This window comes from Chrysoperla carnea, chromosome 1 (assembly GCF_905475395.1).
Source record: "Chrysoperla carnea chromosome 1, inChrCarn1.1, whole genome shotgun sequence".
NCBI lineage: Eukaryota > Metazoa > Arthropoda > Insecta > Neuroptera > Chrysopidae > Chrysoperla > Chrysoperla carnea.
Window position 1 is genome coordinate 20,261,634 of NC_058337.1, and position 72,089 is coordinate 20,333,722.

Sequence of the window (72,089 nt, forward strand, 5' to 3'; positions counted from 1 at the left end):
AATTTATCTCGTCAATATTCAACGCAATTTTAAAACTGAAATATGGCATAACAAAAGCTAGCACTAAAAAAAAGTATTTAGAATGTGATTTTAATGATACTCTTTTTAGAAAGTGTTGAATGTCAGTACTTGCATTATTTTAAATAAATTATAAGAGTTTAAAAACACTAACAATTTGGCCGACATTTGTTTGGGTTTTCGAGAAATCCGAAAATTTTCGATAATATTTTTTAGAGCTTTTCTTTATTTTTCGAGAATCTTTCAGATTATTGTTCTAATTTGGGCTCTCAGGGGTTACCTCTGATGTTTACGAAATGTTTCAAACAAAAGTTGTTTAGTTTTTTATAAGCTACATTTTTTACATTGGAATTTTTGTTCTATGTCCAATCATTCGAGATCCAATTGACTTATATTGCTCAAACTCACTTTTTGCTACCTGGATCACGTTACAAAAATTTCAGCTTGATTTATTTTTTCGTTTATGAGTTATCACGTTAACAGATTGACAAACCGAAATAAAGTGAATTAGTAAACCTTTAAATATATTTTATATATACAGGGTGTAAAAACGCAAGACTTTCAACTTTTAAATACCTAAATAAACAGTTATATAAAACAATAAATAAACATTTGACAAATTTTATTTTACCTAAAAACTAAAAATGTAAACATTTATTCCAGATAGCGCAAGCAAACTTTTCTGCAGTAAGTAGCATTTTATAGATTTCATATCTTTCAAGAAATTAAAGTAAAAGCCGAGGTACAACAAACTTTACCCTACCATTAATAAACAACCATCAAATAGTAAAATTTATGAACATAGTTGTTTTATCAGTATTTTTTTTATTAAAGTACGATGTTCTAGTATTTTTTTACATGTTTAGAATACTGTGGTGATGTTTTATAGTTTGTTAAATTTTTTATATAAACATATAGAGGGGTGAGCCAAAAATGTTAGGTTTTTTTTTAGAAGCACATTCCAAAAACGGTTTTAGTTTTATTCTCCTCCTAAACTTTTCATTACATCCGACGTTGAAGTTAAAATGTTAAAATTGTTCAGATATATGGCAAAGTTATTGAACTTTAGTTACCTACGTTGGTAAAGCCAGAACCTTGAAGAAAACATTTACCAACAATTGTTGGAAAGACGTTAGTTTCGAAATTAAAAATATGTATAACCATTAACAAAAATCAAAGTAATAAATAAATAAATTACATTAAAGTAATAAATGTATTGTACACAACTACTCTACGGCTCAGAGAGGTTGTGAATGCGATCCGCGGTAAAATGTAGGAAAGTGATGATTACCTCTCATGTTTTTAAGTGATATCCATAGTAAATTTATTTAGTATACCTCCACTTGATGCGATTAATCGTTGGACAAAGTTTTATAGAGATGTAATGACCAAGTGTGTTGTAGTGTGACAAAAATATAAACTTAATTGTTTCTTTTTTTCTTTATGAAGCTCCTTTCCCACTATTCTTCCACAATCTCTTTATTATTGAAAGACAAATTTCAAAATAAGTTTTGTGTACGCCAGTTTGCACCAAATTTTTGTTTTACACACTTTTTACTTATTTTACTCATAATTTTTTATATGAAATTTTTTGTGTAAAAAAAAAACTTTTAACAAAAAGAAAACCGACTTTAAAAGAAAAACGTTTCCAAAACAAATTAATATGCACTAAAAAGTAAAAAATAACGTTATTATAATGTAGTTAAAATTATTGTTATTTTTGGAGTCGGTGTCAGCCAAGGAAACAACTCTGACACCGCCTCCAAAAGTAACAGTAATTTTAACTACATTATATGATCGTTATTTTTTTAACTTTTTAGTGCATATTAATTTGTTTTGGAAAAGTTTTTCTTTTGAAGTCAGTTTTATTTTTGTTAAAAGTTTTTTTTTATTTTGTGATTTTTAGTGAATCTGAAGTACACTAACTAATTTGTCACTAAAAAAAGAATCATCGAAATCGGTTAGCGAGATATTGAGTTATTCGTCAATCTTGTCGTGCATAATTAATGCAAATTTAAGACTTTTATTATTTTCTCATTAATGCCGTTGTCATAACTGGACCAAAATGAAATGAGACCACACGGGAAGCACTATCTTTCAAATAGATAAATCGGTTCACCCAGTCGAAAGTTCTGTAGTTACACATTAAAAACAAAATACAGTCAAATTGATAACCTCCTCCTTTTTTGTTTGAAGCCGGTTGAAAAGCAATATTGAGATCATTTTACATCTAGTGTCCATGAGGAGGCTAAACACTTTTGATACATTGAATAACTCTAAAGTTTCCTGTTGACTTTTAATAGAATTATACCAGGCTTAGCTGATCGTTTAATGGGTTTTGAGATAAATTTTTAAATCTTCAATATTAATATAGCATTAGGGATGCCAAGATCTCCTTTTTTGTATAGAATTGTCCTATAGATAAAATGACCCCTCATTTAACTCAACATGTTACGGGTCGTCAAAGAGACGATTTATTGATGCTACATTAAAAACATAATTTTATATGAACTTTTTTGTGTAAGAATTCAACACTGAGATTATTTTACCCCCATTTAGTGCCCAGTGACCAAAAAGCACACAGTATTTCATAAAGATTATCTTTCATAAAGATTATCATATATTATAGATTTGATTCTTTATTGAATTATATTGACTGATACTTTGGGAGTTTTCAATATTTTTAAGTTGAATTGTAAAGATGTATAATTATAATTCTTGTAGGGTCTAATTAAAGTGTGTAAGCATTGAGTTTTGTCACAGGATGTCTTTTTTAAGTTGGCATATGCTTGAAACTCGATAAAATTGCTTCAAGCGAAAAAAGTTGGATGTGTAGGTATTCAAGCGCATCTACTCCATAACTGGTAAACGATTAACGCTTTAAGTTAGAAAGTTGTTATTGATAAAAAAAATACCATTTTTATTTAGAAAAATTTTTCCGCAATCCGTACAGCTTAGGCAAAACGGACTGAAAAGTTTTATCAAAATTTTTTTGTCGTATCAAATTTGTTATTTCGTATAATTGTTTCTGCAATAAATCCAATAAAAGTGGTTTGTATTTCTATAAAGACCATTTTTGTTCAAATTGAATTAACAAACCCACAAATAACTAGATTTTTGCTATAAATTACTGTCTAAACTATTCGATTTACAAACAATTGTGTCAAACAAAAAAAGTTTATGTATTTATAAAAAACAACTTTCTAATTTAAAGCGTTCATCTAATGTTTGTCAGTTATGAAACGCAGTATTTTTTTTATTTAAATATGAAAATTTTGATCAAATTCAATGCTGGCATAAGATGTGTGTCTTTGAAACTAGCATTTTTCGTTTGAAACATTTTCCTCGTTTAAATTTATTTGTCGAGTTTCAATCATATGTCAACTTAAAAAGCACCCTGTATATATATTTATTTCAACTTATATGAATCTCGATTATAAAATGGTTTTATATTGCGCGCTATTTTATTAACAGAATATTTACCAAGACCGTTGATTTAAAAATAAATACGATAAACTAAATGTAAAGTTAGTTTTTGGGTTAACTATGCGGGCGTTCTCGAACCCAATAGCCTCCTGACAAATATGGGAATATTTTTAGTATAGTCAAATGTATTCCACTGTATGGTTTAGATAAAATTCGACAGGTATATAAAATAACATGTAGTTATGCGCGTTGTTACTTACTTATATAACAAAGTTTACATAAAGACACCAAAATTTTTTCTAGTGCTACTGAAGTAATGGCAGAAATGAAAATTTAATATGGCGACCAGCAGATGCCATATTGTGAAAATGCAAATGTGTGTTCCTATGTGGTGCACTAGAGACCAGACGCGTTGGCAGATATTAATGATTCTGATTGATGTAAATCGATTTGTGCTATTTGCGAATGCTACTTATGATATGGCAACCTTGCGAGTGCTACTGAAGATATGGCAGTCAGAAAAATTTAATATGGTGACCACCAGGCCTCTATGGTCTCTAGAGCACCTCAAAGGACCAAACACACATAAATAGGCTGAAAATGACAGTCGACAAACTATGGTAAGTGGGATATCGTTGAATTGGTATTTGAAAATCCTAACTAAAAAGGTTAAAATAAAAATTATTTTAACCTTTTGAAAATTTTGTTTTATTATTTAGCTTTCGATATTTCAAAAACCAAGGCACATATCGAGAAAGTGTATTCTCATTTTTCGTCTACATTCATGAAGTTATAAAAAAATTCCTCATCAAGTTGAAAATAAGGTACAAATAATTTCAAGAAGTCAAAATTTGAATTGAAACTCGTACTACCTTAACACAAGTAGTTTTGTATATTTTACGAAACGTGTGAAACCATATGAAAATGAATATATCCCTATCCTTACCCTCCTTTATATTATAAATGTGAAGGTAAGGATGTTTGTTTGTTTGTTACGCTTTCACGGATAAACTAGCGAACGGTTTTTAATGAAACTGTACAGCAATTTAGCTCGTACATCAGAATAACACATGGGCTTTAATTTATAAAGGTATATTTAAAAAAAATTAAATTTAATCCGACATTTATTATTTTAAATTTTTACAGAAATCTTTAATTTATAATTTAACATAAACTAAAAATTTTTGTAAAAATTCAAAATAGTAAATGTCAAACAATTCATGGCCAGTTTTTCTTATATACTCAATGAATTATGACTATTTTACAATTTAAAAAATTGAAAACTGTGCGTATCTTTTAGCTGCGTAAAACAATCCCTTCAAGTGTTATAGAAGGGGGATAAGAGAGATTAAAAGAGGTGAAGGCTATAAAGTGGTGGTTTTTTACTTTTAAGCACAGTGAATCGGGCGGATATCAAGCTAGTATATGTATACATATTTATTATGCATTCATAATTTTCTTCTATTTTAATTGGTGAAACTCATATTTTAACATTTTAATGTATGTAACAAGATAGTGCATTACATTTGTAAATAATTTAGTAACAACCGACCTCCATTTATGGGGCTGTTTTAAAGATCATATCAAATAGAATAACATCCAACAAACAATATGGTTTTATCCGGAAAGATATATGATTATTTAATTTTGTATCCATAAAAATGAATGTTTATTTAAGGCAGTAAGAATATTTATAAATATAAGAACAGCAAATGTTATGAACGGAATGTAATTTGGGAAAACATATTTACATCGCGTATTAATATATATGTCTACAAGTGAATTGGTGTTGTATACTCTTGGGAAATAAAACTGTAACACGATACACATCGTATTTCGGTGTAAATTTGTTGAAATTAAATGTTTTTGTACTGCCTATATCTTAAATTATTTAGTATTAAAATAAATTTACGATCAGTGTAATGGTCAATCAATAAGAGAAGTTTCAAATATACTAGAGAATATTGCCAATAGGAGCTTGCCCTTTAAACTGTGTATATTGTTTTATGAATAAGAAATAATTAAATAAAAGGTGTATAGTTGCGTTCTAATTTAAAAATCCAATCATTAATTTTAAAAAAACTTTTAACAAAAACAAAACCGACTTCAAAAGAAAAACTTTTCCAAAATAAATTAATATGCACTAAAAAGTAAAAAAACAACGATAAAATAATGTAGTTAAAATTATTGTTATTTTTGGAGTCGGTAAAATAATAAAAAAAAGGTTTTTGAAATTCCTTCCCTTAGCCATCAATTTTTAAACTTTCTTTTTTATATGAGAAAACTAACAAACTCCTAATTTTTTCTTGAGTTTATCAAATTTTACTCTTTGGACGCTGCTCTTACAAAAAACCTAGAGCCCTTTTATTTAACTGGAGGTACCGATATCATTATTTAGTAACTTTTGATTAGAGAGTGGACAAACGAAATTTTAGGGAGATAAATGTGAACAATTGTTGGAGAAATGAATTCAATCAGTTTTTATGAAAATTCGAATTTGGAGGTGCTATTTCATAGAGATTACAATTAAGAGGAGCCATTTTAATTTTATGAGCATTTCTTACTTACAACGAAAGTATGTAAAGTATACATTTTACTTGTGGAACACGATGCCACTTCAAAAAGGGTGGCCGTCTGCGATTACAAATTTTAATTATTTGGAAAAAGTTCAGAATCACTCTACCGTATCTCTGTTGGTCTTTCCTAATGTAATTCTCAAGCACTTCAATTGTTGGAGGATTATTGGCGTTAGTTTTAATTTTGACCAAACGACATCACGAACCGTCTACGTCAAATGTTTCCTATGTAGTGAAATTTCACTGTTTTTGTTATCTGGTGGAGCATATATAAAACCACTTTCGCTACTCAGATCTTTTACATCGGTACTGTCTAAAAATATTATTCAAATCTTTGACAGTAAAAGATGACGCGGACCATGAAATGACATCGCTTAATTGAAAACCTTATATTGTATAAAATCGAACAAAATATAGATTGTACAAAATTCGATCATATTATCTAGGCATAAAATTTTCCAAAATGTCTCTCGATAATTTTATTCCGAAACACAAAACTTCTGTTTTTAATAAGAATTTGTAGACAGAATAATTTACTAATGAATACTTATTAGATCATACTCAAGCATTGCAATGCTTCATCAACAAATTATTGAGTTGATCTCAAAAGATCATATACGTTACGTGCTGAGCTAATAAAAAGATTTTAAACTATAAATTGTGATAAATTTGAAGTGGTTTGATTATTCCAAATTTTGTTTCTATAATGAGAGAATCAAGCAAAATTGTAATGTTGAAAGGTGAATAAATAAATGTATTAACTTTTAAAAGTTATTTCGTCACGTAAACTATTAGGAATTTTTAACTATTCGAATAAAATTTATATTCTATTTAATGCAAAATCTTTCTTAGTATGTATGTGCCTCGAATATTAAATTTTTTAACATGAACATTGGGTTTCAACTATAAAAATATAAAAATTTACAAGCACTATTCATAAATTATTCATCATCGCAACGACCAGACTTGACGTAGGTATTTTTATACGTTGAACATGAATTCACAAAGTCTACAAATTTAGTCATCATAAAAATAACCTCTGTTTTCTGCCCGAACAATTTTTTTTTAGCGTACTAATTTTAACTATTATCAGTTCTAATATTAAGAGCTATGAATAGAGTGATCACTAGTAAAAATTTTTAAGTACAATTATCACTAGAATGTCAAATAAATCTATATTTTAGTTCTAAAATATTAGGTTTATTTAGTCTGCTTAATGTTTTACAATTGTTAAGAAGGTTTAGCACATACACATTTGGATGCATTTCTAAACGATACACATAGTTTTCACTAAATCGCACTATTTCTTCACGCACTGTAGACACATTTAAACTACGATGTAGGTCATCGCTTCGTACGTACAATGTTGAATCACTTATCATACGCAGCATTTTGGACTGAAAACGCTGCGCTGTAAATTCTCAATGTTGCTAATATCCAACAATATAATACTTGCAGTACCTCACAATTGAATACCGTATGTCCATATAGATTTCAAAATGCTCTTATACAATAACAAGTTATTTTCGAGCGATAATTTAGCCTTACGATTTAGTAACCAGATAATTTAGTTGTCTTCTTTTGGCCCATATATGTTTTCGCCAACTTAAACGTTTATCCAGATAAACTTCGATTTTTGCCCCAATTTCCTAGATCAGTTTTTTGTATTTTTAAAATACGTATTTTCGACTACCAAGTAGTCATCATCAGTAAGAATTACCTAGTTATTACTCTTATTATGAATGTTACTCTTTGCTAATTTGGTGGCGGACTATACCGCTGCACCGTGATTCCCCGGTGTAAGGTGAAGGTGACTTGGACCGATTTATTTGTATTAGCACAAATCCGCCACTAATGTAGCTATTGCTCAGTTAGGCTTAGATTCTCTTGAAGTTTTTCCGATGCTACATTTGGATCCGAGTATGATACTAGAATTACCGTGCCATCTGCAAAAGTTGCAGTAATGTTTTCATCTTTCCCTGGTAGATCGAGTGTATAAATAAGATAAAAAATTGGAGCTATAACACTTCCCTGGGGAACTCCAACAAGAATAGGATATATATCCGATAGTTCATTTTGAAATCTTACTTGATAGTATCTGTCAGGTAAATATGATTTTAAGATGAGATAATATGAATCTGGAATGTTTTTTTTTTTCAATTGGAGCCCGAAAAATTGGATTAGGTTGTATCATTAACCGTAACCACAAGTAAAAAGTGACCAGTTCAATCGTTCCATTTAATAGTTTCTTATTTTTTAACAAATAATTAACGTCTACCGCTTTTTGCCAAAATTTGAGAATGTTCTTCCCATAAAGTAAGTGACCAAAAAAAAAAAAAAAACTTAGTTAATTGTGTAAATACTCTGTACAGAAAGTGTTGAATGACAGTGCTTACATTATTTTTAATAAATTAGAGTTTAAAATGATAATACTTTAATGATGTTAACGTTAGGTTTTTCCAATGGACTCCCAGGACAGGCCCCAATGTGGCAAAACTGACATTAATAAACAATTTGAATGCGGGCTTACCCGAATGAGTTTTCAGATAAGTTCTTATTTGGTAACAATGGCGTTGCTTTAATAATTTAAATATTGGGTTATCGCTATGGGTTGCTAAACAGTAATCGAAAAGGCAAAACAAACATTACATTTAAAACTTTTCCGATAATCCTTGATATAACCCCACCGAACGTTGAGATCTACGCATATCGTAACAAAGTCATATTTGAAAACAATCCAGTTAAAAAATTTTTAAACGGAAAGTTTTTTGACAAAAATGAATCAAATAAAAGTCTGTTTTACTCGCTAGGGGGAGCTTATAGACAGTAAGTTTCCTGTTGATTTGCTTTTGAAAATCAAATCAAGCTCGTATCTAATAATAGATATAGGAGAAGTTTAAATTAGAAAGTTTTTTTAAAATAAAATAACAAAAAACTTTGGCTGGAAACATTTTTTCGTCAACTCACTTATTTCAAAAACTTATTGATACTCTTTTTTACATTCAATCTCTACGACACCTAATCAATATACAAAAAATATTTCCATCAAAAGTTATTTTTTATGAAGGCAAACATTATTATTTGAAATTATTTTTTTGTCTTGCTATTTATAAAACTTGAGCGCATCATACATACTTTCATACAAGTATATATTGATTTTTACTTTCGATATATGTATTAGGTTTAAGGTATTTCCAGCATGGTATTTGCAGTTCCTATGCTTAAGCTATGGTTAAAATTTTTTTCGATATAATTTAACGAAAAATTAAATTTAAGAATTTAATAATGCTTACTATTAATTCCCAAAGTTTCAGAAATTTTGACCGTTTAAAATGGGAAATAATTATGCCAACGTCCCAATTTCGATCAATTTACGTCAAAATTAATATCTCGAAAGTGAAAATTAATTTCTAAATTTTTTTTTTAGAATTTTATTGTATAAACATTTTTTCTACTTTTTCTTCAATATATAATAATATCATAAAAAATAGTTGGAGAGACCGGACATTTTACATGCTTTAAATGGGACATGACCCTCAAAATCGCGAACTTTGTCTTTAAATATCTCGCGATCTAAACGGTCAAAAATTATGAAATTTTAGGAATTCATAAATAAAGCTATTATAAACCCGAGAAAAAAAATTCGGCCAAATCTGTCGAAAAGTGATCTCATGCTGGAACTACCTTAAGAGAGAAAAAGTATCCAATTAAAGTTGTATAGTATTTCATAAAGAACAATTTTGTTCTAGTTGTGAAATTTTACTCAATCTTGTATCAGTTCACGCATGAAGGGGTCTTCATCGTTAAATAACTCGAAAAAAAATACAGTTACAAAAAAACTTTTAGGTAAAATATTTGGCTGAAAAAAGAAGTTATTCCCTCAAACTTTTTTCTGTAACTTACTTATTTTTTGAGTTATTTAACGAAAAAGACATTTTTTTGGTAATTTCGAAAAACATTGTTATCATTTAAATTGGAATAGTTCAAAAATAAGTAGGTACCCAAAACTGCTAGAACTTTTTGAGCATGTTGCCAGTACCTAAATATAGTAAATTGAGGTGGCAAGCATTAATTATAGTTCCCGTGGTAAATTTATCAGTTTTTGTGCTGAATAAAACATAAAAAGAACGGTTCGAGAAGCTTTGTTTTCATTATAACTGTCAATTTTTTTTTGCAAATGATTTGAAACTATTTTAATTTTCATGGTTTTTTATGGCATTTTAAAAATTGTACGATATACTTGTTTAAAAACAACGCCAAATTTTTCAGTTATTTGACGTTAAATACTCTGAATTGCAATCGCCAATAACTCGTAAAGAATTGACTTTTCGAAAAATGTTTCAATGACACTTTTTGCTTAGAATTTTTTCCTATGTCGCTTCCCGTTGTCATTTTTTGTATAAACTTTTCCGGCCCCGAGAAGGGATGGCTCCCACTCTTTGGGCAAGATTTTTTTTAAACTTCTTTAAGTAAGCTTTCAACAATGCAGTCGAACAGTTTTTAGAAAGATTCATTGACTGTCTCTGGATTCCGAGGTATAAATCTAACGGCTCTCCACTAAATAATTTTTTTGAGTAACTTTCTATGGAAAAATGCACATGTCACAAAATTTTTGATTTAAAAACTAATTAGCTATGTAATCGAGCTCAGTTATATATACTTTAACTCAAGAGCCGTACAATTTCGGACTACAGCTAGTTTATTTAATTAATGGTTATGATGGGCTGATGTATTGCATGGAATATGTATGAAAGTGTCTCAGCCTCTCAAAACAATTGAGGCGCTGATAATCCGCGGTTTATTAGCGGGAAAGTGGCATCACAATGAGTCTTATTGGCTAAGCGTGTCCCTCGTGGCCAGTCTATATAACTTGACCTAACCTCATAAATACTAAGTATCTATTCATACTTTTAAATTTAGCTCCGTAAACATAAAATGGTTCAGCGAAGAGGGCGGTAAAAGATGGTTTACTATAAACTTCAAACGTCTATCCTAGAAATTGAAACAAGTTTAAAATTTAAACACTTTTCTTGCTTGATTCTAAAACAATTCACAAATACAAATTTTAGCTTTGGATATTTGTATTAAAGACTCAACTTGCGTAAATTATACATTTCATAAATTCAACAAGAAAATATGTTTATATTATAGAACATTTATTTTAACTCGAGACCGTAGCCCTGTAATTAAATTCACAATAAATGTTACTTCTCTGATATGATATTAATTGTCCTCGTTTATATTTCAATCATAATTATATGAAAGTTATTTCATACTAATTGAAAATAATGAATTCGATATTATTATAATTAAAGTAATAGACACCCTTACAGTGTGTGGCAAATAATCCGTGTCCGAGATTATACAAAAAGTTCATATATGTTTACTTTTTTACTATTTCTATGCGATAATTGTGTCTTCTGATTAATAGTAACACAAATGAAACATAATAGTCTAAGATATAAATTGGGAGCCTCAATGGACACTCTAATTTGGTCTAAAATAGGAATACAAAATTTTTTCGGTCATATTTAGTAATGCCAGCCTATGTATAAAATATCAATGTTGGAACAACCTTAATAAATTTAGAACAAGTCTTTGTAAAGAAAAAAGTTTTGAGTCTTAATATGAATTACAAAATTCTCTTGGCATTATTTTATGCTCTCTCCATCAATATGTAGCGAACTCTTTAATAATAAAATTAAATAAATAGTATAAAAAGTAAATAGTAAAAATATGAAAAACTACACATCTTGGAAGGTATCGAATCATAGACCTTTCATTGTCAAGGACTTACAAGTTCAACCACATAGTTTTTTTAAAACACTTTAATGAAAACTCATATATTTTTCGATCGATTCAAGGGAGAAACGACAAAATATCACTATCTCACAGTCAGTTATTAAGTAATTCGAATTTATTCAAACTAGAATATTTTGTCACTGAAGGATTTTTTCAAGAATATTTCAATCTTTTATCGCGATACCATTGAATAATAACAGTATAAAAACACAAGATGTTCGATGACTTTAAGATATTCTAAATGATCAGTATGTACGGAGAGGTTACTGGGATCTACTCCCATAGGATCCCCACATATTACAGTTGTCCTCCCATAGATGGATCGGACCCGTCAGCCTGACTCAATCTATGAGACAAATATTAAAGAGACTATAATATATTATTAGCCAGTACCAGTAGACACACCGCTGCCTGGAAATGGGAAAAAAATATTACGCCCTCTCTTCACCTACTTATTCTTTAATACGCTGTTGGAATTTATTAAAACGGAATAGTTATATAAATATAAAAAACTCCGATCAGTTAAAATATGAATTGAAAAGAAAAAAAAAACAACCGAAGGCCGAAGACATACTTATTTTCATAGTTCGAAATAAGAAGTAAACAACCTTGGACTGTATGTTATTATTTTCTGATTGAAATTGAGATTAACGAGTACCTACTTGTTTTAATTTTGAATTGCCTATTTACTAGCTTTTATTTGCTACCAATAACAGAAATTTGTTTTTACTGAAATTTTTTTATTCACAGGTGTCTCAGCTTAGTATTAGTCCCTATGCCATCCTCTAAATAACGATATCTCTTTACGGTTTATAGTCCCTATGCCATCCCCTAAATAACAATATCTCTTTGGGTGCTAAATCTCTTTACGGCTATCTTAAAGTATCCCTTTCTAAAAGTAATAACTCGTACTCCATACTTCTTAAAGGATAATTTTTTTCACAGAAATTCTTAAACAATAACCATTTTCGAATCCACGCCACGATATTTAATTCAATAATAATCAGGTTTTTACTTTAATAATAGTTTAACGAATAACATAAACTCCGTATAGATGCCTCTAACTATAATCGGTACTGTTGAAGATTATATTTATCATAAATGAATACATTCATACAAACAATCCACTTCATATAACATAATATCATATATGGTAAAGTGTTGTACCTTTACTTACATTTATTTCCTCTTAAACTTAATTCCGACTATTGCGAATTTTTTAAAAGAAAAACAGCCAAATATGTTCATTCGTTCTCAAGCTATGTTCACAACAACGAACAACATTTCGTTTTTATTTGTGCAGGTGGTCCAAGTTATGACAGCTGGGCTTTATTCCATTATAGATAACGTTTTTAATACATTTATGTTCGGGAAACTTTTAATTTCTAGAAACATGTTGTTTATGGAAGAAGAAGAAAATTTTTGCAAATATCGCCAAAATAGATGCTTAGAAAAATTGAAAATTTGGCAGTGTGAGCTAAGGATGCTTGCTGATTGAGTTCAAAAAACAACAAATCGATAAAAATTGACTTATATCATAACTCCGCCAAAAAGAGAAATTCCCATTTACTCAAGTAAAAAACCTTTTCAAATGAACCAACAGTGGCCGGTTCACTGTTCACGTGCCGGGGGCACGATACCTTTTATTATTATAAGGTTTACGAAAAAAATATATTCTTTTAAAAAGCACTGCTTTCAAAAATATTAACATTCAGCTATTCAATTTTGACTTCTTGACTTAAAATTTAATTTTTTTGGTGATTATTTTGCGAATGGCTGGATTAGTTTTAGTTGGCATACTATGCTCAAATAAAAAAAAGTATTGCAAGTTGATTATGATTTGTCTAGCAAGCAAAACTTGTTTTGTAGCAACATGCTTGTTTTAATCAAGTTTTTATAGTTATCTTAATATGTACTAGTCATTTTGCTATTAATTTTATCAATTTTTTAAAAATATAATTAAAGAATGTTGTAAATTTGGGAACGGGCAGATACCCAATTATAATAAAAAAGTTAAATACTACCCTACTCTTTACTTTTTATATAGACCAGCCGAGTATAGTTTGTTTAATTTATTGTTGGTTTGTTTATTAATAAGGGCTACTTTACTAAAAATTTACCATTTGATTTAATTCAGCTCATTTATGAGTTTTATTTGTAAACACCTGGATGACCGAGCATTAATCGGTATCTTTAAAGTTAAAAAGGCACCATAAGAACCATATAAAATGTCTCCACACAAATACCAATTTGAATGTCCCGGTAATGTATTTCGTCGCCAATAAATATCAGGAAGAGTAATATTTTGCAGTAAATGTTTCAATTTTTCCTGAAAACACGGATAAAACAACGTTTTCTAAAAATGAAACCTTCCTGAAAATGATCCATTTTTTGCCCCAAAAACACACTGCATACTATCGTGCATCGAGAAATAAAAAAGGTCGAGAAACCAGAAACTCAAGTTGTAATTTGTAATCCACGGTACAGTACCCTTTCCTACATAGTATAAGTAACTAATGATTGTTATTCCTCTTAGTATATAATTGTTATTATTATTACAAATGATGTATAAAGTTTCATACAGTATAATCATAATATTTGATGATAATTCCCAAAAAACATGTAAGTCATCATATGTTTATATAAATAATTCGTCTTTCATTTATTCCGCATACTACTTATAGCATAGTTCTCTTTTAAAACCAAACTCATTAATAATGCCTGCTTTACATGCTTTAGTACTTAATTAAGGAATCTTTAATAATCAGTGTGGTTTTTGTAATTCATTTTCATAATATTTTGTACTATAATAATAAGTTTAAACAATTGTAAAATACTATTGTTTTAGAAATAATATCAATATTCATGTCAGAACACTGTAATAAATATTTCTTGTCTATTTATTTACTTAAGACCTACGTAAACACGCAGGTGTGCAAACCTTGTATGATGATTTATATTTTGGGTATACATACAAAAGTATGTATTCTAACACGAAAGGAAATATCATTGCCATAAAAAAATGTGAAATATAAAAATATAGGTAATAAAAAAATTAAGACCAAAGTTCTTTTTCCGCTTATCGGAAATATGTACTAAATTATCTATAATGTACCTACCATACTCGATGTCAAAATTAACACAATACAATTTTTTGTATCAATTTCACAATTTGTATGTTATTTTGAAAATTTGAAGGTGTTTTCTTTAAGAAGATTTAGAAATAATCGATTCTTTAATTTTGTAAAGATGAATTTTGTCTCAAAAAATGTCCATAGTTTAATGCTTTCAACAGAATACACGGTGTTACAGCTAATATACTCGCCTATCTTTTTCATGCGATATTAGTTGTAATAAAAAAATTAAAAAAAGTAAAGCAATTATATAGATTTCCGCACATAAAAGAACGACAATACTAAGGAAATTTTATTTTTTTTATGTTGATACCAGAGAACTACGAACGCTATTATTTTTAATATTTATTAAACTATGCCTGTTTTATTAATTTAATGATGTGTCATGAACACTTAAAAACGAATACAGATAGAAAGCAGCGAAAGGTGACTTACAGCTTAAAATTTCCGTCGGCCATTTTCACAATTTTAATTATACATATATTTTGTTCCAGCGACCGCGAAAACCTCCTAAGCAGCAATATTTTTGCGATATATTCAGTTTGTAAATTTTTTTGTAGTATCGACAAAAATGAATATTCAGATTGAAGATTATTTCTAGATGTATTTGTTTTAATCGAGTAGCTAAAAATTAAATTTTCCGGTCGCCATTTTGATTTTTCAAATTTTTTTGGTCAGGTTCGGATTTAACGACCTCGAAAACTCCTCGGATTTCCAAATGTTTTTATTTTAACTGTTTTATATTATCGGGAGTCAAAATAAGGATATCGGCTAAAAACTGTATTTTTCGGCTGCTATTTTGAATATTCATATTTTTTATGGTCAGATTCGAATTTGGTGACCCCAAAAGCTCCCACAATGTAATTTTTGTACTCATTTAGTTTTATAAATATGTTTCTGGAACTCATGGACGTAAAAGTTGAATTCCCGAAAAACAAAGTAGGGAAGGGTCACAAACTAATTTAAGAAGCTTTTCGAAATGGAAATACGAACCAAAGGAGACGTTAATCATCAAAATAGGTTCATCATCAAAAAATTTAGTCAACCCTTATTTTACATTATTAACTGCACTATTCGTGGAACAGGCAAATTTAAAAGGTAATTATTTGTCACATTAGCCACGACCTTCTTAAAGTAACTTAATAAAAGTAACTTATAAACAATAATGCAATGAGCACATAATATAACGTTCAAGTTAGTTAATTTTCTTCAACTCATTCAACTACATGAAAACAATTGGATAAACTTGTATGTAAATGTTTATCAACTAGGCATATATCCACCCCATTATGTTCTTAGTTTATTTATATCGTTTAATGCTTATTCGTACCTATGCCAAAACTAACACATGAATAAAAAAGTTACCGAGCTTTACAGTAGTCGTATAAGATGTGTGACATAACATCTGACATGTTAGCCTACCATGAAATTGAGATGAAATATATGAAAGTCAAAATTTAATTAGCTTGGTAAATGTTTAAAAATCAGAATTATTCGAGAAAAACAAAATTACCCGTGTAATTAATAAATTCTTTTTTTATTTGAAAAATTTTTGTCAGAAAAACTACCCTTGTAATAAATTAACTAGTTTTTTTTTTTTTTTTTAAGAAACATCTTCTCTCTTCATCAATCTAAATTTAAGAAACATTTTTAAGGAGATATGCAAGGCACGAATAATACTAGGGAATTCAATAAAACTTTATAATTATTTTTTTACTAACAAAGATTCCAAAAATCACAAAAAATGCCACAAGGGCATGCCGTTTTTTATTTTTATTTTATCGTCCAAAGTTGGCTGAAAAAATGATGAATCATATAGGTTATCCTTTTCAATTGGATATTTCTATTCGCACCGTGCGTGAGTTATTTTGGAGGCGTTTCCATGTTAACGATTCATTACTTTAATTATAGAATTGTATGGATGTATATATAAATGTATGGATTGCATTTATGACTTACATTGAAAATTTAATATTATTGTTTCACAAATTTAAATAAATAATTATGATAATTTACATTTGAAAAATAATATTTGTGCAATTTGATTTCTTATTTTCACAATTTTTAATGCATTAAGTTTATTATTTATTGTTTTTTGCTTACTTATAATCATGCATACGATATTTATTTACATCATGGTCTATTCGACTATATTTGATGAAATATGATACATACAGGCGTAAACTAAATATTGACAAATATCTTGTCTAGTAATCTTAGTTAAAGAGAATTGAAAAAAATCCACTCGAACCACGATTCGAACCCAGACTTCTTGGATTCATGTCAAGCGCCCTACCAATTAGGCTATTCGAGTTAGTTAGGCTAGACACGAATGCAATTTTTTCAACTTAATGAATTTTTTAATTTGTTTATCCACTTATTTATTATTATTATTATTTATTGTTTTTTGTTTACTTATAATCATGCATACGATATTTATTTACATCATGGTCTATTCGATTATATTTGATGAAATATGATACTTACAAGCGTAAACTAAATATTGACAAATATCTTGTCTAGTAATCTTAGTTAAAGAGAATTGAATCCCTTCCCCTCTCAGTTATATATATTTGTATACATACATATGGTAAAACAGTTCATTTGACTGTAACTTGAAAAATATTTGATTGATTTTAATGAAACTAAAATCAATAGTAGGTTTTATTACTTACAACTTTCGGTTAAAATTTTAGCGAAATCCGTTAAATAGTTCGTCCAAAATTTCCAATTTAGTGAATTGTTTAAAATGGCTGCCATTTTATGTCATTTTGTCCCACGGGGTTAATTTTTTTTTAAATTGAAGCATTTTTTAATATCTTTCAATTTTATAATGAGTTACTTACCCGTAACAATGACTCCTTGAACCATATTTTTGCGAAAAACCGAAAATTTAACACTTTCTGGAAATAATTGTTTGGGGGGTGTATGGACTGGTTTTGGGGGGTGTTTTTTGTTTTGGCTTCAGAAAACTATTTTTCAAAAAGGTCTGTACGGTTCAAAGCAGAATTTTTAAGTTTTAGCCCCCGCGCTATTAGGGAAAAGGAATTTTACTCCTATCTATTACCTCCTATCCATCCCGCTAAACTCCATCAGAATCCGCTACACCAAAATTTTACTCCCATCTATTCTGCCTTTGGCCTGGCTTGTTGCGCTCGCATATAGGTCTAACAAATACCTATTCACAATACCTAAATAATAATAAATTAATATCTCAATACTATAAATAATACGAAGTGCATAGTAAATTGTAATAATAATGTAATTTGTATAGTAAATAATATCTCAATACTATAAAAATACATAGTACATAGTAAGTTGTAATAATAATGAAAAATATCATTTACCATTCATACCATTTAATGAATTTTTTGGTTCGGAACTCTAAAATACAGTTGCCATGGACCGAATAGTGAATTGGTTTAGATTCACTATTCGAATCCCCTTGAACACACATAAAAAATTTCATTAAAATCGATCCATCCGGATGGATGCATCCGTTTAGGAGTTCAGTAACTAACATCTACACACAAGAAATAAGGTAGTCATCGGTAAAAAATTTCATTTTTTAAGTAATGTTTTTTGAAACGAAAACAATTTACAACTTTTATATTATTTTTCACTCAAAATATTGATTATCCTCGAACTGTTACCAAATTCATTAAAATTAAGGAGGTTTTTAGGGGGACAGAAAATACCGACAAAAAAACACCTTTGAGAAATAATATTACATGTGATTTGTTATACATTTTATATAGAAAATAAAACCTTCGATGTGAAATTTTAAGAGCGTATATTTTAAAAGATGTGAAACCTGTTTTTCTGTCTTTTAATTGAAACGGCCGCGAGATGTCTGCCAGAACGGTACTTTCTTAATTGACAATAATAAAACACAATTTAAAACAATTCTAGCTCTTGGATTATAAGTCATCGTTTCTATTGTTAATTATTATTGTTATTTAATTAACTCACTTTATATCAAGTTAAACCTTTGAAACAAATGAATTACTATATAACTCAAATATTCATGTTTTTTTCACCTAATGAAGGAGCCCTAACCTATTCAGTGGGATATTCTTTTTAATGTAGAATTTATGAAAGTTGCGTGAACGAAGGCAAACACCGAACACCATAGAAAGTAGGCAAATAACAAACAGTTTGTAACAATGCAAAGCGAACAGTATCTTATCATTATATGCGATGTTACATATATATTTGGTGATCGCTTTCGTGTCTGGTCGTAGCATATTAGAATAAAATAATGTTGTTTTCTTACCTTAATCTTTGAAGCCAACAAGTATTGACCTAAAACAAAACAATTTTTGTTAAAAAGATTCAATAGCAATTTTTTTTTCATTAATAAAACAAATTGGGAATTCACAGTGTGTCGCATTTAAAATGAAGACACCCTCGTATTTTCGTTATTTATGGGAATATCGATTTGAAATTTTGCAGGATACATGATGATGGGTTGTTTGTCATAAAAGAAGATGGGTCACATTTTATGAGATATTTAACCGAAATCAGAATTTTAAACTCAGCTTACTACAAATTGACAAATAGGGCCGACCCTTAAATTTTTGCCTAACGTCAGGAGAGATGGTTAGAGATATCGAAAAAACTATTAGTAAAAGTTGCTTAGAATGTTTTTTGATACCCAAATACCGATTTTCATGACAAAATTCGCATTTTTCATTTTTTCATTATTTTAGTTTATTGAAATATGTATTTGAAAACATAACACTATTAATTATCAATTTGTCCAGTTTTTACATTCCATAGTGCACAAATTTAAAAACAAATTTTTACAACTAGTGTGCTATGGAATGTTAAAACTGGAAAAATTGATAATTTAATAGTGAATTCAAACGGGAATAATTTTAAAATGTTAAAATGAAACGGGGAATAATGAATCACCTATTAATGTCCTTTTTCCATTTTGTACTTCGAAAAAAGGCATTCATATGAAGTTTGTGTATTATGACTTTAAAATTTGTTCAACAGAGTTAAATTTCAAATTGAAATTTTTAATTTTGAAATTTAAAAATTTTAAACAAGTCAAAAAAGTAGTCGTAGTCATGTCACTTTATTCAAAACAACAACAATTTTTTTAATCTGTTTTACGATTCTGTCCATAATATGTATAATTTACAAAACAAATTTATATTTGAATCTAATAGCTATTTTTAAGAAATTAAAAAAAAAAAGTTAATTTATATTAATTAGCTTAAGGTGAGTGAGGGATCATTTCACTCAACTACAGTTCAAGATTTAAGGTGGACAAATAAAGACAGGAATCATTTTCTCGACAAAACATACAAAAGATGCATAATGGGTGAATTCAGCCTGACGAGTACGTACACGATTATACGATTACATACAGACGCACCAACGATTATTTATATATATTTATAATATATAAAAAGAAACTCACAAACCGTATTAATAGTTAAATGTGCGTAGTATATATTTTTCATTTCCTGATTGATCAAATTGTAGTATATAGCCCCACGCCCGAAAATGAGTTTCCTGTCTGCATATGAACAAATTTTTAATACCTCATGAAAACATAATAGATTACCTACATATGTAACCGTGGTAGGCGATGCACTCTTGGCAAATGCGTATAATAGCTAGCTTTGACACCTCTTGAGGTATAACTTTGGCTATCAAAATGATCAAACTTTACTTGACAATTTCCTCTCTTCAAACTATAAATTTAAATAAACTATAATAATCACACCGCTAGTCATCGGGACGAAACTGAAGGATAACTAAAAGAACTCACTATTGGCTTTATTTCAATTATTACTAACTTTTATAGTCAATTACTTATGATCAATAACAAGAATCATAATGCCTTAGTTTTCCGACCGTTTAAAATTGAAAATGATTAGTCAAAAGTAGAAATCTCTTATATTTTATCCTAATCGTCATGCTATCTATTGCGCTTCGGCAAAAAATGCTGTAATCATCATTTATCTTTATTTCAAAAATATCGTAACTCGATCAAAGAAGAGTTGCCAAATTTGGAATAATTGACTTGAATTTTATGTCAGTATCCTCCAATCTAGAATAGTCTAGTCCACAAGTTCAAAAATTGTGAACGCTAACAAAGTATTAAAATTTTTTAAGCTCTTTTGAAGTGATCTTGTAAAGTATATACAGTATGTCGCATTTAAGATGAAGACACCCTAATACTTTCTTCATTTATAGGAATATCGATTTTTAAATTTTTTGTACAGTCATACAAAGTGATGGGTCACATTTTTAAAGATACTTAACTGAAATTTGAACTTTAAACTCAGTCTACTACAAATTGATAATTAAGGCTGATTCTTAAAATTTTGCCTAGCGTCAGAGATGGTTAAAGACATCGAAAAATCTATTAGGAAAAGTTGCGAAGAATATTTTTGGTAACAATTTAAATAACAAAATTCGCATTTTTAATTTTTTCCTTATTTTGGTCAAAATTATTACAAGTTTAATTTAATTAATTCAACTTTAATTCATATGTATGCCTTTTTTCGGAGTACAAAATGGAAAAAGGACATTAATAGGTGATTCATTATTCCCCGTTTCATTTTAACATTTTAAAATTATTCCCGTGTGAATTCACTATTATTCACGATTAAATTATCAATTTTTCCAGTTTTAACCTTCCATAGCACACTAGTTGTAAAAGTTTGTTTTTAAATTTGTAACTAGTGCGCTATGGAATGTAAAAACTGGACAAATTGATAATTAATAGTGTTATGTTTTCAAATATTTCAATAAATTAAAATAATGAAAAATGCGAATTTTGTCATGAAAATCGGTATTTGGGTATCAAAAAACATTCTAGGCAACTTTTACTAATAGTTTTTTTTCGATATCTCTAACCAAAAATGCGAATTTTGTCATGAAAATCGGTAATTTTGTATAAAAAAAAATTCTAAGGCACATATTTCTTCTATTATTTACATATTTCACCTATTTTATGAGCGAAATTATGAAAATAAATTTTACTTTGATTGAAATAATGGCTAAAATAATTTACTCAATCAAATAACTTTTGGGTTGGTTTCTAACGGTCATACTCACAAGTAATAAGAGCTTGTTATATAATATACTACAGTAAATAAGCCGGAAAATACCATCAAATGTGGAAAAGTGGTGGAACAGCTCCGATTTCAAAAATTTTTTGTGTACGTGTTCCTTAGACCTCTAGGAACATTCAGCCGCACTAACCTTGGCATTGGAAAAAAAACTGAGAAAGTTAGGGTAGTTTTCCCATCCCCAAATAGTAACAGTGAAAACAAATCAATATTTCACCTCAAAAATCGTCTTCCGAGGGTTTTCGAGGTCACTGATCATGAATTCAAGGTTTAAAAACAACTGAAAATGGTTGCAACCCCATTAAAACTACCCCTAGAAGTGTCAATATTTAAAAAATTTTGCAAATTTTGAATTTGACCTCAGAAATTGTCTTTCTGCGGTTTTTGAAGTCGTTGATAATGAATTTGAGGATAAGAAGCAACTGAATGTAGTTCCAAGCCACCCCTAAAAGCCACCCCTAGAAGAAACAGAGATAAAATTTTTAATTTTTAATCGAATATCGTCTTTCGGGGGGTTTTTGGCATCGCTGATCACGAATTCAAGGTCAAAAAGTAACTTGGATGGTTGCAACCCTATTAAAACTACCCCTAGAAGTGTAAATGATTAAAAAATTTGGAAAACTTTGAATTTTATTTTAGAAATTGTCTTTATGTGGTTTTTGAAGTCGTTGATAATGAATCTGATGGCAAGACATCTGGGGGTAGTTTTTTTTAGGTTGCAACCCTCTTCAGCTACTTTTTGACCTTGGATTCGTAATCAGCGCCCCCAAAATTACCCGAAAGTCGATATTCGAGGAGAGAATTCAAATTTAAAATTTTATCTCTGTCACTTCTAGGGGAGGTTTTATTAAGGATGCTGTGACACTTAGTTACTTTTTGACCTCAAATTCATGATCAGCGACTCTTAAAACCGCAGAGAGGCAATTTCTGTGGTGAAATTCAGTATTTTCAAAATTTATTTATCATTGACATTTCTAGGGGTAGTTTTAATGGGGTTGCAACCATCCAAGTTACTTTTTGACCTTGGATTCGCGATCAGCGGCCCCAAAAACCCCCCGAAAGACGATATTCGAGGAACAATTTTAAATTTTTTCTCTGTCACTTCTAGGGGTGGCCTTTAGGGGTGGCTTGGGACTACATTCAGTTGCTTCTTGCTCTCAAATTCATTATCAATGACTTCTAAAACCAGAGAGAGACAATTTCTGAGATGAAATTCAGAATTTTCAATTTTTTTTTATCATTGTCACTTCTAATGGGTAGTTTTAAGGGGGTTGAAACAATCCTCAATTGCTTTTTGACCTTAAATTTGTGAACACCGAACCTAAAAGCTCCACGAGACACGATTTCTGAGGCAAAATTTTGAATTTAATAAAGTTTTTGTCTCTATCACTTTAAGGGTAATTTTAATGGGGTTGAAACCATATTCAGTTGCTTTTTAATCTTAATTCATGATCAACGACCTCAAAAACCCTCGGAAGACGATTTTTGAGTTGAAATATTGATTTGTTTTCACTGCTACTATTTAGAGAGTTTTGGGGATGGGAAAACTACCCTAACTTTCTCAGTTTTTTTTCCAATGCCAAGGTTAGTGCGGCTGAATGTTCCTAGAGGTCTAAGGAATACGTTCACAAAAAATTTTTGAAATCGGAGCTGTTCCACCACTTTTCCACATTTTCCGGCTTATTTATTGCACTAATAATTCATCAACTTGGTGTGTGTAATCGAACGTAACAGATGCTGTTTAGTGTCGACCTTTTCCCTTACATATGTATATTGTATGTATTTTTTTTTTTTCATTTGATTTGTATAACAGCTCAACTACGTGCATGAATATTACTCGAAAAAAAAAATTACTGCATCATCCAAATGGTGTCGTTTAGTCATACGTGTTTCAATCTATTATTAAAGGAGAGAAATCCATTATCGTATCATATATTTTATATCATGTATATGAAATATATCGAGGTATACTAAGTTTAGTTCCAAGTTTGTAACGCTTAAAAATATTGATACTATGAGCAAAATTTTGGTATAGATCTTCATCAAATCACCAAAAAGCCCACTTCCGGTTGTCTGCCTGCCTGTCTGTCGCCAGTCTGCCCGTCTGCCATCACGATTACTCAAAAACGAAAAGAGATTTAAAGCTGATATTTTACTTGACCACACTTTTTACATTACGTAAAGGAGGAACATAATCCAATTGGGTCTTGGGTAAGTAGGACACATCTTGTAAACCGTTAGAGACAAAACAAAAGTTTAAATGTAAAAAATATTCCTTATAAAAAAATAAACAACTTTTTTTTGAAACGTAAACATCACTGTTCGCCCGTGAGATTGCAAATTATGCGCAAATTGTATAGTATGCATTATATGGGAATATCAGGTGTATGTGTGACATGTATGTAGTTGTAATGTGACAGAGTAATCAACACTGTCTATACATGTTATTTCAACAACTAACTCGGTCAATTGTTTGTTTTCACTTATTTCATAATACAAGTTATACAACATGTCGTGAAGCCTGAAATTCATTACAAAGCATATTCATCATCTTTTTGGATAGGTTCTTTTGTATATTGAAATTGTTCTCTATTTTCTTATTACCATGTGTTTTAAACCACAAATACTTATGGTATGGCAAGAGACGGTATAAGTAAAACTTCATCCATCTGATAACCTGATGAGATTATATTTTTAATGAAATTTTATTGATTTATGAATGCGCCTATCATAGTTTTTCTATCTATCTAAGTATTCACGGCTGTTTTGAATTAAATTAATTTTAACCAATTTTTTCCATGAACGATTTTTTGTAGGGAAGCCTATACAATTATTTTTATAATTAAATTATCCTTCTTCTGATTCCAATTTTATCGGCTATAAAAGGAAAATGAAAGAAACCGCTCGCATTTTGCTAAAATCTCTTGTACTGTGTTTCTAAGGTGTCAAATATTTGTTAATATAAACAATAAATTTTTAATTCAATGAAACGATAAATGTTAGAGTTCATTTAAAAAACTAGTATATAGGCAACTTGTATGACGTAATGTTAAGTGTTTGTCAAAATTTTGTAAATAAACTTTAACATTGACCGTTTTATTGAATTAACAATTTATTGTTTGTTACAAATAGAAACATTGATCCACTAACCCATGTCTCACCAATGATATTTGACACCTAAGAAACACATTCCACAAGGTTTAAGCAAAGTCCAAGCGGTTTCTTTCATTTTCTTTTATTTGTAACATCTGAACTGTACTATTTCGATTGGTTAACAGATCGTTGTAGATCTGTTATACCGTATGAACATTTAAGCTAATATAGGTAACTATACACCGATCTGTTAACCAATCGAAATAATGGAAAATTGCCGGCAATGGTTTGCCTTCAAAAAATCGTTCATGGAAAAGATTGACAAAAATTAATTTAATTTAAAATAGCCATGAACACTTTCCGATAGAAAAACTATGATAGGCGTGTTTATAAATCAGTAAAATTTGGTAAAAAATGTGTCTTATCAGATTATCAGATGGATGAAGATTGATCTTATACCGTCTCTTTGACCATTTGAAAAAATATATCTATCCGAAATTAGTTGATTCGATTAATAAATAATTAAAGCAAGTCAGAACATTTTATCAAGAAAAATTTTTCAGTACAAAATAGTGAGAAAAATTGAATATGGTACACATGCAAAGAATTAACATTATGGTTAGTCGGGGTCGATTGATGACTGTGGCCCATCGAGGTTTAGAATATCGAAGTCTTACTTTCTCGGCTAGCAAGGAAAAGGTTTCGAAAATTTTTAAAAGGTTGAAAGAAGTTCCAATTAATATAAAACAATATAATACAAAAAACTTACAACCAAAATGTATTTGTGCAATTTTATACACGTTGTTGTTATTTTTTTCTATCACTGGAGAATTTTTTAAGAATTCGCTAAATAATATTGATAGTGATAATGATAATGTGTAAGTACTTGACAACAATGCTGTTCGATGCTATAAACGGTAATGAACAAACGTGCATTGTTCGAGAAATTAAATATGTATGTATTCTGGAAAGAAGAAATGTGTTAATCAGCTGTAACTGATTGCGTTGATATAGCAGTATTTCATGGAACCTTACTTCACAATGTCGTTGTATATTAATTAAAAAAGTTCATTCTCTCACTATTTTTCTGCACTAATAAACATAAGTGTCACCTTTAGTTACAATGTTACGAACAAAACAAAAAATCCGATAAAAACATTTCAATTCTTGTATATGGGTAAATAACCAACATTATTTTTTAATAGTTAGTATGAGATGCAGCTGGTATATCGAAAGCTATTCGTATAAAATTATTTTACGATCGTTTTCAGAGCATCATAAACCAAATTTTTTCGAATCAACATAATGCAAAAACAACTTTCTTAGATATGTCATCGAAAAGAACTACTATTATGAGTAAAATTGATTTTTTATAGGGAATATTCATGAAATTTAAATTTGGTTCAAATATTTATTTTTCGTAACCGACTGGACATTTGAACTAAACCATTATTTTAGTAATTAATATCTTTTTAATTACGTTAAATTAATTAATAAAAGTACAATATCAGTGGGAGAAATTCAAATTTCTAAAACGGAAATTTCAATTGGAAAACGGACGAGACATCGTAGTATGTGGCTTGTCAGACTTACTGTTGACATACTGTATGGTATTAATTACTTATATTTTGTATGGTTTCACCATGGTAAATACTATAATTACTACATAGGTGAGTATAACACCTGTAGTAAACAATACATTGGACTGTCACAAACTGACAGATCACATATTAATACGTCATCAACAGAGAGCGCCAAAAGAACTGCGTTTAAACATCTCAAAATTTTTATCGATTTTAAATATTTTTTTACACTTAATTACAGCATTTATAAACAGTATTTATTTTTTTTACTATTTTATAACGGTGTAAACAATAAATAAGAAAAAAATACATGAATATTCCCTATTCAGTTCAAGAAACTGATGAATCACTAACGAATGAAGAGAAGGAAAATTTTTGCAGAATAATTGGTAAAAAAAATATATCTTGCATACCATTGATATGAAATATATTTCCTTAAAATAACAACTTACTCGTAATTCATGGTTCTCTATTCTGATTTTTTATGAAAACTGTTATCTTTTTCTCTTTGATTTGTATTAATAAAATATAGGGCCAACAATGAATAGTTTTTGTACGAATATATATTCTTTACGCCACTTTTTTAACAACGTGGCTTTTGGAAAACAGTGACAAATTTGAAGTTTGCTTTTTATTCTAATTGTAACAAAAGCGGGATTAAAATAAAAGCATCATGGGATACTAAAATCAACATTTTATTTCAAAATACGGGTGATTAACTTCTAACTTAAGTACTGTGGAATTTCTAGCTGATTTTTAAAAAAGAATAATTTTCAAAACTTAAAGCCTCTGTCTCAATATTTAAGGAATTTGCATTTATGTCATAATTTCTCAAAGGTGGGATATGTCTTGTGTTGGTTTTAGCAGTGTGATTCCGTGATTTGCAAGTTTTTTTTAACAATAACACTAAAAGTGTGGTGCGGAACGGAATTCGGGAAAGCTTTTTTTAATTATATATTTTAAAGGAAAATTACTGAATTCTTTACACTTATATAATTAATTTTGTGCCAAAAGTGATAAATAAAAGCTGAAATATAATTTTTTTTTAATTTTTCATTCATAAGCGATGCTGGTTTCCATAGGCGATAGGGTTATTAAAATGTAGGGTTTTATACTGAAATTTAGAAAATGTGTTTTCTGTTAAGAAAATGTAAATACTACTATAAAAAGACCGCTATTAATCGATTAATCGATTGGTAGTAGTTAGAAATATTCCACTTCAGAGTCGGTTCTAATCTCTATAAAAATCTTATCATTCTTAGCCACCAAATCTTCAATTTGGTCCTAAAAATTACCCGGTACATTTACAATAATGGAAGGTCATTCACCAAAAGTTTTTCAGAAATTTCGCTTAAATTCAAATATATCCTGCAGAGGCTAATTAATATTAACGAAAAAGGAAGTTAAAACAGTAAGAATAATCGGTTAATACTTGATAATTAAAAAAATGTATATAATTAAAAATGTTCGTCAGTCCTTATTACATGTATTTCGTTAAAAAATATCACACAATTATTGTAATTTCAAAAGTATTAACTAAAATTACTCACTATTTCAAAGAAAAAAAAACCTTTGAATAATTACCAAAAAAGGGAAGGTTTTAATTTAGATAATGATAAAAACAGCAGTAGCATAATTAAAAAGTTAATAATATGATAAGTGAGTAAAGTAAATGAATAGAAACAAAAAAATTATCTAGAGAAATGAAATGAAAGAAAAAAAGTTGAAAGACAAATAAATTATTATACTTAAAAAATGCTAGTATATATATATATACTAGCATTTGCCCACGGCTTCGCTCGTGATAATGATTCATTTAGTAAATCATTGATTCATTTAGAGATCCAACCTTTATCTTACTTATCCCCTCTATATTCTGCAATCTACACAATATCAACTTTGAAGATCCAAATGCTACCCTTCAACCCGCTTGTCTTTGCTTAGTCCGCTCCCTAAAGGTCAGCTTTACTTACATCCCGTTGGAAACTCAGGCGGTATTTGATGATGAGAATGAAACAAAAGTGTGACACATAAAAATTTTGAACCCTTGACGGCCTAAATTTTAAAACATAGCTTCAATACAAGAAACGGTGTATGGATGATCTTCACCCATCTGATAATCAGATGAGAAAATACTTATCCCTTCTATATTCTGCAATATACACAATATCAACTTTGAAGATCCAAATGCTACCCTTCAACCCGCTTGTCTTTGCTTAGTCCGTTCCCTAAAGGTCAGCTTTACTAACATCCCGTTGGAAACTCAGGCGGTATTGGATGATGAGAATGAAACAAAGTGTGTCATAAAAAATTTGAACCCTTGACGGCCTAAATTTTAAAAAATAACTTACCATGAAAATTTTTTACTATGGTTTTAAAAACATAGTACCATCGGCTTTTTCCATATTCTTTTGTCGAATGCTTTCAGCAGATTCAATTCAGCACGAATTTAAAATTTTCCTCTGTCGCTTATCAGCTTAGAGGAAGGGCTCAATTCAAAACGATCTTATGAGTCCGGGTTAGTATCATGGTAATTACGCAACAATTTTTGTTTATTTTGTAAAATATTTTTTTTCGAGTTATTACATATATCAGTCAATAATTAATTGAATACAAAAAACGCCGCATATTTTGAAATTAGAGCTAAGCTATTTCTAGAACCATAAAGACGTCACTGCTATGTCATTCTGTTTTTAATTCTGCTTAGGATAGATAAAAACTCAAATTTATGTTTGATAAATTCATTTGTGCGATCAAGAATCCTAGAAAATTATTAAATATAATTCTTTGATCGGACCACAGAATGTCCAGTAATTAACAAAAAAACTAAAACGTGTATAAAAAAGGTGATCAACCTTGCAATTCCGTCTTCTTGAGAAAATAATCACAAGAATAGTAATTCAGACCACAGGGTGTTAAATAAATGAAAATTACTAAAACAAACAAAATCTTGTATACCTAGTATAATAATTTCAAATACACATTCTTACAAAAGAAAAGAAAAGAAGATAGAGTCGTTTTTACATCATTTTTTCACCCTCTTCAGTCTAATTTTAGTGTAATTCGTGTAATCTGACTTCGAATTCGTATTCAGCAATTAAAAGTACCTACTAGATGACAATTTTAAGCCAAAAAGAGCAGTTCAAGAAAATATTTTAGTCACCTCCTGGTTTCGGACCAATGCATGTCGATGAATTTGTTGTTCGCCGTATAGAATCTCTTGAAAATATGTCAAAATTGTAATTCGCTTCAATCATGCGCAAAATGAAAGAAGGTTGGCGCCTATTAAAAATAACAAAATAAGTAAAACAAGTGAAAACAAACAATTGACTGAGTTAAATGTTGAAATACCATGCATAGTCAGTGTTGATTTCTTTATCACATAACACATACAAACATGTGACACATACATAACTGATAATCAAGTATAGTACATATTATAAAATTTCCGCCTAATTGGCGCCCTCACGGGTAAACAGTGATGTTTACGAAAAAATGTTTCAAACAAAAGTTGTTTAATTTTTGATAAGGAACATTTTTACATTTAATTTTTTGTTCTATCTCTAATAGTTTACAAGATGGGTCTTACGGACCCAAGACCCAGTTGACCTATGATGCTCATTTACGAACTTGACCTCACTTTTTACGTCCTGAGTACGCTGTAAAAATTTCAGCTCGATATCTTTTTTCGTTTTTCCACAGACGAATGGACGGACGGGCGGACAACCGGAAATGGACTAATTAGGTGATTTAGTGAACACCTATGACAAAATTTTTTTCCTAGCATCATTATTTTTAAGCGTTAAAAACTTGGGACTAAACTTAATATACTATGTATATTTCATATATACATGGTATAAAAAGAAAATTTTACCTTAATATGTCAGATGTAAGAGTTAGACTTATTTATACACGGTTATAGTTATTTAAGACAACAAGAAAAATTGTAAATGTTTACATTCAGAATTCAATTTATCGTTCATAGAAAAGCTTTTAGTTTTTAGTTTTTTAGTTAGATATCTATTTGAATAATATTGCATTATAATATATTTACAACATTTTCATTCCTTTCTTGTTTTATTCTATTATCTATTATTATTTTGTATTTATTTTTTATTTTTTGCAAGAAAATATACAATATTAATTTTTAATAAATACAAACTGTTTTCATAGATGATTAAGTTCTATAATTTTTTTTGATTATCAATTATTTATTAATGTTTTAGTTTTAAAGGTTCCGTACCCTGTCTGTCAGTGGATTGTATTTCATATACCTACCGCAATACTTACACAGTTGAAATTTTGAATCAGTGGGAATTTAATAGTTTTTTTTTTTAATAGTTTTTTTCTCGATATATCTAACCATCTCTGACACTAAACAACATATTCAGAATTGACCATTTTTGTCAATTTATAATGGGCGGAGTTTTAAAATTATGATTTCTGTTAAGCATCTTAAAAATTGACCCATCATCCTGTATGACAAAATTTCAAATCGATCTTCCAAAATATAATGAAAATATGAGGATGTCCTCATCTTAAATGCGACACACTTTATGTTACATTCAAATTAATTGTTATTTAGCTTGAATTCATTAAAATATAAAACAAGTGAAAACAAACAATTGACTGAGTTAGTTGTTGAAATACCATGCATAAATAGTGTTGATTACTCTATCACATTGCACATACATATAAAATTTATATAATACATACTATACAATTTTCGCCTAATTTGCGCCCTCACGGGTAAACAATGATGTTTACGAAAAAATGTTTCAAACAAAGATTGTTTATTTTTTGATAAGGAATATTTCGACCACACTTTTTACGTCCTTAGTACGCTGTAAAAATTTCAGCTTGATATCCTTTTTCGTTTTTGAGTTATCGTGACCACAGACGGACGGACGGACGGACAACCGGAAATGGACTAATTAGGTGATTTTATGAACAGCTATGACAAAATTTTTTATTTTTTTAAAAGATTGAAGATTGAATATTAACTAAATTGAATAGAATATTGTTGCGTTTAGGTTACTTATATCTTTGAAAAAATTGTTTTAAAACAAGCATAAATACTTCACGTATTTACTTTTCTTTAGAAATTTTACTTTTCTTTTGAATATAAGATTATTTATTTATGTTGTCCACACACGTCAACCATATGTCAAACATGTTTCCATGCTTACTAACGTAACAAAAACACTCAAAGAAGGCTTTGAGCATACTTTCAGCATGCGCCTAGTTAACAGTCAATTCGTTGTGTGCGTAGTCATGGTGGGGATAATAAAATCGATGCCAGCGCTTTAAGTGAAAAATTTTGGAGATAAAGTGGGCTGTTATGACTAATTTGCAATTATTTACATGTTAATGATATAGAAACTGTCAAATTAAAATGATTGAAAAACACTAATTAATTAAACTTAATGCATTAAAAATTGTGAAAATAAGAAATCAAATTGTACAAATATTATTTTTCAAATGTTAATTATCGTAATTATTTATTTAAATTTGTGAAACAAGAATATTAAATTTTAAATGTAAGTTTTCAATGCAATCCACACAATTATATATGCATCCATTAATTCTATAATTAAAGTAGTGTATCGTTGTCATGGAAACGAAATTCACGCTCGGAGCGAATAGAAAGTAGGCATAATGATACCCTGCCTCTTACCCCTGAGTGAGAGTCAACCCACTCGGTTATACTCCATCCCTTTTAAGACATTCCTATATCCATGCTCTTCCCCCTGAGTGAGACTCACCCCACTCGGTTATACTCCATCCCTTTTAAAATATTCCTATATCCACGTATTTGTCCCATTATGGTGCTAAAATCTTATTTGAAAAACCCAATATAAAAGTATTTACAAGAATCTTCTTTACTGTATATAAAAAATTTCAACCCTCTCGTCGAAAATCGAAAAATTTTCATTTTCTGTGCTACTATGTAGGTAATATAAATACAATATTTTATACTTGGTATTTGTAAAGTAAAACATTATATCCCAATTTTAATGAGATATACAGTGATTAAGGGATTTAGTTGAATTTAGTAGAATAAAACAATTTTAATTGAATATTCCGATAAAAATTTATAGCTTTAAATGTAAATCTTTATAAAGTTTTGATCCTGGATATATTTTTTTTTGTTTTGTTCTTTATTTTTCTTAGTATTAAATTTTGTTTTTTGTCAAACGTTAATTCAATTTTATGTTTATATGGCAAAATTCTTCTTGTAACATATGTTTACATATATCACAAGAAAATAGGTTTTTTTTATACGTTTGTTGTTTTTCAATTCCAGGCGTTCAAGTACTCATTACACTCTTTTTTTTTCTATTTACTTTTCCGAATTTCAGACCAATCTCTTTCTTTGTTTGTTTGGTTAGGACCTTTTTTTACCATTTTTTTAATTTTTATGACAATACTGCGTTTATTATTTTTTAATTGTATAAATTTAGCCCAGTCTAAATAAGGATTAACCTCGAAATGAGTAGTAATAAGTTTTTTCGTATATAGCTTCATTTGTCATTCTTAAAGTTGTGTCAAAAGTTTCATAAAATCTCATGTCGTAAGTTATTCAAGCTTAAACGTAAAAAGAAGAAAGCAGCTTTTTGCGATTATATCGGTTTCTATTTCTCCAATGATTATGATTATGTCTATTATTCCAATGATGTTAAGATTTGTTTTAAAAGTTGTAGACCATTATTAAATTTGCGACAAATTTTATTTGAAACATTTTATCATACTATCTACTATTTTTGAAATAGACGGAGGTGAGTGCCATAACTGAAGCAGACTGATCTATACAAATTTCCAGAGATTTTTAGACATGTTAGAATGATGCGGTTTTCGGAATTCGAAGTGGAATTGCTTGAAACCTGCGGGAAAAATCGAAAAACTTCATTTTTTCATTGCAACCCGCTTCGTAAAGATAGGGTTTTTCGATTTTATGGGGGGTTGCGATGTAGATAGTGAAATACTTCAAAGTATTCTGTTAATTTTAGTTTATTTGGGGTCGATTGGTGAACATCTCATCTTTCATATATAGAACAGAAAAACGGAGGTGTTTTTTTCGATTGTCCGGGGAGATTAAATTAAAAAACTGTTTCCCGATTTTTCACACATAATTCAGTCTATTTCACATCGAATGCTAAAAACGGCTTTCGGCTCTTTCTAGCATTTCGTGTAGCAGTCCGTTAATATTTGTATACATCAGTCACTCACGACCCTCTATCTAAAAAACGGCTGAGCATATGAAAAAAAAGTTTCAAATTAGTCGCAAATTTTATGCTCTATAAATATTAACTTCATTGGAGCAATGAAAAATGAGATAATCGCGAAAACAGATTTTTTCACCTTTGACTTTGAATTACTTACGACGCAGATTCGAACTTTATGAGACTTATTATTATTTTTTTTTATGCTTAAAAAAACTAAGTTTGGTAGCTACTTGAACGTAAAAAAATCTTGATTTATTAAAATAATCAACAATACTTACTTTAGATTTTTGAGAAATAAAATTGTAAAATTGCAGTCATTAGTCACGAGGTATTGAACATTCACATTAGTTTAAATTTAATTAGTGTTGATTAGTTGTTAAAAACTATCTTTTATTATTTCTTTTTGATGTGTTTATACGACGGAAACCAATGTATACAATTGAAGGAAATTTAATAAAATTAAATCGCATTGGTTTGTCCAAAATCGGTATATTTAAGCTCGATAAATATTCAGCATTTGTTACTAATTTTTGTTCCGCAGGATTTCAAAATATAATTTGTAAATTATAAATTGTAAGTAACAAGAATACATATGTGTTAAAATTGCAATTACCTGTTACGAAGAACAGAAGTAATCCTTACAAAATTATTTTTATTATTCATTTATTTTTATGGTTAGCTGACTATTTGAAGATTTAGTGGCTGTAGATTATAGAAATAATGATTTTTTGTCAATGGAATGGCCAAACTTATTTTACAAATATTTGCTGTTTGAAGTTTTGAAACAAATGGAGAACAAATATCGTTTCCAAGAATTCGGGTTGCAGTGTATTATCAAAAAATAAGCATTCGACTTAAGAAAAACTTTTTATTCAACAGACAGCAGAGTACAAAATTCATATTTAATCTAACAAAAAATAATAGTTGCAAAATTTAATAATATAATAAGAATAATAATTACAAAATGTAATAATATAAAGTAAATAAATTAAAATAACATACAAAAGACTTTTTATTTTCATTTAATGTAGAAACTAATTATGTGAAAACTTTAATGGTGATACTGCCTGGTCCATTAACTTGGTATAGAGTTGACCTGAATAGCTTTACTTAAATTTATGAGTCCTTAATAGTTGAAGAGTTGTATTAAAGGTACAGAGTTAATTATGGTCTCAAATTATAGAAATTTTCTTCTTTTTAAAAAAATTATAGAAGATGTTTTCTAAAAAAACATATTGTTGTGGACTTATATTGAAACAACTTAAAAAAGGGCAAAAATTTCGAGGTTTTTCGAGTACTGCGAAGTTAGCACAGGTTTTTCGAAGCTGCAAACTTGGATAGATGCTACTGATAGTGGTTCCAACAACATATTAAAAATGCATAACTAGACGTTTTCTTGCAAATATTAATGTTCTTTATGACTGGCCTATATGTATATTTCATACATACATGGTATAAGAATAAAGTAAAAGCGATAAATTTTATTTAATACCGACTGAGTACACAGTTTTCAAGTAAATTGAAAAAAACGGAAACGTTGATATTTCCGAAAACACTCTTTTATTCTGCGCATATGATTATTTTTATTCTACAGGTAAAAAGCTAAAACTTGGCAAAATTAATATTGCTGATTTCTAAAATTTCACCCAATTTGATTGGAGTAATAACTATTTGTGAGTAAAGCCATGAAGGTTATAAGAAGGAGAACGATCGCTATAGAAAATAATGTCCCCGAAATATGGATAAAATAAGTGAGGCGCTGCGACCGCTAAGTAGTATCAATAAAAGCGGGCTGTTGTGCGCTAATTTGAAATGATATATCAATTTGTACATTATGCAACTAACTTCATCTACTTGTACTCATAAACAGCTAACTTCGCAGATACTACTTCTTGATGACAGCGCGGCTGGTGGCTGAAAAATGAACTATAAATTCTACAAATTTTCAGGGACAGACGCACTAATGGCACTTTAACACGTAGCGATCGTTCTCCTTCTTTATAACCTTCATGGAAGCAGTGTATAATATAGGTTATAAACTACTAGATGCAAGGATATGTTTATGGTTATAATTACTTACAACCATAACTTATTAAAGTTGTGGTTATAGATTGAATGAAAATATTTATTTTACAGCTATGCAATAATACAGATAACACATATTTGTAATATTATAAATGTAGTTAGTTTAAGTATTTTCCATAATAATAACTGATATAAATTTATAATTCGTTGCGTTTACAACCGAAATAAACGCCGCACTAGGAAATTTTTCCGCGCGAGAAAGTTCTATATTTTTCATTTAAAATGAGAGAACTTTAAGTTTGAAATAAACAACTTGCGTATGAAATACAATAATTTCTTTTAATTAGCCAAATGGCAATCGGAGCAAGATATTATTAATATTGAGAAAATCATCAAGCAACATTACATGCAAAGTTCAACAACGCATGCAAATTATTCAATTTTGTTACCAAAATGAATGTTCAGTTAGGACAATTTTTCTTGTTGAAATTTTAGAACTAATTTCTACGTGTTCTTGCAAAAGTGCAAGCTGTACTAAAAATTAATAAAACTCAACATATTTTTCTTTCGTTCATGTGAATAGAGCAGGCGTAAGATAGAGTTGATTGTGGAAAAAATCGAAGGCAGCAGTTTATCAAAAGATTTTTGTTCAGATAAGGTAAAAGATTAATATTTTGGATTTTGACAGAAACCCAATTGGTCCAATTTTGTATATCCTTCTCCCTCCACAGGAACACTCAAATGTCAGTTTTTTGAACCAAATAAAGCTCTCCAAGGTTATTTGGGTAATTTTCCGTCAAAAGGCTAATAATCATTTTTTTCTAAAGTTCACTGTTTCTGAGTTATTAAGAGCTAAATATTTGGAAAAACTCCAGAAAGGTTATTTTCAAAACTGAAAATTAGTGCAAATAAATAAAATTTTTGAATTTTTCAAAATCTTAAAATCAACTTTGAATATCGTTAATAAAGTTCTGATGAGTAATTACCGATTGTTTGAATCTATAAATCCTCAATTTTCAATTGATTAAAATTTTTTAATTGTTTAAATGTTATTCCTTGTAGGGATATTGTCCACGTTTTTGTTTAAACAAAACACTACAATAAAACTCAATAATATTACCTGAAATAAACTATTCCTTATTTTAACACTTTTAAAAGTTGAGGCTTTAGAATCAAATCTGCAATTACTCTTCAGAACTTTATAAAAGATGTTAAAAGGTATTTTTAAGATTTTAAAAAGCTCAAAAATTTAATATATTTGCATTAATTTTCAGCTTTGAAAATGACCTGTCTGGAGTTTTTACTAACATTAAACTCTTAATAACTCAAAAACGGTAAACGTTATGAAAAAATCACTTAAATACCTTGGAGAGTTTTATTTGGTTGAAAAATTTGACATTTAATTGTGCCTGTGGAGAGAAACAGACACGCAAAAATTGGACCAATACGGTTTCTAGCAACATCCGGAATATAAATCTATAAGCTTTTCTGAACAAACTCGTTTTTTTTCACACTCACTTCTATGTAGTGCCTGCTCTAGAACGCAGTTTTAATATAGGTAATTGTGATTGGTCAACGTGGAATACAAGTAAGTGAACTGTGATTACGTTACTTTAATTATCAATTGATTGTCGTTGGAGATTGTTATGAATGTTTCTAATCTGTTGAATTGGAAATAAAATAAATTATCACACAAAGCAGGTACGATGCGATGTAAAATTAAATGCAGTGTAAAATTACTTGTTAGAGGAAATTGTATTTTATATGCGTTACATATTATATGCATTGTTGTCGTCTTTAGAACGCAATTAGATAGAAAGTTACCTTTTACTTACAATCACTTTTCTTTGTACGCTGTACATTTTTAAGCTAATGAAACATATGATATTGACACATGCAGTTTCTGTAGCTTTGGTCAACATTAATAAAATAAAAAAGTTTTTAACAAAAAAAAAACCGACTTCAAAAAAAATATTCCAAATTAAATTAATAAGCATTAAAAATAATTGCATATTCTTCTGAATAACAAACAATAATCAAAATATCAAAATTTAAGTAAGAGTTCTCCGAAGTAAAATGAAATAAAAAATGTTAGACTAGTTAAAAGTCAATCAAATTATTACGAGAATATAATGTAGTTACAATTATTGCTATTTTTGGAGTCGGTGTAAGCCAAGGAAACAACTGTGACAGAATATTTAGCTACATTAACTTGGCTGACACCGACTCCAAATTAGCAATAATTGTAACTACATTATATTATCGTAATAGTTTGATTAACTTTTAAGTAATTTAATTTTTTTTATTTCATTTTACTTAGGAGAAATAATATTTTGATTATTGCTTGTTATTCAGAAGAATACGCAAAATGTTTTTTCACTTTTTAGTGCTATTTAATTTATTTTGGAATACTTTTTTTTTGAAGTCGGTGTTATTTTTTATTTTTAGTGAATCTGAAGTAAACTAACTAGTTTGTCACTAAAAAAGAAATCGAAATCAGTTTAAGTGATATTGAGTTATTCGTCCATTTGTCGCATACATACCTAATGCAAATTATATGGTCTTCTTATTGATGTCATCGACCACACGGAAAACCCCACCTTTCAAAAAGAAAAAGAATCATCAAAATCGGTTAACTCAGTCGAAAGATTTGAGGTATCAAACATAAAAGAATTCAGTCAAATTGAGAGCCTCCTCCTTTTTTGTTTGAAATCGGATAATGAAGGATTATTGCGATATAAAAATACGCTAAGTAGGGCGTAAAAAACCTTTCTTAATTGATGTATATCCAACAGGGTGTTAGTAAAAAAAATTAGTTTCATTCCAAAAAAAAAAAAAAAAATGCTTCAATTTATACAAAAAAAAAAACGTGAATTTTTACAAAACTGGAGCACCATATTTGGAATTATTAGCTAAAGGAATATAACACTTACGATGGCTAACTCCAGATTGCGAAATTGGATCTTTCATAAAATAACAAAAAAAAGAACTCGGGTTGAATGATAAGAAAACGTCATAACTATTGTGTATGGATGGCGAAGAAGCAGCAGAAGACTTCGTCTTAGAAGAGTTTGGATACTGTCAGAAATAAATTCATATAAAGGAAGATATGAATCTGTGTTTGAAGAGTGTGAAATCTACAATTTTTAACATTAAGGATCAAGCGCTATTAACGGGAGTATGCAGTTTTATAAAAGAAACAAATAAAAGAATTGAAGATTAATAAAAAAAATTTAAGCATTAGAAGTTCTTATTTATTATTTTGGCAAAGGTATTTGAAATATCTGGTTCTTTCATCCTCTGTTGATTCTTGAAATAAATATGAAGAATTTATGTTGCTGCTATTATATGCTTGTGTTATTCTTGTTAAACATTTTTTGTTTATGTTTTTACTCTTAAATTTTTATTGATTGATTTGTTTTGAGCTGTAAAAAGAGTAGATATAAAATTACTGAGTATTTTAATTATGCGAACGATTGCTTTTATGAAACGTTGGAAATAAAGCAGGAGCTAGATATAGTTGAATGTGTAAAAGTCGAGGATCGCATTTTGTTAATTGATTCTTGTTTAGAAAAGCTTATAGATATATGAAGTGGTAAATTTCGATTTTTTCCCCAGGGGGGGAGGCTATACCAAAATTGGACCACTTAATATATAAAAATATTATCGAAGTAATAAATGAGAACTCTAAGGTATTTCGAAATAAATTTCGATTTTTTCCCCAATTTCCCAGATCAGTTTTTTGTATTTTATAAATACGTATTTCGACTACCAAGTAGTCATCATCAGTAAGAATTCTCTTGTCGTGATAACTCATATTATGAATGTTACTCTTTGCTAATTTGGTGGCGGACTGCACATAATTTGGTGCAATATTTTTTTATTTTCCATAATACATCTGATATACATTATAATCGTGAATGTTTGGATGGATGGATAGATGGATGGATGGATGGTTGGATGGATGGATGGATGGATGTTTGTTACTGTCTTTCACGAAATAACTATCGAACGAATTTGAATGAATTTTATAACACAGACAATTTATAACCTGAATTAACACATTGGCCTTAATGTGAAAAAGGGCTGTAAGAGGTTGAAATAGGTTTTGAAAGGGATGTGCTTCAAAAACTTACAGTTGAGCATCGATTCAGCATAAATTTGGACCTGTTTTTCGTAACTTTTCGATGATTTTTAAACAACTTCCTACACTCCGATATTCTTCAAAGTATGTTTTCTTGAAAACAAATATTTTTATCATTATTATCCCGTTGAAAAACCGGATAATTATTATAAATTTAAAACTCATTTGATTGCACTATTACTATTGTTAAAAGGAGTTTATAGTAACTAAATTAATTTAATAACGATAATATTTATAATACCTGTGATTTATTACCATTGATGGGTATTCAGCAATATATTGTTTTTTTTAATTTATTAAAAATTTAAACAATTTTCTTTTTCAATCAAATTTTAAATTAAAATACTCAATAAACTAATTACCTATTAAATTTACCTATGTAAAGTGTATATCCCGGAATTATGTACTTCCATTCCCGAAATCAGGTTCAAAGCCAAATTTTATCACAGAATTACGGGCAAACTCGAAATGCAGAAAATTAACGTTTAATACAATAAATGAAAGACTTTGGAGTGAAAAAATGACCAAAACTTATTTTCAATAAATCATTTTGTACGACAAACCAATTTTTATAGTAGAAATATGTATATTTATTTCAGTAATGAGCTTCAAAGTGCGTATTATATAAAGATCCCGTTATATGGTACATTTACCGTATGTTTCCTTAAAAATTTTACACAGTTCATTCGACATTTATGCATCATAGATAACAAAGAACGATCAAATAGCATAAACTAGGCGTAGGTTTGTACGTATGCTCCAGCCTCACATCTTGATTACATCAACTATTGGATTTAATCAATCATTAAGTGGTTTCCAATATTGTAATTACAAACGTAAACCACATAATAGAAATGGATTACATCAACAACATTATACTAATTTTCAACATAAACAAGTCATAAAGTTGTTGATGCAAAAGTGATGAAGTTGCATTCCCATACGTATACGTTTTGTTGTAAATAGAATAAGTAATCAGATTAATAGAGTAAATTAGAATAATGCTCAACATTTAAATATGTGCAACAGATAATAAATTTTGTCATTTTAGTTTTGTCAACTGTTATAATATTTTATGATAACTGAGTTATAACCCCTACTTTCTTTGACGTCACTTTTCCATTCTTTTTATCACAATTTTAAGGATTTTAATTTTTTGGTGCAAAACATTAATTTTTAAAATAGGAAAATAAAATTTAGACCATGATACTCGCTGATTGTAGCTCTCTGTAGGTGAAATTCTTTTTAAAACCAGTTAAGTATTTACCTCAAAAATGACGAATATCTTAACTTCGATGCAAATCAAAGCCAAAATAACATTTCTACCCCTCATTAGCCCCGTTAGGCGATGAGTTTTAATATAATACGAAACACGTCTTCCATGAATTCTGTTAAAGAATGTTTATGGACAATTTGAAGTAGATTGGACCAAGCAATCCCGTGTGTCTCAAACAAAATTTGTCCTTGTTTCTCAACTTTACAAACAAGTTCTGGAAACAATGATGCACTCTAGTTTTGTAAAAATACGAACCTAGTTCATGCCAGTATCGGTGTGGCCCGTACTGTCAGTATCGGGCAAGGTCTTTATTGGTTAGCGATACCCACAACGCTTCGTAGTATCTATTTCCATACCAGACCAGCATTGTAGTAAACGCCATACATTTTATCGTGCACAATACATAGAAATACTCAGTAGCGCTTTTTAGCCTCTGTCTTACCTGCGGCTAACATAGGCCCACGCATTCGCACTCTATTAATATAATATCTCTATGGTATTGGCATTAGCCGGTTTTCTTCTATCATCTAGGTAATTCAATTTTATAAACCATATAAATACACGGTGAACCATTTTTATCGATAATGGGAAAATATATTGAATACGATACTGAAAATACAAAAAAATTATTCAAACAAAAAATATTTGATACAAAAAAATACATGAATATCTATATACTGATAACAGATGGAACACCATTTTAAATAAGCGTTGGTTGAATGTGAAAATAGGAATAGTTTTGCTATAAAGTAGAAAATATTAATAGCCAGAGGCGCTAAAATGTTTCTAGCTATTAGTGAACATAGACAAATCTTGTTTAATTGTTCAATTACGCACAATATCAATTTAGAACGTGAACTTTTTTAATAAACGGAGGTCTATACAAGTGGAGTGCGGACGCAAATTGTACTTTGTGTATCCTTAAAAAAAATGAAGGCCTTGTCCATTTCCTGTTTAAATGCCCTATTAATAATATCCATAGATCTGAATTAATATTGAAACTCCATAACGACCCGTTTGGACCCGATCATTGTTACAGTTCTATTACAATTATGTTGGCAATATTGTTACAATAGACTTGCCTGTCTACATTTTTCGGGCCAAAGCTAAGGTACAGCAAACCAATAAATATAAAAAATCGGAAATACGATCACATAGAAAATGGCAGCCAAAGTTGGTTTTCTTTAGTTTTTTAAAAAACATAGGCTTTGTATCAGATTTTTCTTAAAGATTGCATTTTTAATTTTTTATTTCAAAAACTAAGCGTCTAGAGAAAAAATTACAAGCGTATTTTTTTGCTTAAAACTGAAAAAAATTGTGAAATAAATAATTTATTGAAAACAATAATCCAATAATCTCACAAAATGACCGTGGAAAAACTTTTCTAAAAATGTTCACTACAAATGCAGCAGTAAGGTAGCATCCACAAATTAAAAAAAAAACAAACAAACAAACAAAGACAAGTACAGAATAAATATCTTCAAATTTTTACTCATCCGTAAGAGTCATCAAATTTAATTAAATTTTCAAATTTTTTCGATCCTAGTATGTCTTATTTCATTAAATTTTAATTGAACTTTCCTCTGTCCCGTTACATCACATTGTGACACTAACATTACAAGGACGTCCTTGATTAAAGAGCAATGAAAGAGGCAAATCTTATTCAAATTGTACTATATTTAAATATATTTAGTGAATAAATAAATTTAAACACTTTAATTTTCGCTTAACCACTTTATTATATTTTATAATGCGACATGCTACGGATATTACTCCATATTCAACTGCAGTTTTGACTCTTCCATTGCTCTTAAATCAAGGAAGTCCTTGTAATGTTAGTATCACATAATGCAGTCTCACTATCCTTCGTTAAATGGTATAATGTGTTGAGATAGCAAAAGCTATTCAAAGTATCATGTATGAGAGACGTTGACTACACAATTTGAAATAAATATAAAAATTTAGTTTCGAAATAAAAATAAGTCAAATATTTATTTGCTTTAATTAAGAATTGAGATCGTTAACTCAAGAAATTTAATTTGTTTCTAGAACATCTACAGTCAAATAAACACGTTTACTTCTATCCGAAATTTGTTTAGACGGTGTTCGCAACATACAGCTCAAACTTTCAATTTATATGACGTATATTCTGTATTTTTGTAGTTTCAGTTTGGTAGTACTATATGGGTAGGTGTAACTGATAAAGTAAACAAATTGATCACATAGAATAAATTTAAAATATTGAAATAATTTATTTCATCATGATACAAACTCATAGGTTTTACCAACGTGGTTAAATTATTAGATTCCTGATACAAACTGATTTAAGGTGTCACGATACATCTGTATTAAAAAATCAGAATAAAAAACGTAATGGCTTCAAGTCAAAATCACCAAATCAAAATCACCAATTAATCTTCAAGTCAAAATCACCAAACGCAAGTAAGCCTGTGCCAGTAAATAATGACAGTAATTGCCTACAGACCTCTTCACTTTCTGAATAAGGTAACAAAAACAGAAAGAAAAAGCTCTCTCTCTCCTTTCCTCCTTCGAAACTTTTTTTAATACAAAGCGTATTTTTAAAAAAACCTAAAAAAATCTGTTTTCCTCCAACTTTGGTAGTCATTTTAAATGTGATCCTCCACTTTAAAAGTGTAAAATAATAGTGCATTGAACTGTACGGAAAATTTCCGACTTTTTACATGTATTGGTTTGCTGTATCTCGGTTACGAAAATTTAACATTGTGTTCAAAATAGATAGACTAGACTACCCGTACAATATTGTAAAAATGTTGTATACTACTTCAACAGCAGTAATATGTATGAATACACATCCTTAGGACACAATTACATTTTCAAACATATTATTAGTTTTAACATGCTTTTAACTATACTATATTGTACTGTATATTTTCTACATGATAAATAATAATAATTGCTGTGATTCTGTATATAATAGACATCTCTCTTACACTACTTATACTCTCTTACACTAATATAATAGGGAACATTCATGTATTTAAAAAAAAAAAATATATTTTTAATTCATTTTTCACACCGTTATAACATAGTAAAAAATATAAATACTGTTTAAAAATGCTGTAATTAAGTGTAAAAAAATATTTAAAATATAGAATAATTTTGAAATGTTTAAACGCAGTCCTTTTGGCGCTCTCTGTTGATGACGTATTAATATGTGATCTGTCAATTGGTGATAGTTAAATGCATAATTTACACTTTAAAAAAAATGTATTTACAGCATAGAATTTACACACATTATTATTAAGTTTGCTTATAAAAAGCCGTAGAATGATATAACTCAATGTAATATCATACAAAATATAAGTAATTAATACCATATAGTATGTCAACAAAGCCGACGAGCCACATACTATGATGTCACGTCCGTTTTAAAATTTGAATTTCCGTTTTAGTAATTTGAATTTCTCTCACTGAATTTGTACATTAATTAATTAATTTTTTAAGTAATTAAAAATATATTATTTACTAAAATAATGGTTTACTTGAAATGTACAGCCAATAAAGTTACGGAAAAACAAAATTTTTTTTAACTTAAAACAATTACAAATACAAAAAAATACAAGAATGTTCAGTTAGTTTTTTGAAAATATCTTAAATCTCGTTTTTTTCTAGAATTAAAAAACTTAGAGTTAAAAACACAAACATTCCTATGCTCAAAATGTTAATTATCCTAGCCTTAATAGAAATTATCTCGAATTAGAGACGGTCAATTGATTTCAAATTTTTATGGTAAATGTATTATTATATTCTTAATAAGTAAACGTTTAGGTAGAAATTTCTGTTGATATGCCGATAGCGAGACAGCAAACTTAAAGTAATTAAATCATTTGATACTTATATAAAATCTCTTCCCTTAGTATGGTCGACTGACTATCATTGTGTGAATGAACAAATTTTTCAATTTTGGCCATGTACCTTTATCTCTTAAATTATTCTCCAGACCGCAATTTGTTCAAGAGCTTTTTCTTCCTTTTTTTCATCTTATTCAGAAAGTGGAAAGGTCTTCAGTAAATTATTCAACTTGATTTTGACAATAAAAAAACCCAAACTCATTCTTTGTGATAATCAATGAAATTATCATAAAGAGAAATAATAATATTGAATCACTTCCTTTTTGTCGTTATAGTTGAGACAGACCCCTCACAAAAAAAAATCACAATTTCTATAAAGATATTATTAAAATTATTACATTTTTACTACACTTGGAACTTGTTCCAGGTAGATTAGGTTAGGTTTGAGTGGCTGTCCTGTGGTGGGACACACTTAGATCATAGGGTCCGTTGTGATACCGAAGAAGGGTTGGCCCATCAAGGACCACTATTCCATGAACCATTTGGAGCTGTTTAAGAACAGCAGGAATGCTTTGACATCGACGGACTTTAGGTCAGAGAGGTCGTCAAAGGGAAGCTGGCAAGTAAGTACTTCTCCTCATGGCAAGAGCTAGACAGTGACAGAGAAAATTAGACATTGTCTCTTTCACCTTACCACTGTGGCAGCTCCTGCAGTAGTCGTGATACACTTTCAGGCCCAGGCGTTCAGCATGCCTGCTACCCAACCAGTGTCCAGTAATAGCTGCAACAACATTGGTAACAGAGGCCCTTGGAAGGGATAAAATATATTCGGAACACCTACAGTTGTACTAAGACCATATCTGTCTTGTAGTAAAACAAGTACGCTCCTCCCTCCATCTAGGATTGGACCTTTTTAAGATATAATCTTTATTAGCAGCTTGCAGTTCGCGAACGGGACTCCTGGATGCCTATTGATGCTTGTGTCCAACATTGTGCCATTTCACAATTTCCTGGAATGTTTCTGTATCCCGATACCAATATCAGGTTGACATACATTTGTTCCGCCAGCTCATTTAAGGACGTGCGGCAGTCCTGTGATACTTTTGAGTTGTTCCAGGTAACAGACAGTAATTGTATTTATATTAATACCTTAAGTATGATTGAAATTAAAATATTTGGACTGCACATTTAGTAACTAAAATATTCGAACTATCAACGTGCATGTAACTACTGGTTTCCCAAAATTGAGGTTGATAAGTATAGTGTTTAAACGGAAATATTGGTGTTAACTCTAAAGATCATACTTACCTTGTTGGTAAAAGCAATAAAAGTGAATATATTAAATTTTAGTAAATTGTTGTTACCCCATATATTACAACAAAATTATTGTATTTATTGTTGTACACATAATATCAAGGGTATTATTGAAATGAAAATAATAGTTTTATAACAGATTAACAATATTAATTTACATTTTGTGTGATTATAATTTTATATAGTCTAGCTGTAGCTATAGTTTATGTGGTAAATTAATATGGAATACATTTATAACGAGCTTTATATAAAGTTAACTCCATATATACGTTTTTAATTAATAATGTGATTCGTACTGTGATTATTAATACAATTGAGAATCAATTGAAATCGAGATAAAAAATATCATGAAGTTAAACAATAGTAAGAAATATGAGACTGCATTCCCATTACAGTAGAAATTAAAATATCTTAGTAAATGAATATGAATAAATAGTTCCGCGAATAACTGAATGCTTTACTTTTCTTTTGTCTATTAACAATTAATATTTTTAGACCTTATAATACAAATATTCGTCATATATTTGAGAAAATTGCTAAGACTTAAAATATGATCATGAAGCTGTGAAAAATGCTTTATATTTTGAATGGAAAATTATAAAATGAAAAAATACGCACAAGCTCATTTTTAGGGGGAATTAAAAAATAGTATTTAGTTTATTGTTCTCTTTTAATAGGACTAAGTATTGAGTGTGGAAGATTCTTGTTCTTTACCACAAAAAAGAAACTTTTGTTCTGACATTTTCTCTCTCAGGAATAAAATTTTTGGTATATGATTTTTCCATATTAAAAGTTTTCACCACGAACATACCTCTTTCTATGACTGTCTGCTTAGGTAAATTGTTATGAAAATTGATTTCATTTAATTCTCTACACAATTTGTTCTTAATTTTTTTGTACCTGATCAGTATATTCCTAATTGAAGTGACTACCAATTAATTATTTTCAATTAAAAATAGAAATTATAATAATAAAAAAAGCTGTATACCCGCCTGCTGCACTGGGTTTAAAAGAAACAATCACCGCTTTATAGTTTCCAGTTCTCTTGATCTCACTTATTCCCCTTCCGAAACACTCGAAGGGAATGTTTTACCCAGCTAAAATGTACGCACAGTTTTCAATTATTTTTAGTGTAAAATAGTCATCATTCATTGAGTATATCAGAAAAGATGAATGAATTTATTCATGGCCATCTTTCTTATTTAAATTCAATTATTTTTTCCAATTTTTACAGAAATCTTTAATTTATAGTTCCAGATGGAGCAGTCAAAATGTCAGATTTAATTTAATTTGTTAAAATTTTTAAAAAATATATCTTTATAAATTATAGCTCATGTGTTATTCTGATGTATGAGCTATATTGTTCTACAGTTTCATTCCAATCCATTCGGTAGTTTGAAAAAACAAACAAACAAACATTTATAGGGAAATATATAAAATATATGGGAAATCATAGCCAGTATATAATCGGTGTTTTTAGAAAATAGTTCAAAATTAAAAGAAAAGAATAGCCGAATTATTGTAGCTCTCAAATGTGACATGTCCTATGGCAGCAGTTACAATTGATTTCATACATTCATTCATCCTCACAACATTGCACTTTTATAATATATCAGGATCAGGATCAGGAAACTGAGTACGCTTTGAGTGTTAAATTTTTCTTTTTTTTCATTCGACAACGGATCAAACTCATCTAATATTTGAAAGTTAATTTGTGTTTGACTACCATTATTTACTGTTATTAAAATTTTACACTGTTTCGCTGAAAACTAAAAAACGCAACAAAAGTTGTTAAACGTCTATCTTCGAGTTTGGTATCAAGCTATAATAAAATTCCTCAAAAAATAAAAGTAGTAATTTTGATGTTTTCATAAAGAGGGCATTTGTCTAATATTGTCGAGGTTAGTGGAGTAACTCTTCACGAATTTAATAAGCTTAGAGTATTAAATATTAATCTGAAGTTATTCATAAGTGATATGTGGGTTGATAATAAATAGCTTGTATCTGCCATACATAAACCATTATCTATATACATACAGTTATCTATTTATGTAAGCATTCCTAAACAGTTATCGTCAGTCCGTTTTTACCACAACGTATCCACCTTCGTGTTCAATACATGTAATTGTTCATTTATAAAATTGTTTAAGTACACTCCTATATATCTCGGGAGTGATTTCTTAGACCTTTTCCCTTATTATCTGTTCAAAATAGTCGACATTTCTAAACGAGAATTAACATTCCCATCGAACTTTCTCAATTTGTGGTCACCCTGTATATTCGATGTCAAAAGTGTATACCTGAATGTTAAAATTTTTAAAAAGTAGAGCTTTTTATAAAGAACGAATTTTTTTCGTAAACCTTATAATAAAAAAGTTTTCCATATGTTGCCAACTTAACTAGACATCCTGTATATAAGCGAAATACCACTGATTGCTTCATCACGAGATCTCTAAAACTATGCACCCGATAAACTTGAAATTAACCATAATTACTCGTTTTGCGAAGTAAACGCTCAAGAAGAGCGGATTATTGGAAATTAAACTCTAAGCTAGTGAAAAATAGGATGAAAGTTTGTATATGGAAACCCCATGAAAGTAATTTTATACGCATTTACAGATCAACGTTTGCTAAAATCCGCCCATTGAACTGGGCCTAAAACTTCATTTGTGCCTGTTGAACTGGGTGGGAAAATGATGTATTCTGTGATATATTAAAAAAACTGACTGACTGACATATCAACTCACAGCTCAAATTTTTGGGGCTAGGAACGTGAACAATGGTATGTGGGTTTTGTAAAAGATTTTAAGTAAAAACTTAATTCAAAGAAGAGTGTTCTTAGATATCTTTCAAGTGCGAGCTTAGGGTTCCGTTTTGTAAATTTCACATGAAATTAAAAGTCGTTATTTTTAATCTTTAAATCTTTGTTGATGACTTTCATAGTAATTGTAGGTTAAGTAGGTTATGTTACCATCAACTTTATTTATACATTTAACAATTACATACACGACTGTTGTTTTTGCCAATATTACGTCACCAAAATACCTGACAGGATTTTTGCGAAAATAAAAAGGGTTTAATATTTTATTTAATTTTATGGCAAGAAATTGTATTTATTTTGTCAAAATATATATTTTTTTCGGAAAATCAACATTTTGAAGTACTTAACATAGTAATCCTGTTACTAGATGTCCCCGTGCACTTCGCAACGGCATATTTTTTATGAAATTTTATTGTTTTTTAAACACTCCTATCATTATAATTTATTTTTAATCAATTTACTGTTTTTTTTTTCAGGCAAGCGTATACCATAATTTTCGCAGTTAAATTTATTTCTTCTGATACCAATTTCGATTGGTTAACATATCGGTGTAGTTACCTACACAAATTTACCTGATCATATGGTATGGACGGATCTACACCGATCTGTACCGATCTGTTCTTGTGTTACCAATCGAAATGGGTATCAGAAGAAATATAATTTAATTACTAAAATTTTGTACAAGGTTGTCTGAAAAAATCGTTCATGGCAAAAAAACTGTCATATTAATCAGGGTCTGTAAAAAAAATTATTTTGCTCCTTTGTTTCAAAAAAAGCTTGTATTTTAAAAACTCTCTTTACATGCAATTTTTAAATTTAGACAGAAACGAAAAATCATGCAAATATATTCAGAACAGAAAGTACATGTATACATGTATATGTATGTACATGAAAGTATGTATATATTAAATATATACAACGAGTGTATTTTGTTCAAAAATATCGTTTTTGGTATATGTGGTTTTTGAATATTTTGCTTTAAGGAATACGCAGCTACAATCTCTACATGCTACAGGCATGGATGATTAAAACTTTCTGTTCTGAATATATCTGTATGATTTTTCGTTTCTGTCTAATTTTAAAAACCACAAATAAACAGCGTTTTTAAAATACAAGCTTTTTTGTATATTATATTTAATAAAAGTTACACAATTTTTTATAAGTTATAACCGGAGCGGAAGTTGTATAAAATAATGTTTGTTATATTTAGCAAGATGATTTTTTAAATTCAAAACATTTTATGAAAACAGCACTAAGTTTTTATAATAATAAAACTTTTCTACGTCCATATAGAGGCTACATCAAAATGTAGACAATTACTTACTACGTGGAAAATAGTGAAGAATTCCCTTACACACTTGAGCAATATCCTCTCGTGCGAAATTGATAATTATCTCATTTATTTATTAATTTTCGAACATGGTTATTATTTTTGTTTTACACATATACAGTGTGACCATTTACATTACATTTACAGTGTATCCACCCTTAATAACTCTTGACCTGATGTGATTATTATTTTGAGTGAAAACACGTCGATTTAGATATGGAGGGGGAAGCTCAAAAATGGTACCAAGATAATTTTAAGTTTCACACCTTGCCACCTCAACTTTGAAATTTCAAATGGCACCCCCTACATTGTGATACATGATTTGAAAGAGCATAAAATTCTTTATTCACCATGATGAAAAAAATGAAATCTATCGACCGGTTCTCAAGATAGACTACACAGAAGATGGAAGGTATTCATCCTTAATAACTCTTGACCTAATGTGATTATTGTATTGAGTGAAAACACGCCGATTTAACTATCGACGGGAAAGTTAAAAATGGTACCTAAAAAATTTTAGTTTTTCATTCCTAAAAAAAGTTTAGTTTTTCATTCCTTAAAAAATTATTATCGATACGGTAGGTACCTTCCTAAGAAACTTTTCGATTTTTACGCGTATCGAACGTTGTATGGGTTTTGGATGTAGTTTTCGTTATTTAAATACAGAAATATTTCGAACTGTAAATTCGCGTATATATTGTGATTTTTTTCCATTAACTGTTTTGAAATAATTCAAATAATATATCGAAATTTAATTGAATTTATAAAATGATTGAAACGTTGATATATATGATTACACATCGTTACAGTAATAAAAAATAGTAAAAAGATTTTACCTTATTTTTAAAATGATCAAAGAACGTACTTTATTTAAAGACTTCTATGGTGTTTCCTGGAAAAGAGTATAGCAAAACATTTTAAAATATATAAATGTCTACGAGTATGTAACGAAATAGAAAGCAATCGAGATGTACAAACAGTATATGAAGTCGAATTTTTTTTAATATACATTTTTATTATTCTATGAAACTACGAAGAAAAAAAGCCATGCAAATACAATGAATTTTTATCAGGCAATTTAAAGTAAAACATAATTATCAAAAAATATTTGTCAGAAATAGAAGACAACTAAAAAATTATGATGAAAATGAACACGAATGCAAAGTATTAGCAAAGGAGTGTGAGACGGAGACTGATAATATGTACTTTCATTTAAATTTTAAGCTTGCATAATTATAAACTTTAAGTTAATTGCTTTTTATGCGTATTTTAAAGTTACATTCCATTTTCCACAAGTATTCATCATGACTTATTTTACTCTCATATTACAATTCTAGTAAAAATGATTTTAAAAAAAAAATATTTTTAGTTCATAATTATATGTCGTTTAAAACAATGATAGAATAATAACTACTAATTGATTCGTTATCTTTTCCCGTTATATTTGTTTATATTTGAACAGAATGCCATTCTGTTTTCATGTATTTATTCTTGAAGGAATGCTACTAAGCAAAATTCTATGTAGATAAGATTACAGACCCGATTTAACTCTTCTTTTCTCAAACTCTTTCGTTTTCATAGAGAGCGATTAATTATTATGCAAAATAAAAAAAGAAAAACATTTTTGTTATAAAATACAAAAAAAAAAAAACAAAAAAAACAAAATTCAATAATTTAATAATTCCTTCAAACAAACCTGGTAGTTTGAAGGAATCATTGAATTATTGAAAATTTTTTTTTTTTGTCATAAATTGAAAAATTGTACATAAGTTTTATAACTTAACTGTTCATATTTTTTATTTTTTGCAGAATAATTTGAATTTTTTGATTCATATTCAATAGAAACCGATCGATACCGATCAAAATAACTTATTTCATAGATTTCACCACTAATGAAAGTATTCTTACACCCTGTATATATGAAATATATATCAAGGTACTAAGTATAGTCAAAAAGTTTGTAACGCTTAAAAATATTGATGCTACGAACAAAATTTTTTTATAGGTGTTTTAACAAAATCATTTAATTATTCCATTTCCGGTTGTCGGTCCGTCTGTCTGTGGACACTTAAGCTTTAAAACGAAAAAAGATATCAAGCTGAAATTTTTATAGCAAACTTGGGTAAAAAAAATTGAGCCAAATTTCGTAAATGAGCAACTTAAGTCAATTGGGTCTTGAGTCCGTAGGACTCATCTTGTAAACCGTTATGGGTAGAACAAAAATTGAATATAAAAAATGTTTCTTATAATTAAAGTAAACAATTTTTGGTCAAAACATTTTTTGGTAAACATCACAGTTTACTCATGAGGGCGCAAATTAGGACCAAATTTTGGTGTACATTTTCTCCAAAACAAAAACATAGGGAGTTGAAAATTTGCAGGTAGCTTCACTTGTGCTCTTACGAGAAAAGTTCCGATTTTCCGTGATGCGGTAATGAAAAAATTGTGGTTTTCCGTAAATTTCAAGCAACTGCGCATAGAATGTCGAAACCGCATCTTTTTAGCAAGCTTAGAAGTTTCTTAGAATTTGCGTAGATTAATCACTTCTGGTAGATAATCCTTACTTCTGGTGGATAGCCCTATTCAATACTGCAATATCACTTATGCTTACATAGATACCATAGTATCTTTCTCTATACCATACCAGCATTTTATTTATCTTCATAATCCGAAGCAGCGTCATCTTTTAATAAATCCATTGCTACAACACGCAATTGCTTTCAAGGTAAGAATAGGTGTATTCGCTCACTACAGACAAAATTTCAAAATAAATCCTGCACAGTATAGCATGCAGGGTCCGGAAAGCAGTTATACTTCCTCTAAAAATAACACAATAAATTATTATTAACGAGGCTAAAAATTCCAAATTAGGAAAAATTCTAATCAAAGTGGGATATTTTGATACTTTATGAAAAAGACCTGCGATGTCTTCGATTCTACCAACTTCATGAATGAATAAATCAATTGTTGCAACATATTTTATCGAAAAATGAGCAGTTTTGATGGAAATAAAAAAGTCTTTTAAAATTGCATTTTCCATCCCATTGTGTCATTCGAATTATTTTTCCTTTAATTTTTGGGAATAACAAGCATATATGTGTATATTTTTTTTTATTTTTAAATTATCTCAATATTAATGTGTTTTTTCTGATCTAGGAGAAAAAATAAGTATTTAAAATTGTATTTTCGGAAAACGGATATAAATTTGAATAAATTCATGATAAAGTTCTGAACATGATGACAAACAAAAAAATGACAATATCTATTTCCGAAAAATTATTTAACATACACAGATACAAACATATATGAGAAAACCCACTTTTGTGTTTCAAAAGTGTACCATTAAAATGAAAAGAAATTAAATTTACGACAGTTATGAAATACAATAAGTATCTCAGTCGTTCGTATTTATTGTGTTTATACCAATGGGAAATTTGTAAAACATTTTATATATTTTTTAAAATAAAAACAAAATTTTTGTTTTTAATACAATTTTCCTTTTTATCGGTTTAAACATATTTCTTTTGTTCGAAATATTTAGAATTAAAAAATAAAACAGGTTTTATCGTTGGATTTAAAATTATTTTCATATTTTTGGGGTTTATGTCAATTTTTGTTTAATGTTTTTTTTAAACATATTTATTTTTACTTACAAAATAAACAAATTTTATTTATGATGTTTAAATAACAATAGGCAGCTTATTCATATCAACGGCAACATAAACGTTAATATGTAAATCTTTGTTCTAATCCTTGGCTACAAAATATGGGTAGTGGAAATGAACAAAACACACACCAAACTTTAGAACTATGCATTGTTGGTATTTGCAAGAACTTAAAAATCCAATTTTTTATTATTATTACCATAATTGGTAATATGCATATAATACATATGATTAAAAATTTTGCATGTTGGTTTTGGTACATCGTCATGGTAAGTAAATAATGATGTAGGTATTTGTAACCACAAATATCCATATATTGACTGATCTTTAAAGATTAGAATTAAATAATAACAGTTAAAAGATGGTAGTGTGAGTATACGAATTTTTTCCAAAGGTGTGATACTTAAGGGAAGCTTTTAAGTGTATTTCAGATTGATGGTGTTTTTTGCGGCCGTAGAAAAATTATGAACATCGTTGTAACCGGTGTCGTTCCAGACGATTTTATTGTTGGTAAATAGTAGACAAGGGAAACAAAATAACCGATTGCTCTGTTTTCAACCTGTCAGCCAATAATATGAATCAGATTGCTTTGTATTGAATTTACAATTGACTTAACGTTTAGTTTGTATTACTTGCAAATCCAGTGTACAAGGACCTTTCACATGCACTTGTTTTTTGCCATTGAAATATAGTTTTGAAAACACATTATTTTTTGTTTTATCTATACATACAAACAATTAGACGTAAAAGTAATAGTGCTGCATGTGTGTGGATCATTGATCGTTATAAGAACGATCTTGTATGTGTACGTACTGAAATGAGTAAGAAACGAAGCTATACGCCACTGTATATTCAAAAATTCCTAAAACGCGTTTAAAATTATTAAAGCGTTAAAAATCCCACTAAAAATTATTTTGTTTTTACATTTACAATGCCGCCCTATTAGCTTAGTTGGTTAAGGCGTTACCAATTCCGTCCGCGGTATGCTTAGGGTAGTGGGTTCGATTCCCGCCGCCGCAACAAAATTAATTTAATTAATAGTTGGGATGGGCTGGTGTAGTGGATGGTATATGCATGAAGGAGGTGCACTCAGCCTCTAAAATTGAGGAGCAGATAAATGAAATTATCTGCGGAAAGATGGTAAAACACATGTATGGGATTACAACGGGCTCCATAGCCTAAGTGTGTCCTTCGTGGACAGCCAATATAACCCAACCTACATCTTACAAAAACCATAGAAATTACAATTTAAGAAAATGATCAAAAGAAAAAATTTAATATTTTGAAAAGTAGCCTGTGAAGAAGTCAATTAAAAATATATTTAGAAAGTCCCTAACTTAAAGTGCTATACAAAAGTAGCAGGTGTAGCAATAACATGAAACATTTCCTTTTCTGTTAAAAATTATGAATTAATACATAATAATTATTACAATAAAAATCATTTCACACCAATCCTTTTGAAAATATATTGTAAAACTAACACTTGGTTATTAAAATTTTTAACTTTTAATTGCTTTAATTATATTATATTTAAGAAGAATGTTCAAAGACGATATCAGTAACGTTTTCTACGTTTATATAGAAAATATAAACGTAGTATATATTTTCTCCCGTTATATTACTGCTCCATTAAAATGATATAATTTATTAAAGTTGTAATATAAATTTGAATAAAAAAATAATGTAAAAGCTCAAAGCCACAAAATAGTCCTAGGTATGTAACGATAAAAAAGTGTTCATCAATGAATTACCATTTATGTTTATAAAACCTCGTTCACACCAGAACACAAAAATTAAACGACATTCATCAGCAAGTTAGTAACATTTTCTTGAGATACAAGAACAAGTATGGATGTTGTGGGTATAGGTTTTACTGTAGGTGAATTTAGGAAAAAAAAGTCCAGAGAAAATGTGTATTGAAGTTTCTTCCCCTCATGTCAAAATCTGCAGAGATCATTACCTGTTAGAATGATTTTTTGCATATATGCTTTTTGAGTTAACAATGGCTAGTATGTATTCTCAAATGATTTTCCCTACTTCCAACAAGTAGGACTCGCGTACCATCCATTCTTTTATTTTATCAGTTATTATGCTTTCGAGGGGGTTTGAGAGGAGGACATATTCTGAAATCGGATGACCTAGTTCCTCGAGTTTCAATAGTAGCCATTTTAGAGTTTATATGGTAAGAGATAAAATAACACTTTAAGTTAGAAAATAGTTGAAATATTTTTAATCTAAACCACTTTTTCGAAAATCGTCAGCTTTCGGAGGAAATGCGATTTAAAAATATGTCGTCATGATATTTAATCGAAAGAGAGCACACAAACAACGGAAAAATGATTTAGTCAAAATTTGTCAAGCGTAATAGAGGGAATTTGCCTGTGTCCATGACATATTTTTCAGTTGCATATGTTTTCGCAAAAATGTTTTGAGCAAAAATAGTTACTTTTTTATGAGCATCAACTTTGTTTAAAGTGTTATTCTACCTCTTACCGTTTAGAATCTAAATTGACTATTAAATCAATCCGAAGAACTAGGTACAATCTGATGTCATAACAGAATGTCCCCCTTCAAACTCTACAATTTACAATCGAGAAACGCTTCCGGAACCGTTAATGAAGAAAATGTACCTATTTTGCATAAATTAGTTTGTTAAATTATATGCCTACAAACGTGATATTTTTTTCGTATAGAATACCACATAAATTTACAAGTTGTGAGATATAGTTAGAACTATCACATTTCCGTTTGCGGGTATGTCTTGCGGTAGCAGCTTTGATTCTCACTGTCCAAACAAATATTAATTTAATTTATAGTTGTTATGGCCTGGCATGATATATGCATGAAAGGGGTCTACTCAGCTTCTCAAAATAATTGAGGAACTGTCAATCCGCGGATTATCATCGGAAAGTTAGTATCCCCTTTGACTTTATGGACTAAGTGTGTCTCTCGTTGACAGCCAGTATACCCTTACCTTGCCTTCTCATCTATGGCTACGTTACTGTTGTTGATTATTCTAGGCATATTAAATACAACATAGAAATTATGTTAAGAATTCTGCAAATAACAATCCAATATTAACTGTTTTTATTATGTGGTGTATCAATATTTGGAGATAAATACGTATTAATGAAATAATTTTATTAAAAATAAATCCTTCGGTTGAGTATCCCTGGCACCGTATAAGCAACAAAAATAAGCCCTAAGGCTGGAATATATAATTAAATATTATCCGCTTTGTAACATGCACTCCATCACAGATGTAAATTAAAAAGTGATATAAAATTATATTAAACCATTCCTCATAATATTACCAATATACAGGGTGGTCCACGATGAACGCCCATTGGAAGTTTAGGGAGAACCAGACATAAAAGAAATCTGAAAATTGGTATTAAACCATAACTGCTTGGGATATCCTTGGGGAGCCTTCCGATTTTACCAGAAGTTGACCCTAAAATCGTTATTTCAAATTTAATCGCTTAAGTCAACCATTTTAAGCATCTTTTGTAATAAATTGAACCCCTTTATTAGTAAAGGTTTTCAAGATAAACAATATTTATTAGCAATTTTGCAACAAATAGACGTGTTGTAAAATTGCTATAACTTCCATACTACATTAGGTATGGAAGACATTAGGCTTATTTAAGAGATAAAGAATTCAGCCACACATGAGATCTTAAAAAAAATATCAATTTTCTTTTTGAAATATTTAAAGTTGCACCTGCATTCAATCAATTTTCGGACTTATATAATGTCTGGTTCTCCACCGTCGTGGTCACCCTGTATAAAACAAACTCATGATTGACAAGAAAATTTAACATTTTGAAACAAGGTTTTGTAATTTGAAAATGAATTTGAATGTCAAATGTACTATTAAATTTTTCTTTTTCTTGATTTCTTGAAAGCACTCGATAGATACTCAAATAAATATTTTTATCTTGTATGAAATTCTAATTTGTTATATCTTTTATATTTAACATAAGGTTTTGTATTTAAAATTGAAAAATCAAATTTTATTAAACTAAATTATAAAAAAATGAAATGTCGAAAGTTCCCTTAAAATAACATACAGAAAAAACATACATATAATTCTTTTCGATAACATTCAAACTAGAAACGTCAATCAAATGTCGAATTAACATGTATTTCAAGGGAAAAAATGTTATATAGGAACCATCATAGTCATACAAAATAGAACGACCCAATTACAAGAAAAAAAGGTAAAAGTAGCTAATCAAACGCCAACAATTTTTTATTGTATTGTATTGTTTATGTAAGAATTCGAGATTAAGAGCGATTTTAATAATTAATAATGTTGAAAACATTTGCTTTTTGAAAGTAGTCTTTTAGTGCCTTTATTTATTTTAATTTATAGTGTTAGCTAGGTAAAAAAGTTAATTGCATACAAATTTTAATTATATATATATATATATATGTATATATATATATATATATATATATATATATATATATATATATATATATATATAATACTTGTAATACTTCTTATCTTACTAATATCTTCTGATTATCATTGGCTACTGGTAATCGAATGATAGTCAGTGAATGAACAAATGTATCAATTTTTGCCATGACCGTATCTCTCAAATTAGACCTCAGATCCAAATTTGGAAAAATTTTTTTTTTGCTCTTGATGAATTTATTAACGGATAAGTCAAGTCAATAACAGAACACGTTGTATATATTATTAAAATGCAAGTGACTTTGTTTTTTTGTTTGTTTTTATGCTTTCACACAAAACTACTTAATGGATTTGAATGAAACTTTACGATAATATAGCTAATACATCAGAATAATACAAAGGTAATAATTTATAAAGTTACTGGCAGCTACCCGCCTACTTCCCCAAAAACGTTTTTTGTTAAAGCAAAGGCTAAGCAGTTTGGAACCATAATAAAAATATATTGAGTGTTATGTAAGGGGGTATTAGTGAGAGCATACAGAAATAATGTAAATAATAGAAAGCTTGAAATCATTCCCTCAACATATGTGATTGTACGTATAAGAAGAGAAAAATCAAATATATTATAAAGCTTATTTTCCAGGGGATTATTTGAAATATAATTCTATTGAGTTTAAATCTAGTAAATCGCCTCGCATTTGTTCATAATGGAGGTTAGGTTATATTGGCTATTCACGAAGGACACACTTAGGCTATAGAGCCCGTTGTAATCCCATATATGTGTTTTACCACCTTTTCGCTGATAATTTCATTTATCAGCTCCTCAATTTCAGAGGCTGAGTGCACCTCCTTCATGCATATACCATCCACTACACTAGCCCACCACAACTTTTAATTATATTAATTTTTTTGCAAAGGGGGAATTCAAACCCGCTACCCTAAGCATACCGTGGACGAAATTGGATACGCCTTACCTAACTGAGCTAATGGGGCGACTTCCTAATGGAAATAAATGAAAAAAAAAATAAATATCCCTTTGAAGTTTTTCTATCAAAAACTAAATACATATGAAAATTTTACATTATTAAAAAAAAAAAAATTTCCAAAAAAGTTCTACTTCTCAATCGATATATGTTCACAGCGTTATATTATCTTTGGACTTTGACGTACACACGGTAACTACTCCTGATTCCATTCGATTGTCCTTGTATAATATTATTTAATATAAAATATTAACTGAATATTTCCTGCTTTAATATAATTAAAGACAAATTGTAGAGAACAATTATTTCAATGTGAATGTTATTAATCAACCTTAATTAATTATTTTAATGGAATACTTTTTTATATACATATTAATGGGATGTACTTTTTTATTAAATTAATTACATACTAATAAAAAAAAAACTTTTAAATGAAAGAAATATAAAATGAATTTGTTTTAGGGTGTATATTCGAAATAAAATACGAAGGAGTATGAATTATTATTTTATAGCAAGAATTTATTAATTCTCTGTATGAAAGGTTTAGTAGCAGTGATGAAATATTATTTTTCAATATTTTGTAGTTATTCAGACTTCATGTAACATTTTACGATACGGTATCTCGTAGTGGTTGAAACTCGCATACGGTAACTCATAGGTAGAACGCATTTAGACCATGATGATAACATTCGGTCGAGTTTTTATTTTTTAAATTTTTTATACCTTTTTGTTATGCGGGCAAGTTATTCTTGTGGACATGAAGGGTCGTACCAGACTCTACTCACGGCTTGCTAATATAATAATTTAGCTCTACTTTTAACATCAACGGGTACATATATAGAACTATATTATAAACTGTTTAATCAAACAGTTAATTTGATTAAATTTGATTAAGTAGCTTATTGTTTTTTGTTTTTTTTTTTTTAAATTTTGGTAATAGTTAAATTTTGGGTGGGTTGTTTCCAAGATTTCGTTCAATTGTTCAATTATCCCATAGTAAAGCATGTTGATAATAGTTTTCCATATAATTTATCAAGTTTTTAAATGCACTTATTGACTTAAAACTAGCATTTATTACCATTCCCCCATAAACTAACATGCGGAATCAGTTTATGTGAGTTAATGCGAATGTCGCCCTATTAGCTCAGTTGGTTAAGGCGTAACCAATTCCGCGGTATGCTTAGGGTAGCGGGTTCGATTCCCGCCGTCCCAAAAAAATTAATTTAATTAATAGTTGTGATGGGCTGCTGAAGTGCATGCTATATGCATGAAGGAGGTGCACTGAACCTCTGAAAACAATTGAGGAGCTGATAAATTAAATTATCAGCGTAAAGGTAGTAAAACACATATATGGTATCACAATGGGCTCTTTAGCCTAAGTGTGTCCTTCGTGGGCAGCCAATATAACCTAACCTAACCTAATGCGAATGTACTTTATGTCAAAGTATTTGGATTGTTCCAGCGACGCGAGCACGCATCTACTAGTATTTATCAGTGGAAATAATTATCAATAATTTATTACTTTTAATACATATCACCTGTTTATCACTTATCACTTTTATTTAACTGTTTATTTAACTTTTATTGCTCGGTTTTGTTAGGTTATCTAAGCACGACGGTTACACACATTTTTGACTTGATGTAAATAAGTCTAAAAAATATTCAGAAGCTCTATACCTTCAAGTATTGTCGAATCTAAGAAATGATAAAAATCGCAGAAATTATTAATCAACTCTTGTTTTAAATTGATAAATAATCCTTAAAATATTATTTTATATTAGTATACTTTTCAAGTAAAACGTAGAACACATATATTATTTTCTTATTTCCCAGGAGAAGATAAATGAACATAGTGTGTATATTTTTCACATCGATATTAAGATGATTGATGATACTTATTCCATATTTATATAATTTATATTATGAAAATAATATTTATATTTTGAAGTTTAAAACATTATAAACAAAATAACATTGAAGTTAAATTAACAATATAGTATGGAAATTATTTATAAATCTTTAATTAACTGTTACAAAAACTGTTTTAAAAGTTATGCGAAGTTTTATATAATGAAAGGTTTTTAATAAAAATATATAATTGAATATCCAACGTGTTCTTTTATTGACTGCAGAAACGTATCTTCCAAAATAAGCTCATCAAGAGAAAAAAAAAAACTATTTCCAAATTTAAATCTGAGGCCTTATTTGGGAGATACGGGTATGACAAAAATTGATAAATTTGTTCATTCACTATCATTCGATAACCAGTAGCCAATGATAATCAGTAGATATTAGAAAGTTTTACTTAATAATGGAAGGGATTTTAAAAAAGTATAAAATTGTTTAATTTAATTTGGTCAAACTGTACCACTTTTTATATTTTTATTATATTATCCTGAGAAATAATAATAATTATAACTAAACATTTTATCATTGGACGTAAACAAACAAACAACACCCATTGTCGCATGGTTTGTTTGTTTACGTTAATAATCTAATGTTCTTTCAAAATAATATCTTCATCTTTTTCTAATCTCTTCCATAATATCTTCATGATACCCATATTTTTAGGTTATAATTACCGGGAAAGCTTCTAAGAAACTCTCGAAAATTTCGGTTATGTAACTGGTTCGGTTATGAAAATGCTATGTAACTGCCTTGGTTAAGGATCCTGGGAAATGCTGTTAAATATTTTATAAGGAATATTTTATATTTTGCTGACTATAGTTAAGTAATCAAAAATATACTTTGTTCTACAAATACTTAAATTAGGTTATTTACATTATTAAAATATTATTACTTAAAAATAATAATATGTTGATTTATACAGTTTTTATAATGTTTTTCGTCCTGACCTGATCCAAGCTACTACAATATGTATGAAACAACCTAAATAATATAAACTTGACATATCAAATAACCTCTTATACTGCATAGCCTGTCATAACATATATCATGTCTGTCATGTAACTATACTAAGTAGTTATAAATATTTCAGCAAAGTGACGCTTGTTCTAGCTTTGCACTAAGAGAATAATTTCATAATAATTACAGTGTATAATTTCTAACCTAAGAATTTACAAATCTAAATATATTAGTTATTATAATTAATAAAACGCCATTTTAAGGAAACTAGATTTTTTGAATTTTAATTCTGTCCTATTTACGCCAGTAAAATTTTATAAAGAAAAAAAAACTAAAATCGCACAACGCGATGTGATGTTGTTTTTGGGTATGTTATTTGGACTTGTGGTACTAGTCAGTGGCCTTAAAGGAGTGTAAAACTAGGTTTTGTAGTTGTTTAAAATAAATTTTCGTAAACATCATTGTTTTCTCGTTAGGGGGCAAATTACCACAAAACTATCCATTTTCTCCAAAAATATGAAGGATATAAAGATGAAAATTTGTAAGTAGCTTCAGAAAAAACCGAAAATAAAGTTTTCTAGAAAATACTATTTTTAACCGACTTCAAACAAAAACGGAGGAGGTTATCAATTTCCCTTTTTTTTTATGTTTGTTACCTCAGAATTTTCGACTGGGTGAACCGATTTTGATGATTCTTTATCTATTGGAAAGCTCGTGCTTCCCGTGCAGTCCCATTTCATTTTGGTCCAGTTCTAACAATGGCATCCATGAGAAAACCATAAAAATCTTAAATTTGCATTAAGTATGCACGACAAGAAGACGAATAACTTAATATCACGCCAACCGATTTCGATGATTCTTTTTTTAGTGACAAATTAGTTAGTGTACTTCAGATTCACTAAAAATCACAACAACAAAAAAAAACCGACTCCAAAAGAAAAACTTTTCCAAAACAAATTAATATGCACTAAAAAGTAAAAAATAATTTATAATTAGACATACGGAACTGTAGATCTGCTTAAATCGTTTCAAATTTAGTATACTTTAAAAATGACATGGCAACTAATCTCAAAATGCAGGAAGCACAACTTTTTTTTGCTTGCAAAATGTGGTTTCACACTTTCCTAAGGGGTCCAAATAACATATCAAAAAGTAGCTTTACATCACGTTTTGTGATTTTAGCTGTTTTTATTGTAAGATTTTACTGGCGTATTCTGAAAAATTTATTTTAAATTTACTGTCAGTGTAATAAAATAATTGTTTATTCGAAAATAAAAAGGAAGACTAACAGTCTAAATCAAACTGTAATAATATATCCATAATAGAAATGGCACGTCTTTTCTACTGGCAGGACTGACTCGACCTGTGTCTGTCAACACTTTCTTATGTCATCTACGCTGTCTGGTTACAAAAATTATCTCCTTTCTTGATTTATCTGATAAAGTAATATGTAAAATAGAATCTTAAATCATTAGCGACTGAACTAGCCGAAATTCGAGACAAGATCTATGAAGAGGCAATAGAAAAAGTGAAGTCTCTTTATCTTAGAAATATTTGAAAATTTGAAGTAAATCCGTCAAAACCTTTTTGAGTTATTCGATAATTAATAAAGGGTTCTCGGGCGCTTTGGAACTCTGTTTGAGAGTAGGTAGCGAGATAAACGACGTAACGACTACACTCGAGAAGGTAAAATTCTACGTAGACAAAATCAAATAGATATTGTGCAAGCTGCTACAACGGCTGAAGAACAATTATATGGCCCATGAATAGATATTACTTTACGTAAATTGAATATAAAACTTCAAAGGCGTATTTCTCAAAACCATGTTTTTTGAACTGGTGACCACTGTAGTCCGAAAACCGCTCGGTAGATTCAAATGAAATTTATACAGCTTTTTGAAAAAATGAAAAACTAGTAGGATTTTTTTTAAATTTCACTGTTAATGTTCCTAATATAAACACTTTAGCATGATAAATGTTAAAATAGAAATTATCTGTGATTAAAAAAATCGACAAAATTTTAAAATAACAAGTGAAAGTAAACAATTGACTGAGTTAATTGTTGAAATACCCTGCAAAGAAAGTGTTTGAATGTCAATGATCGCATTATTTTTAATAAGTTATGAGAGTTTAAAGAAGCAAAACAATTATGGCGGCCTTCCGGCCATCATGTGTTTTTGTTTTCCAAAAAATTTTTGAATGTATTTTCGCCAGCTTTTTTTTTATTTTTTGAAAATCTTATACAAGATCACTAATTGAAGCTACCTGTAAACTTTCAATTCCCCATCTTGGTTAGTTTTATAAAAAACATACAACAAAGTTTGTTCCTTGTTTTTGCTCTCACGGGTAAATCATGATCACGGGTAAAAATGTTTTCAGCAAAAGTTGTTTATTTTTTCTAAGGAATATTTTTACATTTAAGTTTTTGTTCATTCTACAATGGTTTACAAGTTGGGTCCTACCCAAGATCCAATGAAGCAATGTTTTTCATTTACGAACTGAAATTCACGTCTGAGTACGCTATAAAAATTTCAGTTTGATATCTCATTTCGTTTTTTTTCGAAACGAAACAATTAGGTGAATTAATAAACACCTATACTTAAATGTTTTTTGTATCATCAATATTTCTAAGAATAACAAAATTGGAATTAAAATTGGTATACTTTGATATATATTTCATATATACAGGATATAAAAATTTTATAACAATATTTATTATAACTAATTTAATAATGTTTTGATAACTAACACCTTGGCAAACATAAAAAGCATCATATGGTATTTTTGTAAAAAATAACTTTTCGATTCGTTGTTCATGTAGAGATAGATGTAGATAATCCTTGATATAATACTATATAAATATGGAAATATTTTAACATTTGTTCTACTTTTAAGCAAGATACATTATTATTTCAATTTCTAAACAAAATTTTTTTCATTGAAAAAAAGTATTTTATTCAAAAAATAAAACATTTATTTATAGAAATAAACACCATCACTTCTGTCTGTTTTAAGTATAAAAGTTAAAAAAATTTTAATTTTTTTTTTATTTGCCATAAAGTTTTTTCACGCATATACCTATATGTTTTTTTTAACTTAACATTTGCAAAAAATAAATACAAAAATAAATTTAAAAAATCAAAAAACCCGACTGAGTAAAAAGTAAACCAAACTTCACAAAAAATGAAATGAAAAGAAAAAAACAAGTCCAGCAGTTTACATAGCGACTTTAACAGTCGGGAACCATTATTAGGAAGATTTGAGCCGGTATAGACTTTAATGGGTCCCGACTGTTAAAGTCGCTATGTAAACTGCTGGACTTGTTTTTTTCTTTTCAGTTCATTTTTTGTGAAGTTTGGTTTACTTTTTACTCAGTCGGGTTTTTGATTTTTTAAATTTATTTTTGTATTTATTTTTTTGCAAATATGTTAAGTTACAAAAATATGTAGGTATATACAGACGCAGAGTGAATGCTAGTGGTTCTGTAACCATTAAATGAGCACTCTGTATATCCAAACAAATTATATTTTAAAAATTTTTATTTTGTAAAATCAAATTATTAAATTAAATTATTTTTAAATTTTATTTTTTTAAATTAAGCATATATAAACATAAAAAAAATTAATATTCAATTAATATTTTATATCCAATATATCTACACTTGGCCATGACAGTTCAAAATTAAGGAAACGCATGTAACTTGTTTCAAACTTTACATGCGTTTTCCCTGAAGACTTCTATGGCTTAAATGACTAGCATTTTTCAGGGTCTCAGTTAATGAATCTTTATAAAAACTATTCGACTGCATTGTTTTAAGCTTACTTATGGGAGGTAAAAAAAAATTTGTGCTATCTTGTCTAGGGGGTGTAAAAGTTTACGCAGAAAAAGGCAAAGGAAATCGATTTAGGAAAAATATCTAAACAAAAAGTGTCATTGAAACATATTTCGAAAAGTAAGAACCTTCCGAGTTATTGGCGATTGAAATTCAGAGTATTTAACGTCAAATAACTGAAAAATTTGGAGTTTTTTTAAATAAGTATATCGTGCATTTTTTGATATAGGTACTATAAAAAACCATGAAAATTAAAAAAGCATCAAATCATTTGCATAAAAATTGAGTTATAATGAAAACTTAAGCTCCTCGGACTGTTATTTTTATGTTTTATTCAGCACAAAAACTGATGAATTTACCACGGAAACTAAAATTAAAGTTTGCCGCTTTCCAAATAACGTTATTTAGGTACTGGCAACATGTTCAAAAAGTTCCATCAGTTTCGGATACTTATTTTTTTAAATATTGCAATTTAATGCCAAAATTTTTTTGAAATATACAAAAACAAGTTTTTATCGTTAAATAACTCGAAAAATAATTAAGTTGCAGAAAAAAGTTTGAGGGAATAAATTTAGCATTTTTTCAGCAAAATATTTTACTTTTTTTGTAACTTTATTATTTTTCGAGTTCTTTAACGATAAACACGTTTTTTGGTATTTTTCGAAAAAAAAATTTGCATTAAAATTGCAATATTTCAAAAAATGTATATCCGTAACTGCCAGAACTTTTTGAGCATATTCCCAAAACTGAAATAAAGTAAATTGGAAAGTTGCAAGCATTAGTTTAAGTTTCTGTGGTAAATTCATCAGTTTTTGTACTGAATAAAACATAAAAAGAAAGGTAGGAGAAACTTTGTTTTAGTTATAACTCCGTTAATTTAATTTCAATCGCTAATAACTCGGAAAGTATTGACTTGTTGAAATATGCATGAATAACTTTTTTTGATTAGAATTCATCTTTCTATCGATTTTCGTTGTCGTTTACTAAATAAATTTTTCTACCCCGAGAAGAGAAGGCTTCCACTCCCTGGGCAATATTATTTTTAAACTTCTTTAAGTAAGCTTTAAACAATTTAGTCGAACAGTTTTTATAAAGATTCATTGCCTGGCCCTGGATTCCGAAATTTTGATATATTTATATCTTATGATTGGGACTATCTGTTATATTCACATTTCTTTAACTGAAAAAATATGACATGTAATATTTGACGTAAACAGAATTTGACGTTGGGTAGTAAAGATGCTTCCCTATTGGACTACAAGAAACCTTATAAAATTGAAGCAACGAACAAATGAATGTAAGCAATGAAAAACAAATACAAAAGTTTTTCCTTAAGAATTTTTATTGTTAAAAGAAGGCAAATATACAATGGAAAACATTTTATAATAGTTTATAGTACCCAAGAGATATGGTTATTCAAATTTTACTCGATGCTTACCATTGTTGTTATAAAATGCGTTCGGTGTAAATATTCAGTTTATGTGTTTTTCTTTTGGGTGTGATAAGACACAAATATTGTAATATAATGCCATATATGATGTACTAGATTGATACCCGCCCGCTTCACTGGGCTTAAAAGTAAAAATCACCGCTTTATAGCCTCAAGCCTCTCTTGATATATTTTGTTTAATTTAAAATAGTCATAATTCATTGAGTATATCAGAAAAGTTGGCCATGATTTGTTTGGCATTTTTTATTTTTTATTTATTTTATTAAAACTGGTGTTTGCCATTTACTATTTTACATTTTTACAGAATTCTTTAACTTATGGTTCAAAATGATGATCATAGATCTAGCTATTGAACCATAAATTGAAGATTTCGGTAAAAATGCAAAAAATGGTAAATGTCAAATTAAATTTAATATTTTAATTTTTTTTAAATATATCTTTATAAATTATAGTTCATGTGTTATTTTGATATATCAGCTATAATGCAGTACAGTTTCATTAAAAACAATTCTTACAAACAAACAAACATGCTTACTTTCACATTTATAATATATAAGGATGTATAGTTTCTATATGATGTGATATTTTAACATCTCATACTTGAATGGATGCTATTGGGTGCTATATCCTTAATATTTTCAGATATAGGTATGAATTTTATACCTATAATACAGTTGAGTAGAAATTTATTATAATATACTGTAAGATAAATGACGAACATAGTTATTTTAAGGTAGGTGGTAAATCATTAAAATATTGTGTTTGGAATATTAAATTCATGTTTTTAAAGTCATATTGTTCATACATCTGTTTTTAAATATACGACATAAGTTTTGAAATGTAGTACCAACCTGGCGTTACGTTGGTTTAAATCGCTGTTATCCAAAGAGATAAAATTTAATTACTTTGTACCTAAATTCTGATACGAGATTCTAGTCTTGGTGATGGAGATTTAAGTTCAAACCCTTGTGCAATGTTCTCAATGCAATGTGTTTCTCTTTAAACTTCACGTAGTGAACCACAAGTTCTACAAATTCTATTTTTATACACGTAGTTCTCTTTCAACTTCAAATAATGATATTACATATTATTTTTTTAGCAGGAGGTGCCTTCCACATTCCTTTCGATGCCTACCTTTGAAATACTAAATCAATGTTTTCAATATGCCAACACGTTATAATTCATTAGTTACAGCGGTATCTTATAAACCAAATAATAGGGTCTGGATTAAGCCTCCCAAATATATGGAACTCTTGAATATACAAGAATACGGGAAGAGATACAGATCCCTTATTGAATTTCTATATATCAAAATTGCGAAAGTGAGGATGTTTGTTTGTTTGTTTCTTTGTTTGTTTGGTACGCTTTCACGCTAAAACTAGCGAATGATTTTTAATGAAACTGTACAGCAATATAGCTCATACTTCAGAATAACACATGAGCTATAATTTATAAAGATATATTAAAAATTAAATAAATAAAAAAATTGAATCTGCCATTTACTATTTTAAATATCTTTATAATAAAGAAATCTGTAATTTATGGTTCAAAATTATTATATAGATGGAGCAGATTAAAGATGGAGCAGACCTATGATAATCATTTTGAACCATAAATAAATATATTCCATTCGTGGCCAACTTTTCTGATATACTCAATGAATTATGATTATTTTACATTTAACAAAATTGAAAACTGTGCACATCTAGAGAGGTGAATGCTAATGCGGTGTTATTTACTTTTCTAAGTCCAAGGGAACGGGTGGGTATCAGGCTAGTATAATACTAATTATCACATAAATATCAAATTTTGGACATCTTATTTTACTCACACCTAATACACAAGCCTCTTTGTATAATGTATACATTACGTACGTTACCTTCAGTCAGGAATATTTTATCTATTTGTATGGTCTTGTTATATAATAATGATAAATATTCGTGACAAAAGTCCATAATTATTATAAAAAGGGATCGAATAAACAAAAACATGACCTAAATAACAAAAATTATAAATCATTCTATCAACATTATTGTGTCTGCATGTACTTCTACATTATATACAAAATTACGCACATACCAATAGACATTATAACCCTTTTTCTTGAAAATACCATACCTTATTATATTGACTGTAATCACTCAAAAAAAAAAAAAAAAAAATTCATCCAAAATGTAATGAATAGAAGTTCTTAACTAGCACAAGGATATAGAGGATGATGGGGAAAATTATTCGAATTAAAGTTGTTAAAGTTAAATTATTTAAAATAAGTGAAAACAAACAATTGACTCAGTTAATTGTTGAAATACCATATACAGACAGTGTTGATTACTCTGTCACATTACACATACATACATGTCACACATATATAACTTATATTCAATTCAATTCAATCTTAATATATATATTTCTTGTGAGCGTGTGTATGTAATTGAACTCCTCCTAGACGGCTGGACCGATTTTGATGAAATTTTTTGTGTGTGTTCGTGGAGATTCGAGAATGGTTTAGATTTACAATTTGGTCCAGTACAACTGTTTTTGAGGGCTCCGTACCAAAAAAATGAAATTTCATTAAATGGTGGGAGCGCATATAAATCATATCACATTATGTATACTATGTGTACTATGTATTTTTAATAGTATTCAGGTATTGTCAATAGGCATTTATTAGAGCCATATGCGAGCGCAGCGAGCTCTACTATCAAAGGTCAGGCCAAAGGTCGAAGGTCAGGCCACTCCAATAAATAGGAGTTAAATTGGGGTTTAGCGGGATGGGTTTAGCGGACAGGCGAAACGTAGTATAGGTATTAATGAATTGGAGTTACGTTTTTACGGGACAGGACAACGTCTGTCGGGACCGCTAGTATTACTATACATTTATACTATACATATACATTTTATACATTTTGCACATAATTTACGTTCTCACGGGTAAACAGTGATATTTACGGAAAAATGTTACAAACAAAAGTTGTTTATTTTTTTTATATGAAACATACATTTAAACTTTTATTTTATCTCTAACGGTTTACAAGATCGGTCCTACGGACGCAAGACCCATTGACCTATGTTGCTCATTTACGAACTCAACCTCACTTTTTACATCCTTAGCACGTCTGTTCTCTAAATCTTTAAAATTGGTTCTCTAAATGAATCAACGATTCATTAAATGAATCATTTTTGGAATACAGTGAAATGAATCATTATCACGAGCGAAGCCGTGGGCAAAAGCTAGTTATTTCTTACTTCGGAAAAATTGTTACCGATTTGGATTTTACGTCGATTACAAATGTTTATAAAAATCGGTGTCATTCATTTTCTTGATACAGTAGCAAAACAACACTGTAACAATCGGGGGTGTATTTTTATTCATTTTGTTTATGATAAAACCGTCAATTCCCGAGATATTTAAAATTTTGGAAACAAATTTATACTCTTTATGTTAATATCTTTATGATAATTTGTTTAGGTTTAGGTTTGAGTGTTTGAAAAACAAAACTGCATGGGCAGCAAGCTTCGAAGTCGAAGGGTCAAGCCAACTCAAAGGCAGTCAAACTTCCAAGAAATGAAAGTAAAATTTATTTATAGGTATTCATGAATTAAAGCATGATAGAACTTGTATATTATTTTTATTATTTTATACAACTTTTTAATTTATTTATTTTATACAATTTTATATACAAGTCGATTTTTAGTTTTAAACTTTTATTTCATTTAAACTTTCTACTAGAAATATCTGAATACGTAGAATTTAATTTTTTTTAAATATTTATATCTATCTACATATTTATTCCTTTTTTCATCTGTAAATATTATAAAATGACGGTAAATCATTCCATTTTGTCTGAGTTGTTTCAATTAATTTAAGTAATTGAAACCATAGAATGAATATGTTTTTAACCGACTTCAAACAAAAAAGGAGGAGGTTATCAACTCCAATGTTTTTTTTTATGTATGTTACCTCAGAACTTTCGACTAGAAGAACCGATTTTGATGATTGGATACATGGATACAACGGCATCCATGAGAAAACCATATATTAAATGTGCATTAAGTATGCACAACAAGAGGACGAATAACTCAATATCACACCAACTAATTTCGATTATTCTTTTTTTTTAAGGGACAAATTAGTTAATGTAATTCAGATTCACTAAAAATCACAAAATA

General features: G+C 29.0%; 1 long non-coding RNA gene across 1 annotated transcript; it reads left to right on the forward strand.

Moving 5' to 3' along the window:
* Nucleotides 1–32,478: 32,478 nt before the first annotated feature.
* LOC123290747 lies at nucleotides 32,479–52,290 on the forward strand. Its single transcript, XR_006534894.1, has 3 exons — nucleotides 32,479–32,540; nucleotides 42,132–42,136; nucleotides 52,280–52,290. It is a non-coding gene; the product is annotated as an uncharacterized LOC123290747 (long non-coding RNA).
* Nucleotides 52,291–72,089: the final 19,799 nt, after the last annotated feature.